This window comes from Euphorbia lathyris, chromosome 3 (assembly GCF_963576675.1).
Source record: "Euphorbia lathyris chromosome 3, ddEupLath1.1, whole genome shotgun sequence".
Lineage (NCBI taxonomy): Eukaryota > Viridiplantae > Streptophyta > Magnoliopsida > Malpighiales > Euphorbiaceae > Euphorbia > Euphorbia lathyris.
In genome coordinates, this window is record NC_088912.1 from 103,238,296 (window position 1) to 103,310,384 (window position 72,089).

Here is a 72,089-nt window from a genome sequence, read left to right on the forward strand (position 1 = left end):
TATACTAAGAGGGTAGAAATCCCTTTTGGAACCTATCAAACAATCATCTTTTTGAGATTGGAGGATGAGACTCGAGAATCCTTGAGCGGAGATGGAAGAGATTTCCTGGAGCTTTAATTACAGATGGAGGATTGGAGGATGAATTCTCAATGGTTACATAGCTTTTTGCAATTGACAATGGACGATTTACAAATTGAAATACAAGCCTATTTATAGGCCAAAATAGAACCTGAATGCCTAAGTTAACGTTATAATTCAAAATAGGAATACACAGGTAAAGTCCCACTAAATATGGGAGAAGAATCAGTCTTAAAAGACTAATTCGCCGGTCCAACTCGCCAAGCTGGCCCCTATGAGGGCTTTGCAAGCCCAAAGATGGCCCCCAGGGGCCCCAACGTGAATTTTTCCTCTTTTATGTGCTGGATGATCTTGCCCTTTCCGTATTTGGCCTGTAACATCACACTAAAGCTCCAAAAACATTAGTTCTAAGGCTAAATTGATTCCCCAAACTTAGGCTTTAAGTACCGCTTTAATTGATAGTGATATTTGGTGAATCAGTTAGCACAAAAGATTAAAGAAAAATTTAGGTGAGTGCTTAACTAGGCATTATTTTATTCAAAATGACATAAAAACTACATAAAAGTGATAAAAATGCTAAAAGCGAACTAAAAACTAAATATTTGATAAAAGTGAAATAAAGCATGAGAAATTAACATTAATTTATTAGAATTAGCATAAAAACACTCCAAAACATATAGTAAAAGATAGGGGTTTTCACCCCTATCAAACCTCATCACACTTAAAACTTTACTTTTCCCCAAGTAAACTAAGAATCAAACCCGTAAGTGACTAGTCGAACTAGAAAAATCTCTTGATTTTGACTAAGTGTCCAACACAACACAAGCAGCTGTAATTGCATATGTTCAGAAAGATAAATAAGAGACACAATGTTGAAAAGTTGTCTTTCAATTAGCATAGGTCATACTTTTAAGAAAATGATACATGTTAGTTAAAAGGATTAAGGGATAGCCAAATAAACACCTCACCAATGGTTGTTCCCTCAATCACACATGATATATAGGTGGCTTAAGTGTTTAACTCTCAGCTTTTGTTCTTACTTAAAGTTATGGTGAGTTTGCACGTTCATCCGAGTACCTCTGCTTTGCTACTTGACTCTAATAATATAAAAAACAGTCTCAAAATCGGGTTGTAATGAGGTTAAGGGTAAGGATAGGTTAAGAGGTTAAAAATTGGGTTAAGAATTTAGCACTAAAAGTAACAAAGATGACATAAATTTAGCAAGTGATAATTAAAGGGAACAAGCATTTATTGGATTTTGAAGAGTATAATAACTTTTTTTTTGTGTGACCGAGATTGATCATAAGGTATTGGGATGTTCCAAGGATTTTTGAAGTTTAGACCAGATAATTGGTCTTTTATTTAGAAAAAAGGTGGGTCGTTCACTTTCTAGCGTTTTGACTTGCTTTTTAGAAGGATGTTAAAGAAAAAGTGCTAAAACAAATTAATTAAAGTTTGCAAATATTTAGGTGAGCAAGAAATCAAAAATATTAAAATGTGTAAATTCCAAAAAAAAAAACCAATGTGGTTTCATGGATTTAAAAAAAAAACCTCTGTGGTTTGTTTTTACAAAAAAAAGGACCCTCGAATACGCCATTACCCAAAAAACGGAAAATGGCTTAACACCGTTAGTTTGGATGACGTGGCAAGGGGTAAAAATGTCCGAATTAAAATAAAAAAACAAAAATAATTCTTCTTCTTCTTCTTCTTCTTCTAAAATCTTCAGATTCTGCAGATTCTTCTTCTTCTTCTGAAATTGATCGATTATAATATTATCGAATCAGAAATTAAAATCGAAGAGAATGAGTGAGAGAAATCGAAGGAAGGTGCAACAATTTATCATCAATGGCTGTTGTTCGTCTTCGTCAGCAATGGCTACTAAAAATTTTTCTTTTACCCAATTTAAGAAATTCCAAATTTTTTCCATCAATGGTATTATAAGTTTTTTTTACCAAATTTCAATAAAAAAAACCCCAATTTCTTAAGCTGAGCGAGTGAAAATTCACAAATTAGAACGGTTGTTGTTCGTCTTCATCATCAATGGCTGCTGTTTGTCATCAATGGCTGTTGTTCATCAACGCCTTCACCTAAAAAACTTCCTCAATTGTTCATCAATGGTTGCTGTTCGTCATCAATGGCTGTGGGTGAAAATGGCTGTTGTTCGTCATCAATGGATGTTGTTCGTCATCAATGTCGTTAATCATTTGAGATGCCCAGAACTGATTGCTAAGAAATTTAATGGCTGATGTTCATCATCAATGGCGTTAATCATTTGAGATGCCCAGAACTGATTTGCTAAGAAATTCAATGGCTGCTGTTTGTCATCAATGGCGTTAATCGTTTGAGATGCCCAGAACTGATCGGCGTTAATCGTTTGGCTGCTATATCCATATCGTTGCAACTAAACAAATCTGCATAAGAAGAAGAAGAATCTGCAGAAGAAGAAGAAGAAGAAGAAAGAAAAATAAAAAAGTAAAAAATAAAAAAATTTGGTTTTTCCCGTTTTACCCCTTGCCACGTCATCCAAACTAACAGTGTTAAGCCATTTTCCGTTTTTTGGGTAACGGCGTATTCCACGGTCCTTTTTTTTTTGTAAAAACAAACCACAGGTTTTTTTTTAAAAATCCATGAAACCACAGAGGCTTTTTTTTTAATTTACCCAATTAAAATTTAGGCTCAATTGGGCTTCCTGGAGGTGATAAAAAAAGAGAAAAAAAAGATGAACAAAAGGGTTAATTTCAAGGAGACTTTTCATCGTTTACTGTTTCAAATCAAGGCATGTAGACTCGACTCGGTATTTAGTGCAAAATCTATAACTTCTCACAAGTCAAAGCATACACATAAAATGTTAAGAAAAAGAGTTTTTTGATGTTCGCTTTTAGACTCAAATACAACTCACAATTCGTTGGGTTCAATTTTGTGCTACTGGTTTTCCCAAGCTCAAGTTTAAAAACCATATGCCTTTAATTCTTAACTTATTATATCCAAGTAATGATTTTAGTATTTTATCCAAAGTAGGGTCTAAGTGCAATATTAGCTCATACTTTTACAGATACAAGGCTTGTGTCTTATACTTAAACTAGCTAGCATGCAAAAGTTAAGTTCGACTCTCAATTCCTAAGGACAAATAATGAGGTTTAACTTCGAAGGAAGAGTGTGTTTTGGGAAATTATTGACAGGCAAAGAGTGAAAATAGGGACATTATTCACATGCATGGGAAAACACACATGTTATTGAACAACTAAGAGTGAAAACAAGGAAACCATACACATGCATGGAAACCAGACACATGTAATCGACACGACGCAAAAAATAACAGAGAAAATAAATTTTTGTGAGTTTGTCTACCCCCCTCCTCACACTTAAAACTTGCAATCGGTTCCAACATTGCAATTAAAATTTATAGTATGAAATGTAAAGAGTTAGGGTGGAGAAGATAACTCACTGATCGACTGACGGCTAGGGCCATTGTAAATCATGATGATAGCAATAGTCTTTGGCTACGTGCTCGCATCCTATCATGCGTTGTTCCATGCGGCGGACCATCTCATATATCTGAAAGTTCAAGTTTCTCATCTCGAGCATCATAGTGTTCATGGATTGCAATTGGTCCTGAAATGATGGCCCTGCCTCACTTTCACTTTCATCCTGGTGCCCTTCTTCCTCTTCTTTTGCTTCCTCTTCCTCCACCTGTTGTGGTGGATTTTGGGCCCGTTTCCAGGGCTGGCTACTTTCTCCAGCCTCCAATCTCCTAACATTCTGCAAAACAGTTTAAAAAGTAGATTTTCCAAGGAAGTCCTTATTCATAACAACAGGTAGGTGTGGGCCATTTTCCTCAAAGAATGTAGTCGTGAAATAGCTTTTTACAAAATTTGTTACTAAGTAGCCCAATGTGTTTGCTTTTCCTACTTATCATTTAATTAAAACAAATAAAAATCGCATTCACACTGTTAGTTTTAAAGTTCTTGGAAACACACCATAACAGAAAAACCTCCATTTCATTAACTTTATTACTTTCGTTTTTTCCAAGCAAGTTAAAACCTATGAACTTGTGGATTAAATTAAGCACTGGGTCTCGTAGGGACTCAGAACTAGCATTATTGGCATTGAAGTCATCACACTTTATGAGTTCAAGCTATGCTTTCTTAGGACCCATTTTCTGAGGACAACAAAGTTTAGCTGAATTGCTATTCTCTACCCAGTTATCCATGTTTCATTCTTGTGATTGAAAAAACGACCCTTTAATCTAAATGAATAAGTTGAGCCATTAATTTCTTTATCCCTTTTTAGAATACTTAGGAATTCTAGAGTGATGCTATCATAAGCAATTACTTTTTGGTAGCCAATTCGAACCACTCTTGAAATCTAAGGATTCTTTGAACCTCCTTGTCCACTCCTAAAGTAGCTAAGTGAGTTAGATCAAACACATGCATTTGGGCATGGGTAAAACAAAAAAAATATTTAAACATGTCCCCTTCTTCTTCACAAGTTAAATTAAAAGGGATTCTAAATCTAGTTCTCAAGGAAGGGACAAAATCTACCTCTTGTTCAAAATTACTTTATTCCTCAACTAGCTTACCCTTTCCTTTGGAGGCTCTTGCTTTTCTTCCTATTTTCACTACAAAATTGGAGGAAGAACACCAATCGAAGAAAAGTTAGGATTATGTAGAAAATAGCACAAATTAATGAAAATGAAAGTTAGATCACAAAGAAATGATAAGGAAATTAAACTAGAGTGCATAAATCAAAATCCAAAAACAAAGAAAAATGGAGTTAAAGTCTATTAACAAGCACAAATTTAAAATTAAAGGTTAGAATCATGCATAATAATAAGAACCAACACATAAAAAGAAATGAGAGATATTACTAGAGAGGATGAGAGACTCTTATACTAAAAACATAATAGAAAACCACACTTGTCATATCATATCCAACTATTTGTAATATAACCAACTCTTCCCAATTCTAAATTATAACTAACTTTTCTCATAATCACTACCCAATCATGCACCTTTCTTTGGGTCGCTACGCTCAGGGTCTATAACTTGTTCAAAAGTGAAAGGTGGTCCAAAACGAGCTAACTACACCTTTTCCCATTTTTGAACATTACTGAGATAGACTTTTTCCCGAACTATTGATCCTTGTTCAGTAAGCAGAAATTGATTTTTTTTTGGAGCTTTATTTGTTTGATCTAGTAACACATGTGTTATAAATAAGCCATTGCCCAATGAAACAACGGTTTATAACAAAGTCGCTTGGGACATCGAGCAAAGAGCTCCAATGCGCGTATTCGGAGCTACGCATATGCCGTATTCGCAGAAGAAATTTAACTTTATTATTGATAGAAAATAAAGTTGAGTTACATTGTAAAATAAATCAAAAAAAATTAGTGGTGCATTTTTTTAGGCAAAATTATACAGAAATTCATTTTTTAACAACTATTTACAACTATGTAAAGTTATAATTTTGGATTATATCAAACTAGTAAAATTAGTACTTTTAATATATTTTAAGGATTAGAATTTATAAATTAGAAGTCTAGAGTATATTTTCTAGGGTTTATGGTTTATGAATTGGAGTCTAAAATTTTTAAACTATGGTATAAAATTATAATATATAAAGAACAATGACATATTAAGAATTAAGTTTGGTGATATGACTTAGTTGTAATTTTGTATTTAATTATGATATTCGTGTATTTGAAAAAGGATTAACATCTTTCAACGGTTTGCGGGTCGGATCTACCCAGGCGGCCATTAAAGCAAAGGGTTGATGACAAAAACGGCACCGTTGCACAGGGGGTGAGAGTTGAGTTGAGTTGAGCTAGTGAGCTGCACAGCAGGCTTGCTTGCTTCTCGTCTTCCTCGCGGCGGTTTTTCAGTGAATGAGCAGAGACAGTTTTGTTGAAGCAGACATTATGTATTCAAATTCGGATTACAGTAATGGTCACCACGACCAGCAGCCACGGGTTGGAACGACTCAACGGGAACGTGTCAGAAGAGGACCTCGTGGTAGCCGCTCAAGGGATGGGTTTAGGGTTTCTGCGGAACAGCAGCGGCAGAGTGAGCAGGAAATCGCGCCTTGTACTGATTTTGACATGGCGTATTTTCATTCTTATGCTCATGTTGGCATTCACGAAGAAATGATCAAGGTATACATGGTTCTATTGCTTTTGACTAGGCATTGTAGCTTCTTCTTCTTCCTGTTTAGTTTTTGTTTTTTTTTAACTGGAGAATTTGGAATTTGGTAGTTAATAGTATAAGAAGTAGGCCTTGTCCTATCTGGTCTTGCTGTTCGTGTGGTATTATCAAGAACTGTGACTTTTTAAAGAGATACTTGTATTGTACTTGAGAGACTAGGAGGACGAGATAGAATGCAGAAGACGAGGGCTGAATTTATGTCTATTTTGTAAACTTTGAGAAGATTTTCAGCTGACAGGTTTCTTTTCTTTTCCTTTTTTTGGTAAATTGTGGTGGAAAATTTTAGTCTTTGGGTAGCTAATATCATAGTCACAGATATCCTGAAAATAAGACATTAGGAGTGGAAACTAATTCATGGCTCCTAACAGGAATGTCCATACCAAAAGAGAAGACATCTAGCTGGGAGAGAGATATAGGGTAACCATGGATGAAAATTCACAGAAACTAGGATTTATACTTATTAAATGAGAAGGAAAGAATCTGAGAATGATCTAAGAAAGAAGGAAATGGAAATCTTATTGATTGAATGAACACAATACAAAAGATAAAAAAGTACAGGTGACTGTTCAGCTTATATAGAAACTAATCCTACAGTTCGTTCCCTCTAACGGACTAGCTTCCTAACTTAGCCTAACAGCTTAATACAGATTACAAAATAACCCCAAACTCCTAATAATACTTGTTCAATTTCCTATTTGCATCTCAGATCAGAGTAGAATATTAGGATATTGTGGACCCCATTGCTATTTTTCATCATCCTTTTGCACATTATTATGGAATTTGTTTTAATTTTATACTACCATATGGACTAAATTCGGTATATCTGCTTTTATTTGATCTGCACAGGATCGAGTGCGCACAGAGACTTATAGAACCGCAATTATGCAGCATCAGAGTTATATTGAAGGCAAAGTAATATCACAGTTTCAATCTTTTAGTTAGAAAATGCTCGGCATTCTTCTCTCTCTCTTTTCCGACATTATTAACCTGTTTTTGGATCTGCACAAATGCTATGCTACTAGGTTTATAATATGATAGATTGCTTCTATATATAATTCCTAAGGCTCAAAAGTTTGAATAGGATTATGATGTCACATATTCCATGACTTCATGTAATATATACATCCTTTTATGATGTCAAAAGACCATCATAACTGTTATTTGTTTCCGTTGTTGGATATCGATTCTCTGCTGAGTTCTAACTTCTAAGCAATGGCTACGCAAGTAATGTTTTATGTTGATTGATTTTCTTGCTCACATATGTACATGTTTCCAGGTTGTTGTGGATGTTGGCTGTGGCACAGGAATTCTTTCCATATTTTGTGCTCAAGCTGGTGCAAAACGGGTAAGATATCCTTGGAGCTGATATGCATAGAAGGTTATACATTTTATCATATAAGAAATTGGAAGTCCAGGGATCCTACGGGCTACGAGAGCATGGTTCATCACCATTAGCAATGGGGTTTAGAATTAGACCACCTAATGTGGGTCAATCACCATCAAAATGACCTAAGCCATTTGGTTGACCTTTTCATATATTTAACTTATATATCCCATAAGTTTTCCATGTGGGACACTTTCACTTTTCATTTTCCAATGCTCTCCTTCTAGTGAATTTATGGTCATCTCACATCATTAGCCATTTGACACTTGCATCTGTATGATAGTCCATCCATCAATATCTTGGTTAGCTTATTTCTAACTAGCATAGTAGACTGTCTCTTTCTCCAGTCCAAACATCCACTGAAACTCTCATGATTATTGCAGGCTGTTAAAGAATGTTAGAACCTGGAATCCAGTGGGCCCTTGAATTGTTTTGGGCTTAAAATTGGACACTTGAATTTGGGTTAACCCATATCAGAATGGCTCAAGTTTGATTTGGCCTTCTTGAATTTCCTAAGCCATTTTGATTTGGTTGCTGATCTTTTTATTTCTAACTTATACGTGCCATAGTTATTTCATGCAGGACTTTTGTCCTTTTTCTTTTCTTGACAGATTCAAGAAATTTTGTTTTTCATGTTGTCAACCTTAGAGGACAATAACTATTCTAGTGTATCTGTAATTGTTCAAAGAAAAAGAAACTTTGTCTTCAGTCTGTAAGGAGCATCCTAGTGCTTAGTTAAAACTTACAGATCCTAGATTTGAACTCCTATTTGGTTTAATTGGGTGGTGCGGAGGGGAGGGCTGCCCTTTATTTTGAAGTCCAAGATTTCCAATTGAAATTAAAAGGGAAAGGTGAAGAATTTGGGGGTTAAGTAAGAACTTCTGATACGTGTTCCAAAATTGTATAATTGTTTTTCATCTTATTGTTATTCATTCTTAGTCTAACTTAAATTACCAAATGCTTGAAATATTTTTAATCTGCATGCACATAGTACCTGAAATGATATTGTCTGGCCAGGTATATGCGGTGGATGCAAGTGACATTGCGGTTCAGGTAAAGAATTATTGCAGTTCTCCACTCGTTTTATTGTTTTGCTCAAGATGAGTGATGAACATTGATTTTATGTTTTCATGTAAAATGGGAACTAAGCAACTGATTTTCATACACAATCTCAATACTGTTAAGGAATGATGAAACAGTTATGGTGTTATGTGAATCAGAAAGGAGAAAAAAGGATAATAATACATTTTACCATATTATTGGATGATTTGCCTACATTTTATGATCTATGACTCGAAATATGTGAGTTGTCCCTTTTGCTTATAGAAAAAGATTATGTATTTTTTTTCATTGTTTTCTCTGTTTTTGCAAAACGGGCTGATAGTTCAACATTTTTGGAATGATATAAATAGTTTGTTCTTGAAACATTCTATTAAGGCCTTGTATGCAATGTGACGGCACAAGTTACTGATTTCAGTCGTTGGACATTGTGTATTTTTTTTCTTAATATTATAAATCATGTTCACTGATAATCTTGTGACCTCTTGTGCTGTTGTGTTTTTGAACTTTAGTTCTTTTAATTTTTGTAAGTCTCATGACTTGTAAAGGAAATCAAGGTGAAATTGGGTTTGATTGATCTTGAAATTTGTTTAAGCAGGCAAATGAAGTTGTGAAGGCGAATAATTTATCGGACAAGGTCATTGTATTACATGGACGAGTTGAGGTAGGCTTCATATAGTGGCAGATATGAATCATTTGGTTCCATGCAAATAAACGGGCTTCCAGGCTGTTGGTTCCTCTAAGTTCCAGTAATCTTAATTCATTTGGGTTGTCATTAGTCACATTACACTTATGCCTCCATAAACCAGCTGAATCACTAAAGGGTATTATTTTGCAGGATGTTGAAATTGACGAGGAAGTTGACGTTATCATTTCAGAGTGGATGGGCTACATGCTCTTGTATGAGGTGATAATCAAAATGGCATTGTATATGTCATCTATAATTTATTATTTTCAATTATACATATCTGCTAAAATGGAAGACTAGAATGTCATTATAATGTCTAACATTTTGATGAAGAAAAATGTCTCTCAATTCCCTTCTTCTCCCCAAAAGAAAGTAAATGAAGAAATGTTTTTGAAGGATTTTTCTCTTTTCTAAACTGTAGAGTATGCTTGGAAGTGTTATAATTGCCAGGGACAAGTGGTTAAAACCTGGAGGCATTATTCTTCCATCAAATGCATCAGTAAGTTATCTCTCTTGCTTTGGTATTCTCCAGCATTGTTAACATGCAAACTTTTATTTCTGATGGAACCTCAAACACAAATAAACCAAACAGAAAATGGAAAAGAAGATTAGAACAATAGCTATGCAAGCACAGCTCCAAGAAGAAACCTCCCTCTCTCTTAGCATCTGCCAAGAGCCTGACAAAAATGGAAGCAGTCCTTTCCAAAAAAAAAAAAAACCCTTCCTCTCTCTGCTCTGCCTATTTATCTAACCAGCTGCACAAGCACTGTTTCCCACACATTACCCAGCTCTCCAATGGATCATTACCTTTCTCTTTCCAAGAATAAACATTCCACACCTTAGGGCCATGGATGAGATGGTCCAAAATCTGCCCCTCCTTAGTAATGGGCTCTCCTTTATCACTTACAGTCCTCTGCTTCTACTATATAATGCGTAGATGGTCAGACTAGTTTTTCTAATGCAAGAGTAATTTGTTATTTAGCTGAATAATCTGCTGAAGCACACATGGAAGGAATCTGATTCCGATCTTTTTAGATTTGGACTCCAACACTAAGGCCTTGTTTGATAGCCCTTTTAATGACTTAAATTAAAATGTTAAACACTTATTTAATTTAAGTGCGTTTGATAACAATTATTTCTCCACCACTTAAATTAGTAAATTAAGTTAAAAATCACTTATTTTGATAAGTCAAAATATTTAACTTAACATTTTAAATTAAACATTATCAACTAATATTTTTATAACAATTATATCATTTAATATTCTCAATACTTATAATATTCAGCACTTAATTTTCAGTTTTATCAAACAACACCTTACTTTAGGATGATGATGTCCTACAATTACTCTATGCAGTTGTACATGGCACCTGTGACGCATCCTGATAGATACACTGAAAGCATTGACTTTTGGCGAAATGTTTATGGAATTGATAGTGAGTATCAACATGTATGAGAATCTTCAAATTAGGAAACTAGGTTACATTTTATTTTTTTCATGTGGACTTGAGATGCGACTAGGAATTTTGTCTTCATTATCTTGGGTCAGTGTCCGCCATGATGCCATTGGCAAAGCAGTGTGCGTTTGAGGAGCCATCTGTGGAAACAATATCTGGCGAGAATGTCTTGACATGGCCACATGTGGTGAGTCTCCTAATCTTGATCTCTAGTTTTTGGTTTCTTGTGATTTATGTTCTGGCTGTATGTTGATAGTCTCCCAAAATGCCCATCTCCACACTTTTGTATACATTTGCATGAATGAAATAGAGAGAGAGAGAGAGAGCAGTATGTTGATAGAATATACAAAATCCTTCATTGTTAGTTCTCATCTTATGTATAAACATCAGTAATTTCTTCACCGAACATGCTTATACATCTTAGTTCCCTCACAAGCTGTTGTTTTAGCTTTGCTGCAATTCTCTGGGAGATTTAAGATAATGTTTGAATATAAAGCTCTAATAAATCAAGTTATTAGAGTTTTGTATGCATATCTCTCTGCATCAAAAATTCTTTCTCTTGGATTACTATATTTTCTTTGGAGTAAATTTTCATGCATAAATAGTTCCATTACTCGAGTCAGAAGTGTTCCCATTTTGGGACAACTCCTGGAAATTAAGACTTAATGTTTGAATTTTTTGTGTTCTGGTGATTCCTAAGTGAGCTATATCAATACATATCTGTAACACTGCAAATTAGTTTGTATTTGCTAGACATAATAATATAATAATATATAATCAGCATCCTATGCATTTAATCGCAAGAAAGAAATAACTTGTAAGGGTCTTCTGCATTCAAATGTTAAACAAATTGTTATGATCTGTAGTCCTGGTTTGAAATTTTGTTACTGTTACAGGTTAAGCTTGTGGACTGCTATACAATTCAACTACAAGAGCTGGAATCTGTCTCAACAAGATTTAAGTTCCTGTCTATGATGAGAGGTTGTTTTTCTTCTCTCACTCTTAAATATGCCACATCCCCATCTGAAGAATATAGTCACATCCCACAATGCTTCAATGTAGGTCTCATATTATTTTCTGATAGTTTTTCACCAAAAGAAAGTGTGAACCAAAAATATACAAGTAAATGTGGGATATGGATATCTAACAGTTAAACTCTAGTTTTCTGTTCTAACTTAATGTATAATAATCTGAAAAATAGGTGACGCTACCATGGTACTGTATAACGCTTGAAGCATAACCTTCTACTTGTGTTGCAGGGATACTCCTCTTTAATACCGCTTCTGCCTTTAGTGTCCGTTTTTGTTTGAAGGCTATTTTATTAGGGTCTGTGTCCGTGTCCGTGCAACATAGTATTGCTATTTTTCTATTCTGGTTCTTTTACCTGCTGTTTTCTATGCACGTGTGTTATGAACCTTGGCGTAGGATCTAGTCACAGGTCTAGACACAAGAATTCTCCTTTGGCTCTATGGTGAACTGATAAAAGGCAGACTCGTTCTTGACAGAGCCCCCTCTTTAAGACTGAATTTTGATAGAATGAAAATTGATATCTTATTGAGTATAAAAGCCTTTATTTATAGGCTGCAGATACAAGAGGATTCTAGATCCTAAATTATAGGGATAATTATATCAGCCCTTAAATTATAGGAATCAAGACTAGCAATTAAAGGAAACAAAATAAAGTCTGAAATAACAAAAGGAAACAAATATAAATTCTGGAATAGGAAAGCTGGCAAGTAATTAGGCTGAAAATTTCTTCTTTCTTTTGGTAATGCCTTCCAATAAATAAAGGCATGTATCCATGTGGTCTTATGTTTTTATAAATTCCAGCTCCATTACATGGGTTTGCATTTTGGTTTGATGTTGAATTCCTGGGGCCTGCGACGGTTCCTGTTCCAAGCGATCCTCCAATAGATGGGAATCACAATAAGAAAAGGATGAACCCCAATGATGCACTTGTCCTTTCCACTGCACCTGAGGATCCACCAACACACTGGCAACAGGTATTGTAAATTCATGTCCTGTCCACTTGAATTATTTTCATCCATCATCCTAATGCTATCGCATTTCATATTCCGGTGTATGGTTTACATTATTTCAAATAAATTTTTATGATTGTACTGAAATGCATTTTGTTGACATGGTTCCTGGAACCATGCTCAGAGGATGTTCGACATTAGGAATGAGTATGGTCCTGTTCTGTACTGAAAGTATTTCTGGAACTTGACCCCACTGCTAGCCAGTTCTAGAAGCTTCTAACTAGAACCAAACTGAAATAAAATGTACAGACAATCACTGAAGTTTGAAGTTTGTTTCACAAAGGTCACCGATCTTCATTTTCTTTCAATAAAATCACTAAACTTCACATTTGAATTCTGACCAATTTGTACATGAACGCTCACCAGAATATTGATGTAGCACAAAAGATAATTGACGATAAGGCAACTAAGAGCCACGTTGGACATGCTTGACTTTTACTGTTGACGTGGCAAACAAGTGGTAACCACGTGGGCACTTCCTAAGCCTCAGCAAAAAATACTTCCTTGTTCAACATGGCGCTTAGCATATAGTTAACTGTCTTGTGTGGCATGTCAACATTTCGATGAGTTTTTATACACAAAATGACTTTATTGAAATCAGATGTGAAGTTCAATTTATTAAAAGAAAATGGCACTTAGTTAGCATATAGTTACCTTTTTTTTTATATGTGCTGACTATGGACTGTATACCGAATAGGCATGTCGAATGGAGGCTTTATTTGCCACAAAGTAATTTGGGGTAAAATACATCTATGGCTCCTGAACTATAACACTACTAACATTATTGCCTCCAAACTTTATTTCAGACATAAAAATGAAATTCACATTATTGTAACATTAAAGTTTAAATCAAAGAAAACCCGATGAAGAATTAACGAAATGATGACCTGGAAAAAGGGTATTTGAACATAATTTATGGTGACGGATAAAAAAAGTCAACCCAACTCATCATTTTGTTAATTTTTGTAAATGGATTTTCTTTTTATTTGGATTTAATGTTACAATAATTTAAAGTTCAAGGATTTTTACTGTCACGGAATGAAGTTTAGGAGACATAATAGTAGACCTATAATTCAAGGGCATGGATGTAAATAATTTGTGTGATACCAAGTTGCTAGTTGGTTAAGGACTTTCTATGATGAAAAGGTAGTATATGTAGTTGCAGACAGTCATCTAAATTACCTTTTGCAGACAGTCATCTATTTTTATGATCCGATAGACGTGGAGCAAGATCAACTCATTGAGGGTTCAGTGACACTAGCTCAAAGCAAAGAAAACCGGAGATTCATGAACATTCACCTCGAGTACACGTAAGTAATGTAATTTGTTTAATCTAATAGGTTCAATCTTCCTCCATGGTAAAAGGGGATTTAGTTTATATGTTTAGGCAAAACGCATAATTAAGACCCTGAACTTTTACGGTTTTAAGAATTAAGCTCCTAATCATTTATTTTTCCAGATTAAGCCCCTAAACTTTCACGGTTTTAAGAATTAAGAAGCCCCTGATTTTAAATTTTCACACATTGGGCTCCTCACTAATGGGCTTTGTTAGCGAAGTCGCCAGTGACGAGCTTAATGTGTGAAAATTAAAGATAAGGGCTTAATCCTTAATACCGTAACAGTTTAGGGGTTCAATCATGCGTTTTGCCATTTGTTTACTTAACCATCTTATATTTGTTTACTTCATCATCTTATCATTTTCAAAGAAAATAAATAATTAATTCTCAGTTTTTTCTAAATTTTTAATACATACATGTTCAACGACTGAATACCCGAAGATGATTTTATGTTTCTAACTTTGAACAATGCCAAAAAGGACTAGTGAAGTATAAAAAAAGGGCGGCCCGGTGCACTATGCCTCCCCGTTAAGCGAGGGTCCGGGGAGGGGTCCCACCACAAGGGTGTACTGGGGCAAGCCTTCCCCTACCAATTTTTTTGGCAAGAGGCCACTCCTAAGACTCGAACCCGTGACCTCTCGGTCACACGACAACAACGTTTACCATTGCGCCAAGGCTCACCCTCGGACTAGTGAAGTATACATATATAAATTTGGTTATACTAACCTATGTTGCACGGAAACAGAATCTGAAACGAAAACCGACACTGGGAAACATTAATTGTAAAACATATAGCTAGGAAATGGTAATGGAAAAGAAACTAAAACCAAACTCGGAAATGCTAATGAAGAGCAGTTTCCATGTTCTTTTATTTATTATTATGGGCAAAAAGTATATTTAAGCCCTCGATCTTTAATTTTTCTTGATTAACCACTTGATCTTAAATTTCCATACACATTGAACCCTTCATCAATGGCTTAACAAATGGTTCCATTAGTGAGAGGTTCAATATGTGTAAAACTTAAACATCCGGGCTTAATCATGCGTTTTGACTAAATTTTATATCCATTGTTGATCATTTCTCTGATGTTTGCTCTTGCAGCTCCGGTGGCCGGTCTTTTGTAAAAGAGACTGTAATGAGGTGATCCCCGTTAAGAATCAGTTCCGGCTTTCACAAGATTGAACAATTAGTTCCATGATTGTCAAGCTTTGCAAAGCAATTCACCTCCATGGCTGCAAACTTCGGCTCCACAGGCAAAGCTTCTAAGCTAACCAGTTTCTTGGATTTCACTAATCTTTACCTTCTTAAGATTAAAACTATTATAAATTACAGACAGTAATCAAGTTAGGAAAAATAGATTTTAACCCAACTAGGGACCCTAATGAATACTACAACTAGTTTGTGTCTCAATTGTTATATTTGTTTGTTGTTGATGCCATTTTTGTAGGGTCTAAGTCTAACTAATTGGATTGGTTAGTATGTTGCTAGAATTTGAAGTATATGCAGTTTTAGGTACTTATGTTTTCCAAAGAATTCTACTATTTATAATTAGGCTTCAAGCACTGTTTAGCCACCCCCGACCAATTATTTAGTCACGTTTGGTTCCTGAACTATCCCAATTTGTGAAATATTACTCAATTTGGATGGGGATTTGATACACATGGTGATATTTTGACACGTGACATGTCTTAAAGCTTTTTGACACAGATTTTCTAATATGAATATAATTAATTAGATTAAAGAATAAAAGGAAAAAGTAAAAAAAAAATGTGTACATTAAATCTATTAAGTCCAAGTGTTAAAATATAGTCACATGTCAATGGAATAACATTTCTGTTAAGTCTTCATTCAAATTGGTTGAAATTTCACCAATTGAGATAGGTTATGAGTTAAATATGACTAATCGTGGTTAAATGACAAAATTTTAGATAGTTTGAGCCCAAATAGTGGTTTACATCTTATAATTATTCTACAAAAGATTGACACCTTAGTTTAGCTGAAGATTTTTTTGGAATAAAGATAATTACATTTTGTACAAATTTAGAGAGCTAACTAAATATTTTATAGAAATTGAGGGGGTTATTAGAATACTTTAAGGGCTCGTTTGGTAAGATGTAATGAGCTTTGTAATGGAATGCCCATTACATTGAAAGGTCATTACCATGTTTGGTTGCACTTTAAAATTTTGTTGTAATGGAATGAGAAATCCATAGATTAAATTTTGTTTAACAACTATTGTAATCCCCATTACATAAACAAATGGATTGAATTTTCATTACATCCAACAAGTAATCCTAATTTCTATCTTTAAAGTTCCATCTAACCTCTCATTTGTCAAATCTCACTTCTGATCATTTTCAAAAACGCAAAAACTAGAAAACTAGAAAACCTAAAAACGAAAAAAAGCAAAAAAAAAAAAAATGAAAAATAAGAAAATGAGAAAATAGAAAAAAACGGTGAAAATGGAAAACGAAAAACGAGAAAAATGTAAAAAAAAATACTATGAAAACACGGAAAATTATATACTAATTTCACAATTTTCATGTTTTTTTTTGTTGATTTTAATTATGTAAATAAAATTTTGCGATTAAATTTAACTAAGCAAACATAAGTAATGTAATGCTAATTATATTTCATCATTTTTTTAACCAAACATGGTAATGGAATCACCATTCCATTCCATTCCATTACAACTTTGATTACATTACATTGCATTACGTCATACCAAACGCACCCTAAAAGTTTAGGGGTAATCAAACTTTTTGCACAAGGCAAATGATGTATTAAAACCTATATAAAAATAAGTGAGCTGCTATTTACCGCAATATTTTTTCCACCTACCGCACTTTTTTGACAATTTTGCCCTTCTCATAATTTAAACTCAAAAAATCAAAACTCTTAAATCCCCTCTAGCTTTTTGGATTTTCAAAAAACCCGACCTAAAACGACATGCCGCCAAAGGCATGAGCGGGTAAAGGCTTCATGAATGCTCCCGTAAGGTTTTTTTTAAAAAACTTACTCCGAAATCACGGGTTCCGCCTCCGAAACGGAGGCGGAATCCGTATGAATTTAGCCTAAATGGACGGGACGTGCCGTTTCCACCACGGGTGGAATGGACGAACTGCCCGTTCCACCCGTGGTGGAAATGGCACGCGCCGTTCGTTCCACCGTACGGTGGAACGAACGGCATGCTCGTTCCACCATACGGTGGAACGGGAGCGCCGTTCGTTCCACCGTACGGTGGAACGGTGCGCGCTGCCCGTTTAGGCCAAATCCATTTTAAAAAAAATTCAAAAAGAGAGAAAAAAAAGTTTTGGTTTTTGAGAAAAAATTATGAGAGGAGCATAAATGTCAAAAAGAGTGCGGTAGGTGGAAAAAATATTGCGGTAAATAGCATTACCCAAAAATAATCATGTTACAGAGAACAATAATATATAAAGAAAGATAAACGGTCGGTCAAATTTGTTGCTAAAGATATTGAGGAAATTTATTTTATTTTATTGTATAAAATAGTTTAATTTTAGGCTTAATGATATTTACGCATAAAATTTAGTTTTTACATAGAAAATTTAGTTTAACTTTAGAGCGTAATGTAAATTTAATAAGTTTTATATATCTGTATCTTAAACTTTTAAAATAATTTATAATTTATCTATAGTTGACTTTAAAAATTTATTACACACTTATAGTTGACTCATTCGGATTTTTTGCATATAAAATCGTCAATCTATCAACTTTGACAAATGACGTGCATGTGCGTGTTATAGAAAAAAAGAAAAGCGTGTGAGTTCGTTATATATGCCACCTGATCTGTCAAGATGATATATCAACAATTTTATATACAGAAGGTCCGAATGAACTCACTATAAATATGTGATAGGTTTTTAAAGCCAACTATACGTGTGTGATAGATTTCTAAAAAACTACAAGTGTGTGAAGGTTATTCTAAAAAAGTTCAGGATACTAATAAGCAAAACGTGTCAAATTTAAGGATATAAATATGCATTAAGCTTTAATTTTACTATCTTTTTTAAGGCTTAACACATCATTTGCCTACTGAACTTGTCTAAAAAGTTTGATTGGTTCCCTAAACTTTCGCAGTGCCCTTATAGTTCCCTCAACTTGCATAAAGTGTCCAGTTAGTTCAATGCGGAAGTTGTATTGCATACGTCTTAAAAAAATGAAATGACTAGGGTCGGGATATACAATTCTAATATTAGAGAATATAAGTTTTACAATTGAGCAAGTAAGAACTTCATCTTTAATCTATTCTGTGAATTATCTAATAACATTCTAATGTGCGTGCAACACATCTTTCGTATGTAGCTTACTTTTTTTTGTAACCGATTGATTAATTGATTACATTTTATGTAAGTTCAGAGAGCTAACTGAATATTTTATACAAGTTGAAGAGGCTATCGAAATACTTTAAAAGTTCAAGATGTCAATCAAACTTGTTGAACAAAGTCAAAGGGCAAAATGATATATTAAACACTTTTTAAAATACCAACACAAAGTGATTATATGTTTTTTTGAAAAATAGTAAAATATAGCTAGAATTTCTATAATAGGGTCAAAAATTGAGTTATATTCTACTATGAGGACAAATTAAAAATTTCACATAATTTTAAAAACAAATTTAACAATTATCTTTAAAAAAACTTAATACAGCTATCCCTAACTTATCTAAAAATGTTGAACTTATATAGTATTTCATTAGTAAATTTGTTTAAAATGGGATGATTAAGGCAAAAAGCATGAGTTATCAGTTTTAAAAACCTAAGAATTTTAGACTCTCTCGCTTTTACCGAGCCCCAGCCGCCGCTATCCAAACTCTTCTCCAACCTCACCTTCATCTCCACTGAAACAATGGAATCCTTGATTGATATGAGTGCCCACATTACCTTAGAAGAGGAATCTGCCACGGGTCTCATCCTCCAACCAGACGACGTCGCGACACAACCCAAACCAAAAACATGGAGCTTGATTGGTTCCTTCCTCACGGATCGCCCGGTGAAAATCATGTTCATCTGTCGGGATAGCTCGGGGTCATTTGATGCGGCTGGAAATGGGTTGTTACGCTGCCGACTTGATCTGTTCCTCGTCGAAGCCCTCTCCTTCCGCGGGGCATTGAGCTGGTTGAAGACAAAGGGATGGACTGGTGATAGCTCCCATTTGTATAGGATTTTTAGGATCATTTTAGCTCGTTTTTGCGTTATTTCCTTTTAATTTTATTATCGTTTTGTTATCTTTTAGTTAAAATTAGTAATTTTCGTTATTTTTGGCATTTTCTGTGTTTTCAGGTGTTTTTAGGCCTATTTGAGCATTTCCGAACTAGACCCAAGCCTATTGGAGCATTTCCGGATTATTCAGGGACCATCAGAGCACTTTTGGGATTCATTAGGGACCGTTAGAGCACTTTTCGGAAGTCCATGGACTTAAACGAATAAAAACCGGAGCAAAATCGCCCCATTTAGGACCTGTCTCGTCGAGACAATACCTGTATCGTCGAGACAGGCCCTCGTCTCGTCGAGACACTCTTTGTCTCGACGAGACGAGGCGGGAAAAGGCGCACCAACGCCTTCCCCCTTGCTGAAATGTGCGGATCGAACCCTAAAGCCCATTAAAAAACACTTTGTAAATGTCCTTTTTACCCTTGAGGCATTAGGGTTTCCTCCCTAACTATATAAAAAGGGAGCTAATCCTAATCCTTGGAGGGGGGGGGGGGGGGGGGGGGATTAGCCATTCAATAAATCAGAGAGCCGCTAGGGCTTTCTCTCCTCCACTATGTAGGTTTATATTTTCGTTTAGATTAGATTTCCTGCTTTCTAGATTAGGTTTATTTCTGTTTTGTCTTTTCTTATTGAAGAACAATTGATGGGAGAAGCTCCTCATCTTCTATTTTTCAGAATCGACAACCGGGTTTTGGATTTCTATCTCTCCCTCTTATCTTTTCCTTTTATATTTAATTGAAGCTTTATTCATTATTCATATATGCCTATTGCTCTGATTGGTTTGTCTATGAACTGATCTCAATCCAATTTGGGATGATGATGAAATTGATTGTATGAATATGTATGATTATGGATCTAGGGCATTTTGATTGATCAGTTTATGCATGCCTAATGCCTAGATGATGTTAGGAACATGATTTATGCTAAAATGAACATTGATAATGATCAACTAGCCTGTTTATGTATATAATGTGCTTAATGCCTATGACACTGACATTAAATAGGATTATAGATAGATAAGAACCTGACCATGGAATTATCTATACCGAATCTGTGTAAACCTGACCTCGCTAGAGACCACTAGAGTGCGGCTTCGTGGATGGGCTACGGCTTTAGCCTTAGTTGCCAAAGAACCTAATGCTTTGCATGACTTAGGGTATATGCCTAATCAAGCCGTCACCCCGAATGCATGTGAATAGGATAGACGAATACTGATCACATTTGTCTTTCACTTAGGGCAATTACCGTCAATCACTGGTAGAACATAAATCCGAACTCCCTCAACCCATACATAGGATTTAATCAAAGGATTCCTCAGCCTAGATTATGCCATCCATTAATTCACCTTCTACCCTGTCAATTGTTCACTTTATTTTGTTATCTTTATAGCTTTAATTCATTTAATTAGTTATCAAAAACCCAAATCTTTATCCAACCCTCTAAAACAATTAGATCATTCTAGGTAGATTTACTAGTTGTAATAAATAGTCTTTGTGGTTCGATCTCGTGCTTAGCACAATATTACTTGTTGCGACAGGATACACTTGTCCTATTAAATGTCATATACTTTACGAGCATCAACTGGTGATGTGTTGGAGTCGGATCCACAATTGTTAGTGTATGCCCTTAAGCGAGAAAGGTCATTTGCTGCAGTTGGAAACAGGCTGTTACGCTGCCGACTTGATCCGTTCCTCGTCGAAGCCCTCTCCTTCCGCGAGGCACTGAGCTGGTTGGAGACAAAGGGATGGACTGGTGCTGTGTTGGAGTCGGATTCACAATTGTTAGTGTATGCCCTTAAACGAGAAACTAACGGCAATTCGGCTTTAGATTTGATTATCGACGACTGCAAATCCTTATTACAGGATATAGCAGCTTCTTCTACCTGTTTTGTTCATAGATCATCGAATTTTGTAGTCCATGCTCTTGTTCGGGTAACAGTTTCTAGCACTGATCGTGGGGTGTGGATAAATGAGCCACCTCTTTTCGTTTGTAATGCTTTAATTACCAATTAATGAATTAATCTTTTCTCTAAAAAAAGGCCAAAAAGCATCATTAGATCTCTGATCTTTTATTTTTTGATTTTTTAATTTTTTGATATTTTATTTGGATACATTAAGCTTCTCATCGTCTATTTTTTTTTTATCTTATTAAGCTTTTGATGACTAAACTAGTAAGTTGTGAACATCTAATTATGTTAAAAATACGTTATTAACTTCATCTGTATTTGAAATTATTAAAGAAATTACTTTTTACAGTTTGAAGTAAGGTTTTTACAATTTTTCTATAGCCGTATTACACATCTAAAACGGCTTCAAACAGTGAAAAAAATACAAATTTCGAATGGAATGAATAACAATATGTTAACCGAATTTTATATTTAAAATTACTTTTTTTTGGCCATCAAGGGCTTAACCAAAAATAAATGATTAGATGCTTAATGTATTCAAATAAAAGATAAATGGCTTAATGAACCAAAAAATGAAAGATCAGGAATCTAATGATGTTTTCTGCCTTATAAAAACGTCTTTTATGTGTAAAACAAAAACTTAATTTGTTTCAAAGACTTAAAACAATTAAGCATTTATTTTTAAAATTTTGAATTTTTTTACGAATTTAGATAAATTGTAATGTATGTCACTTTAAACAAGTTTATAGGACACATGGAACACTGTAAGCAAGTTCAGAAAGTCTATAAACTACTTTAAACAGATTTAGGTAGCTAATAGGTTATTTTAAATAAACTAGAAGAACGAACGAGACATCATATATGTTTAGAGGGTCAATTGAGCTATCTAGATAAATTGAGGAGCTTTTGATATATTAACCTAAAAAAAGTCAAACAAATGTTTATTATGTTTTCGAAAGTCCACAAATTCTAAAATCCCTCCATCTCTACTTTCTCCATTTTTGCTGTAATTTCACGTGCAATACTTACGTGTCAGATATTGAGATCTGTTATCTGTATTCTGTTTTAACAAAAATTATTGGGTTTTATTTTATTTTATTTTTTTAATACAATCATTGAATTTTTTCATAAAAAATAAAAATAAAATATTAAATTATACATTTAATTTCAACAAAACAATCTTAGTCAATTTGCCTACAAACGGTGACTGGGCTTTTTTGCGTTTTGTCAAGAAAATGTATGAGGTTTTTCTTTTTACTAAAAATAAAGATTTTAATCAGCATTGACCATATTAAAATTGAAAAATTAAAAAAATGATGATATTTTAAGTAATTTTAATTCTTCAATTTTTTAATTTTAAGGTCATTTAAGTGTTATTTGGTAATGAGAAAGAAAAAACTTCGAAAATGATGATTTTGAAAAGTAACAAATTTAGTTTCATAGTAATGTGGTACTAAACAATATTGATTCTTTTTTTTTTGTCATTCAAATCAGCTTATGGTACTATCATCAATGATTGCAAGTGGTTTTTAAATTATTTCTCTGATGTTAGAGTCAGTTTTGTTGGGCGTTCAGCGAATGTCGTTGCTCATGAGCTAGCTAGAGTAGCGCTTTCTTTGTCTGATGCCATGGAATGGACGAATAGTCCACCTTCCGTTATTTGTAATGCTTTGTTTACTGATTCGGTTTAATATATCTCATTTGGTTTAAAAAAAAACAATATTGATTTTTAGAATTTTTCATTTTAAAGTCGTAAATGATCATTTTTATAGTATTATACTAAAAGATCATCGTTTTGCTTAGTAAGAGCTAAGCCTCAACAAGAGAGCACTGCCCAACTCTTTCATAATCGTTCGAAGAAGAAGAAAAAACTCGTCGTTTGGATAGTTTTTTTCAGGCACCAGATTGAGAATACGTGAAAACAACATGAGTTTTTTTAGACTTTTACTCTTAAATTAACAAACACTAACAAACAACAACTACTACTAGCTAATAGTTGAACAAAACAATTCTAAATTAGAGTTGCAAATGGGACGAGAATTCCTCGTTCTCGTGTGGATTCACTCCGTCGGGAATGGGAAATTCCCAAGGGGATGTTAATTCTTTTATCCTCCGTAAGCAGGGATAGGAATAAGTATCCTCAGCCCATGGAGATCCCCATACTCGTCCCTTGATACGTCCCATGGGATATGAGGATCTTCGCGGGAGAGGACACGTGTCCCCTTTTAAAATTCAGGAACGGAGATAGATAATTCCCAACGGAAATTGGAAATGTAATCGTGCCGCCTCGCCCACTTTACATCCTACCCTAAATTAGGATTGTAATCGAGTCGAGTCGAGCTGAGCTTTGGCTTGTTCAGGCTCGGTTCCTTAAAAAATTGACGAGCTCGAACTCAACATTCAGCTCGTGAGCAGTTCACGAGCTGTTCGTGAACTTGTTAACGAGCTTTGCTCGCGAGCAGTTCATTAATTCAGTTCATGAACTTCGCTCGTGAACAACTTATTATTTAAAATATTTTTAACACAAAACTACGTAGTTTTGAAATCTAGAAACCTAAAGCTTACACAAAACTATGATGTTTTGCATTTCCCCCTTTATAGAAATATTATTATTAAAAACTCAATCGAACCAAGCATACTCACAAGTTATATCGAGATTTTCTCATAATTTTGTTTATGAACCTATAATCCAGTATACTAACTAGCTTTCGAATCGAATTTTACCATACTCAAACTCGGCTCCTTTACAAATCAAACCAAACACTGAACCGTTTATGAACGGATCGGCTCATTTACGACCCCCTAAATTGAAAACCTTAAGAATAAATAAAAAATAAAAAAAGATTTCAAGTTTTGCTCCGACCTGGATTGACGGCAAAATATCGTGGTGAAGATATTATGTTAGTTGAAATGTATATCATCTCATCATACTACTCTCGCATTAACTGTTTAGACTTCATCATCTGATTCTCTCTTCTCTCCTTCTTCCTCAACTTCCAAACCCTAATGCGACTCCTTTCTTCCCCAATTCGCCATTTCCACCTCCCACTCTTTTCATAGCTCTTCCAATTCTCTACATTATTCACATTCACATTCCGATTCCCATTTCTGTTTCTTTTTTCCACTCTCCTCACTCACCAAATCTCGATATTCACCATCAACTGCGGCTCTCGGCAAGAACAGCGACAACGGTTAGAGGAAAAGTTGTTGTTAAGATCGATCCAATTTGCTGTTCTCCGATCTTCTTTCTCGGAATCGCGTATCTATTGAATTGAGGAAAAGTTGCGCTTCTATTTTGGCCCCGCTGTACTTCCGTTGCTTTGGAAGCTGTTCCTATATATCTATATCCTCTTTCGCTGCTACGGAATTACGAAAGCAGAATTTACTCCCAATCGGTGGATATATCTATGTAAGTAATGAATTCGGAAGTCGGAATTCGAAGTTCGGTACAGTTCTCCATTCAGTTCTCTCTTAATTGTTTGTTTGTTGTGAAGTTAGGAATCAGAACGTTGACTTTGATTTTTCTTCTTCCTTTTTTTTAGTGTGTTCTTGCGGAGTTACTACCAATTCGGAGGTGACGGCGCGTGTGTACACGCTGCGGTGGCGACAGTCTGCGCATCAAGAGCAGCAGTCGATTATTTGTTTGTAAGTGGAAATGGAGATGCTTATATTTAAAATTTTCTTCAAATTAGATGAGCAAGGAGAACAGGATTTGATTGTGAATTGAGCATAAAATATGTAGTGAAGGATATTATAGACAAGTTCAGTAATCAGTTGAGATGCATATGTTTTGGGCACTTAAATTTGAAGTGTTCAGATTTATTCTCTGCAGCTTCTATTGGGATATAATGGATCTTTGATAGGCAAGATCTGGCTAGTTTGCATGACAACTTTGATTTTAATGCGTTTCATGTTTTGGAAACCGAAACTCTCAGAAACTGTGTGGAACATTTAGGGTCATGTTTCCGTAATTTGAAAAATTTGGTACTCCTTTTTTAGGGTGTAATGTGTTTTCAGAAGTACATCAATGTCAATCACATGTTCAACAAATCCTTATATTTTCTAGATCATATTCTACAAGCTTTTAGAATGAAAAAATCTCATTTTCCTGTCAATTATGTTGACTTGTGTACAATTTTTTCTTATTTGATTGTGAATAGAGCATAGGGTGTGACAAAAATATACTGAGGATCTTATAGACAAGTTCAGTAATTAGTTGAGATGCATATGTTCTGGGTGCTTAAATTTAAAGGGTTCAGATCTATTCTCTGCAACTTGTATTAGGATATAATGGATCTTTGATGGGCAAGATCTGGCTAGTTTACACGAAAATTTTGATTTTAATGTGTTTCATGTTTTGGAAACCGAAACTCTCAAAAATTGTGTGGAACATTTAGGGTCATGTTTCCATAATTTGAAAATTTTGATACTCGTTTTTTAGGGTGTAATGTGGTTTCAAAAGTACATCAATGTGAATCACATGTTCAACAAATCCTTATATTTTCTAGATCATATTCTGTAAGCTTTCAGAATGAAAAAATCTCATTTTTCTGTCTATTATGTGACTTGTATCTGCTCCTGTTTCGATGTAAAATAGATTAGTACAAGATGGAGTATGATTTAGATGGGATTATTTGTTTTTTTTATTGAAGGCTCATTGTTTAGAGAATCATGTAGACAGTTTGAGTTTTGCAAATGGGTGTAACATATTGATTGTTCAAAATAATAAACAAAAAAGATGTTAACATGTTGATTGTTCTGCTGTATCAGTGTGTGCACTGGTAAATTTTGCCTACTGATGGCAAGATATTTCTGTTTGATGGACAAATCCCAAATTTTAGCTCGGATCAAAGATACAGTTACATTTTCAATATTTCACTTTTAGAATTCTTTAAGGTGCTTTGATTTATTCCTAATTAGACTGAGGATCTAATTGCAATAATACATATTCTGACTTTAAATACATGCTTAGGACATTTGATTCTTATATGTTGTTGCTTGCTATGTGCCAAGTAGAAAGCATAGATTTCCATTGTTTATGAAGGTTAGTAATAGACTTGAAATTAGGGGTGTCAAAATAGGTTGTCAAAGTCGTAATCGTGTTATGTAATATATATGTTCCACCCTATTATGTATGATATATATTCAACAAAAATGATAATGGTGTCAAACGGGTTGTGTTAGGCAGGTGTCTCTAAGTCTCTCTGTCGTGTTGTCGTGTCAGAAATTGACAAACCTACTTGAAATGAAAACCTACAATTCTATAAAATCAGTTACATTTTTATCCTGCAGTTTGAAGTGTCTTTAAGTACTGGACTCTCCAAATACTGCATGGTCATTAAGTTCCATGTGATCAAAACCGTTTTAAAAGATAGAAAAAGTATTTTAATTAGTTGTCAAAGAAAGGTTTGAGATCTCTGCCACCTCTCTTCTTGGAATTTGCACTACACAATTAAAAGACATAATATTAATATGGTATAATACCCCTTTAGCTCCCTAAACTAAGGCTTTAAAGTCAATTAGCACCTTAAACTATGAAAATCATCAATCAGGTTGCTGAACTAACCAAAAATCATCAATTGAGGCCTCATTGAAAATCATTGCTGAATAGTTTCAAACCCTCTTCCCCAAACCCATTTTGAACCAACACAGAGATTATTACAATCTACATCAAATAGTCACTTTTGATTTTATGATAGAATGGGGACTTAATTGATGATTTTTGCTTAGTTCAGGGACTTGATCGATGATTTTTACAGTTTAAGGTCCTAATTGACTTTGAAGCTTTAGTCTGGGGACCGAATGAGTGTAATGCCTATTAATATTAAACATAATATTAATTAATTAATAACTTAATATTAACCAATTTGCACCATGCCTGACTCATCGTCTTCTTCTTCAAATTTCAATGTCTCTTCTGTCTCTCTCTCTTCTCCTTGTTGCCGGTGATTTCACTGGTGAGATCATCGACAACGACGACCGCAAACAAGCAATAAACTCGTCTCAATTCGGCCGGCGTTTTCACCCTCTCTATTATGTCGAGCAAAGAACTGAAAATCCCCAAACCTAAAAAACTAAATCCCTAATGTAATGAAGTCTGAAGCCCTCTCTCGATCTCTCCTCAAATCCAATTAGGCTGTTAATCTTGCTGTTGCTGGTCCTCTCTTTCCCGTCCGGCCGTCTCCTCTCCTCTCCGTCCATTCCGTCGTCCTCCTTCAACATCTTCTATTCTGCTATCTCCGACAACTTCTGTTCTGCTGCTATCTTGAACGAAGACTGGAACGGAGGTTGAATTGAAGCGTTTTCTGCTGCTCTTCTCATAGGTATGCTAATTAGGACTCACTTCATTTTTCAATTCTTTTTGGAATGTGCAATTTTATTGGGTCTGACTGAGCATTCTGGTTAGGTTAGATAAAAATTTCTTCTTTAGGTTCAAATTCTGTCCTGAAGAGAGAGAGAGAGAAACGAGTACATAAGAAACAGTATCTACCTACATTGATTCTCTTATAAGTGGCTTTAAATTTTTTGACAGAGGAATTAGGAATGGAATTCAATGAAATATATTTTTGTTGAACATGCTAGTATCAGTCCCTGAAACTAATTGGAATAATAATAATTTGAAGCATGATCATGGTAAGAATGAGCCATTGTCTTTAGATTCCTTTGATGTTCTTTTAGTAGAGCTTTTGGTTTAGTTGTAAGCTTTGCTTATTAATATAATGTCAATTAGTAATTTTTAATATAAATTAAGTGTTCTGTTCCACGTATTGATGAGGAAATTTATTTTTTGTATTTAAGTCTCATTCTCCAACTTTTTTCATTTAAAAATGATTTTTAATCCTTGAATTAGTTGTTTTGTTCTGGGTATTGCAGCAAAATTTTGTATGATTGCGCAAGTTCATTGACCATGCCTTGCAAGTTATTCTGTTTTTTCACAATGGTATAAGTTACGAATTTGTTTTCTTGTGTTTTTGCTATATTTTCTCTCAGGTCGGATCACAAAGATTTCGTGAGAACCATGTAACTGCTACAGATGTTAAGAGATAAGAGAAAGTGACGCAGAGACTTTTAATGAACCAACTGCAAATATGCCAAATAGAAGTACTAAGGACTTAAAGTTCCCAAAACGTTACGTGATTGTTATTTTAACCTTTATCTGCACATGTGTCTGCTATATAGAACGAGTCGGTTTCTCTATTGCTTACACTGCTGCAGCTGATGCTGCTGGAGTAAACCAGTCAAGTAAAGGCACTATACTATCGACATTCTATTACGGTTATGCATGCTCGCAGGTGCCCGGAGGATGGGCAGCCCAAAAAATAGGAGGGCGGAAAGTTCTGCTCCTTTCATTCATTTTATGGTCATCAACTTGCTTTTTGCTTCAACTTGATCCGAATAGAGTTGCAGTCTTGGTAATTGCCCGATTGCTTGTTGGTGTTGCACAAGGGTTCATCTTCCCCTCCATTCACACTGTTTTAGCACAATGGGTCCCACCCCACGAAAGGTCGAGATCCGTATCTCTTACAACTTCTGGAATGTACCTAGGTGCAGCTATGGGAATGCTTGTCCTTCCAAGTCTAGTGAAATTTAAAGGCCCCCAATCTGTGTTTCTGACTGAAGCAGCACTAGGTGCTTTCTGGTCTCTTCTTTGGTTTAAATATGCAAGTGATCCTCCTCGATCTGAGCACCCGAAAGCTGCTGCTGCCGGGTTTGGAGAATCCTTGCTGCCCATCAAAGCCAATCAGAAGGTGAAAGTCGAGAATGGCGGAGGTAGTAGTAGTACTATCAGAACTGCTAAAATCCCATGGAAGAGGATCTTTCTTAGCTTACCGGTTTGGGCAATTGTGGTAAATAATTTCACATTCCATTACGCTTTATACGTGCTGATGAACTGGCTGCCGACTTACTTTGAACTAGGACTCAATCTCAGTCTTCAGGAAATGGGTTCTTCTAAGATGATGCCTTATCTTAACATGTTTGTATTCTCAAATATCGGTGGAGTAGTTGCTGATCACTTGATCACAAAACGACTACTGTCTGTTACTAAAACGCGGAAATTATTAAACACGATAGGGTTCTTGGTTGCATCATTTGCATTGATGGCACTTCCGGTGTTTAGAACTTCCAACGGTGCTGTTTTCTGCTCGTCTCTAGCTCTCGGGTTCTTGGCACTTGGTAGAGCCGGATTTGCTGTGAATCACATGGATATTGCTCCAAGATATGCAGGAATAGTGATGGGTGTTTCCAACACTGCTGGGACATTAGCCGGCATCATTGGAGTCGAACTAACTGGTCAGCTTCTCGAAGCTGCGAAAATGACATATTCTGATCTTTCGAGTCCCGAAAGCTGGAGAGCTGTATTTGTTATACCAGGGTTACTATGCATTCTTAGCACATTCATATTTCTATTTTTCTCCACAGGAGAGAGAATTTTCGACTAGGCGGCCATCATTACAATACATATCAGTTTCTGATTTTAGGACATATTCTGATCTTTCGAGCTGTGTTTTTCATACCAGGGTCGCTATGCATTCTTAGTACATTCATATTTCTATTTTTCTCTACAGGAGAGAGAATTTTCGACTAGGCGGGATCTCCGATCGGAGTGAGTGTTCTGATTATTGTATAGAGTGAATTAGCAGTCAATTTTTTGATTCATCAATGGTGAATTATTTGAAGAGGCCATGTTTCCATTTTTCTTTGAACATTGTAATAGGCAGCAGCTTGTTTTTGGATTATAATGTTGGTATTTTGGCTTAATGCATTCCTATTCCTAGCCCCTGTATTTGTCCTCGATAATGGAACGGACACGTTATTGATATTACTCCGTTAAGTTTTATCAATTGTACATGGAAAGAGAAATCGGAACTTAACGGAATAATAGGAATGACGTGTTCGATCCGTTATCGAGGCCTAAATTGATATCTTTTTTAAACGTTAAGCCTATATTTGTGCTATTTTGTACATGAGTCTAAATTGATTCTTCCCAAAAAAAACTATAGGTCTATTTTGGTACCTTACCCCAAAAAATCAATTTCCTTTCTCTTAAAATGTTCAATTTAACTCTTAAATTTGTTTAAAGTGACCTATTAACCCCCACGCGGCGTAGTAAGAATAGATTTTGGAAAAGTTGAAATACAGTAAAACCTCTATAAATTAATACTCGATAAATTAATAAACTCTTTAAAATAATAATTTCTTCTGGTCCCGACTTGGGCCAGTTCAAAAAATGATCAATTTTAATAAATTAATAAGATAATAATTTTTTGGAACAACCCCTTATAAATACATTGTATTATTACCTCTATAAATTAATAATTTCTCAAATACATATGCAAAATATATATAGATATACATACTTGGGATAATTTAGCAAAATATGAATTTATAGTATTTTGTTTTTTCTTGAAATTTAAATCTAGTTGAATTTCATCTGTAACTATTCTTAGTGCATTCAAAAGTTTCGGTGTATCCTTGTCAAATTTTAACAAAAAATTGTAAAGAGTGGATGATGCTATAATTGTTTCCTTTCTTGTGACTGGTTTTAAAGGTACCAAATCATCTTCAGCTTCATCCTCAATTGAATTTTGCATAACGCTTGATACAATTTCTTCTAAATTTTGGACTTGAGCATTCATTGTTTTTACCTGGATAATCCAATATTTGATTGATATTCATTTAATTGCGGTAACCAAGTTGACCAATCATTCCCTCAAGTTCATGAATGTCTTCTTCCGTGATTGCTTCCTCTAAATTCGTTGTGACATATTCGTCCCCTGTACGAATTTTGCAATGTTTGAAACAATTAACAATTTAAAATTTATTTTTAAAAAATTTAAAATCACTCTATAAATTAATAATTATTAATTTATCGATTAATTAATATCTCTCTAAATTAATAAAAATCTATGGTCCCAACATTATTAATTTATAGAGGTTTTACTGTACGTACAATTTATGCAAATTTAGATGTTAATAGATCGCTTTAAGAAAGTTTAAGGGGCTAATATGGGCTAAATTGCACCTATGGGAATGGATTTTTACTCATTTTAATGTTGTGGTCACTGAACTTCAATTTTTAATGGTATGACCACTGAATTTTACATTTTTTAACATCGATGACCACTCAACACCTCAAATCGACTGTGGCGGCTTCAAAATAAAAAATTCGAAGAGTTAATGATATTCTAAGGAACTTTAATTCTTTGAAAATTTTCGCTTTGAGATGGTGTTGTTTAGTTAGGAGAGAGAGTGTGAATTTTTAGAAAGCTCCAATAAAGGTAATTTTGAAAAATAAAAAATGTGGTTTCATGATAAATGTTATTTTGAACAACTTTAATTTTTAAATATTTTCATTTTGAGGTCGTTTAACGGTTATTTTAAAGTCGCTAAATTTTAATTTCAGTAGTCATATTGTTAACAATTGAAATTCAGTGGTCAAAATGTTAAAATAGGTAAAATTCAATGGACATAGATGTAATTTACCCGGCTAATATGTACCTTTCGGTTCAGGGCAATTGACTTGATTATTACATAATTTGATAACACAATTTATTTTTGACATGTTTTTTTTTTTTTTTTGAAGTTAATAACACAATTGATTTTTTACATATATTTTTTAAGTTCATTTTGTTTAGGATAAGGATCGAATTTGATTTGAAGAAGTGTAGATTTAGGTTAAGGTATGAAATAGTGTAAATATAAACCCATCATTTTCAAGCGAGATCAACTTTAGTTCTACATTAAAAAAAAATTTAAAAAAATTGGGTTGATTGTTATTTAAGTGTCACACTATACATTCCAAACAAGTTTGTCGGTTCGTACATTTTTTGTTGGTTATTTATAACTATATTAGTTCCGTATCATTTCGGGATTAAAGTTTTGTTGTATTAGTAACTATATTAATAACATAGTAAACAGTTTAAATAGTTTAACAAAAAAAAATTGTGATCAATCTATACATGATAGACTTAGTTATTAACATTTTAGTAAGTTTTTTTTTTAATTGTGTTGGGAGTACATTAAATATTTTCGACATTATTGATGTTTGAAATGTTCGATGTGATAATTAAATAACAGTAAAACCAATCTTTAAATTTTTTTCAATAACGTAGAGCTAAAAATAATATTTCTTAGAAATGCTAGAGTTAACGTTGAATCATTTTGTATGTTAGAATCAAATTTGCACTTTTCTGAAAACGTTAAAATCAAATTTGACACTTGTCCCTTTCATTTTCATATTTTATGATTTAATAAATGAGTGAATTTTTTTACAACATACCCGGCGCATTTAACCTAACCAGTTAAAAGAGCGATTCATATCAATCTCGATTTAACGGGTTTTATTGCAAGGAGCGATGTGTCACACATCGCTATGTATGTCGATGTTTGATGGGTTTTTATGGGAGGTCATGTCGTTTCCCAAAGGATTTAAAAATTTCCACAATTGTATCTAAGTAAAGTCAATAGTAAAATTCAATTCGATCCTAAAGAAAAAATCAACGTTCAATTTGGGTCTAACTTTTTTCTTTCATATATTTAGTTCGGTTCCAAAATTTCCAACATATTTACTCAATAATATTAGAAATTTAAAAATCTCAAGAATTGTACTTAATTGACTTAATGGTCCAATTAAGTTCGATCCTAAAAAAAGTCAACGATTCAATTCAATTTTGGATCTCCAGTCCGATTAAAAAATCTTCAAAATCCATGCTCAACTATTTATAAGGATCGAGTGCCTTCAATAATTTTCACACTCGATACATCATGCTAGTCATATTCAATATTTTTACCTAACATACTGTTTAGTTCCTATATTTTGAAAAACACAAGATAAGGTTCATATCTTTTGTCAATATTAACTATTTGATCCTTCTGTCTATTTGTTTTTAGATTTTTAACTGTTATATTTAACGTAAACAGAGTAACATGTTCATTTTTTGTATCGTACCATGATTGTCCTGAAAGCTAAGATATATTCGGTTAAAAATCTAAATAGACAGAAAAATCAAAAAGTTAATATTAATAAAAGATAGAAACCTTGTAATGTGTTTTTAAATAAGAGAACCAAACAATACGTTAGGGGCTAATAAATTATTTACCCTTATAATAATACTTATCTCAATAACTTGTTTCAAATTATAGATAATACTCATTTGGCTCCTCAAATTAAAACTTCAAAGTCAATTAAGACTTTAAACTATCAAAATCATCAACCAAATCCCTAAATTAAGTAAAAATTATCAATTGAATCATCATCCTAAGTAAAATCATTAATTGAGGCCTAATAAAAAATCATTATGTTAAACATTTTCAGACTCTATTTCTTAAACTCATTTTGATCCAATACAAAGATCCTTACAATACATATCAAATAACCACAATTTCTAATTTTACGATAGGATGCAGACTCAATTGATGATTTTGATAGTTTAAAGTCTCAATTGACTTTGAAACCTTCGTTTGGAAGTCAAATGAGTATTAGGCCACATTTTCTATTGATAAAAATTTCACTTTTTTTTTAATATATTTCTTATTTATTATGCATATAAATTAATAAAATGGATCAGCTTAACTTATAATCATAAATGTCTTATTAATTCTACCACAAAAATTAATAAAAATTAATATACATTCACTATTTATTTAAAAAAAATGTTTTTTAACTAGCTTATTTCTATTTCGGGTTAATTCAAATAAAATCTCTGTGGTTTCACATGGATTTCATGTTTTTGCAGATCAATACTTATAGTTTTTTATTGCAAAACAAACCATTTTGAGTTGATTTTATAATCATAAATGTCTTATTAATTCTACCATAAAAATTAATAAAAATTAATATACATTCACTATTTATTTAAAAAAAATGTTTTTTAACTAGCTTATTTCTATTTCGGGTTAATTCAAATAAAATCTCTGTGGTTTCACATGGATTTCATGTTTTTACAGATCAATACTTATAGTTTTTTATTGCAAAACAAACCATTTTGAGTTGATTTTGTCGAATTTAACTGATAACGACCTCAAAATGAAAATTTTCAAAAATTAAAGTTATTTAGTATCATATTTACCATGAAACTTCATTTTTTATTTCAAAATCATCATTTTTGGAATTCTCTATTTAAACATTAATTTTCTCTCCTCAAAAACATCACTTAAACCACGTCCCTAAAATTTTAAAACATAACTTAATTCTTAAAAAATTTCATTTTGAAGTCCTTTTCAATCAAATTTAACCAAATTATTCGATATTAAGGAGAAAACAATTGCTACTACAGAACTGAATTAAGGGATCTAATCAAACCAAGTCGAGCTGAATGCTCGCTCATTGGAAAACTGACGAGCTCAAGCTCAATGTTTTGTTCATAAGCAGCTCGTTAGTTCTGTTTATGAACTTTTCTCTCAAACAAATTAATTATGTTTATTTGAAAAAAAATTTAACACAAAACTATATAATTTTGAAACCTAAAAAACTAAAGTTTCACACAAAAACTACATAATTTTACATTTCTCTCTTTATATTATAGAGAGATCGTTATTAACAAAAAATCAAACCAAGCTTATTCATGAACATTATAATCGAGTTTGTTCATGGACCTATATCCAATAAAAAAACTTTCGAGACGAATTTCATCATGCAAAAGCTCAGCTGATTTATAATTCAAGTCGAACATGGTCGAGTTTTCATCGAGCCGAACATCGAGCTATTCATGAGCGGCTCCTCTCATTTTACAGCCTTTTGAATCTAAAAGGAATCATTTGAGGGGGAAAATCCAAATAAATAACTAAAAGAGTTTCTATCATTTTGACGCAACTAAAACGGCCCGGTGCACTACGCGTCTCCGCTAAGCGAGGGCCTGGGGAGGTATCCCACCACAAGGGTGTATTGGGGGGAAAGCCTTTCCCTGCCAATTTTTTTGGCAAGAGGCCACTCCTAAGACTCGAATCCGTGATCTCTCGGTCACACGACAACAACGTTAACCATGACCTCTCAATCACAACTAATGCTAACAAAATAAAACAGATAAAAGTTATAAGCAGATAAACAGAATAGCAGTTAACCATAAACAATTTTAGCATTCTCAGTTCCAGATTCATAACATATGCTTTTGGATCTCATATTCCACAAAATTAAACTACTCACAGGAAAATAAGGTATGAAGTAGAACTAGTTATACACGAGTATCCATAACGACATTCTCGTTCAGAAATTACGGAAACATATAAGAGACAGAGTGACAGTTTTGACAAGTGTCATTTAAAAACCTCATAACGAGCTAAGTTCCAACTTATAACCCAATATCTAGGAAGCACTGAAATGGGTACTCGTATGGTATGGGTGCGGGCGCGGCAAACATCATTTTTAAAAAATATGAGACACGGGTATGGCGGGGACACACCAAATTCATATATATATATCATAAATAACATATGCTTTAGGCTGTCATCATACTCAGTTCCAGATCCATAACATATGCTTTAGGCTGTCATATTCCACAAAATTAAACTACTCAAAGAAAAATAAGGTACAAAGTAGAACTATTTATACACGAGCATCCATAACGACATCGTTCAGAAATTATGGAAACATATAAGAGACAGAATGAGGGATGTTACGGTTTTGACAAGTGCCATTTCAAAATCTCATAACGAGCTAAGTTCCAACTTATAAACCAATATCTAGGAAGCACTAACACGGGTACTTTTACAGTACAGGTGCGGGCACAGCAAACATCATTTTTAAAATTTATGAGACACGGGTATGGCGGGGACACACCAAATATATATATATCATAAATAACATATGCTTTAGGCTGTCATCATTCTCAGTTCCAGATCCCTTTAGGCTGTCATCATTCTCAGTTCCAGATCCATAACATATGCTTTAGGCTGTCATATTTCAGAAAATTAGACTACTCACCAAGTAAAATAGGGTATGAAGTAGAACTATTTATACAGTGAGCATCCAAAACGACAATAGAGAAATTAGATAAACATATAAGAGAGAGCGAGTGAGGGATGTTACGGTTTTGACAAGTGCCGTTTAAAAATTTCATAGCAAGCTAAGTTCCAACTTATAATCCAATACCTAGGAAGCACTGACACGGGTACTGGTACGGTACGGGTGCGGGTGCAGCAAACGTCATTTTAAAAAATTATGAGACACGGGTATGGGGGGACACACCAAATTTATAGACATATATCATAAATAACATTCATTAGTCATTATAAACCATAAATAACATCCATAATAAGTCATTAATTCATCAAATAGTAATATTTAATACTTCAAGCGATTTAAACTGCCAAAAAAAGGGCCGCCTGCAATATTCTTTTCTTTAGATTTAGATTTCTTTTTTTATTTTTGTATATATCGATCCCTATTTTTTGTAAAATTATTAAAAGATACCTCTAAATTCTACTTAATTAGTTTAGAATCCCTGTCCCCGAACTGTCCCCATTAAACAAGAAAAGAAAAAGAGGGGACAATTATTTGGAGTGCAGGGTGCATGTCCCCGGAGTGTCCAGGAAGTGTCGGTGCTTCCTAGCCCGAACGGAAGTTTTCATTGTTTGTGTTGGTTTAGTTTACATAGGATGTATTAGGTAAGTAAAAAGAACACAGAACCAATAAGCGAACATGAATCCTTTACCACAAAAAGAGAAATACAACTCTGTAGCATCATATATCATGAAAATCCTAGAAACAAATTAAGCAACATAACCAATGTAGATAAAACGAAGCGACTATTAATGATTTTGAGCTAAAACAAGAAAAAACTTACTTAACATTCATTCCGACATGCCATCATCCTCATCACGTTCCATGTCACTAATATCAAGATCAGCCAGCAACTCGTCAAGAGCAACAGATGGTAAGTCTTCCCCATCAACTGTAGATGCCATCTCTGAAGGTTGATATTCTTTATTACGATACAAAGAAATATTGAACCTCAACTCAGGGTTCTCTTCCAAATCCCTCAAGAACTCTTCATATTCTCTGCTCGTCTTATCCGGGTCATATCTACCTCTAGACTCATCAACTTCCATATTAAGAGACTTCAGCTTCCAAGAACGAGGCTTGCCGCGTTTTCTTTGGCGCTTCTCTTCATAGCTCTTCTTTATCAAAATTGCTTCGGGAAGAACAAGGCCTTTGCACTTGTCTAGGTCAAAATTATTGCTGTTGGCAGCATATAAGTCGTATCCAAGTGCTTGATCACCAGGTTTTAGAATATGGCCAAGGTGTGTTTTCACAAAGAAAATATTATCATTCCTCCCAAAATCTGATAAACGGGCTACTTGGGCATCAGCTAAAACATACTTTGACCCTCCGACGATAACTTCTGGACCAGTGATGTCAACATCTAAAACAATATACTCCACAAGCTGCCTGCTAGTAAGTAGAGACTTAAAAGAAGTTTTCCAATACCGGTCCGCATCCAAATAGGCCTGTCTAAGCGTTAAGGGATCGAGTAAAGCTATGCTGTTTGTCACTTTTGTACAGATTACAATTGGACCAAGATTCCCTAAATTTCGTCGAACCTCTGGAGGCAGACAGATTAAATCTTCCCGGCAAATTGGAGAGATTTCCACAGAAAAAGTGTATTTGTAATTGTAGGTGCTAGTATGGGTATCATGGGATACAAGTTGCTTATCACTGCGACTCTTCACTGGTGCAACTTTACTTATAAAATCAACAAATTTCACACCATGACTTCGATTTCCGAAGAAAAAATCAATACCTTGATCCATCTGGTTGATTTTAATAGCACGGACAGCAGCATCATGCTTCAAAATCAGCTGCTCCAAGTAAAAAAATGTTCGCCTATGAGGAACATGCTGCCGAAGCTGGACAGATGCAACCCACTGATCAGGGTTAGCCTGAACTCTTGTGCAAGCATCGCACATTGTTTCCTGCTGAACAAACTCAGCATCAAATGTTTGTTCAAGTACTGCACCGGCAAGAACCTCTTTCTGAATTTTCAGCCTCAGCTTGATTCTTTTGGAATGTGGCTCAGTCCAAACAAATTCTGCATTTACCATCCTAACAGTTTTTGGCAAGTGCAGTGCCTTTATACAAAACGCCAACAACTGCTTGGACTCTAATTGGGCTCGGATCCAAGTGTTTGGTGGCTGAAGGTAGGTATCACACTCTGGGCAATGCCTAATAATCATATGCTTCTTCAACCCTTCAGTTATATCAACTTCTGAGCGCAAACACTTCACACACATATTAGCACTATTTGGTTGCATTGGAATGCCACATTTACAACATAACACACTTCCAACAGTTTGACGAACTACAAACATTCCTGCTTCTTCAGCCGCCATTGCTGTTCATGGGATAAAAAATATACAAAAATTAGTACAAACCAATAAGCTCGAAGAACTTAAGGAGAAAAAACAAACACTTGACCCATTGACACTAGCCAAAAAGCATAACAGAACAATAATTAGATAACATGGCAATTATTTAGCATTTACAAATAACATGTCTTAGGATGAAAAAATTATGAAAAAAGAAATATCATATTGGCATACATTAGTATAGTTGATACAGAAAATTGCACAATATAAAATCTACTTGCACCTTTTTGGGCCTTTTTTTTTCAATCCCATTTTACACCCAAGTACATAGATTTGGGGGCATCTTGCAGCCCAAAACCCCAATCTGACTGAGACAGGGGGCTGAAACCACCACTGATAGGGGTGGTTCTGGAGGCCAGGCCCCCTGGCACCCCTTTCTCCATCCCTGAAAAGAAATACTATATAACTACTAACTCCTTAGCTGCTAGAAAATAACGAAAACCAATATGATTAAGCATAATTAAGCATCATATCATTCATATATGATTCATATATTGGGACTGAAGCAAGAGAACAAAGGCAATAACTAAAGAAATAGGGGTTGAGGAGAAAATCATTTTAATTATAACTAACTTAAACTTAATTGTCTAGCTCAATGTTCAAAAACACACAAAATACTCCAATTCTCCGAAAGCAATGATACAAAAGTACATAATCTTGTTTACAGATTCAGAAAACCCATCCTATCATCTTACAATAATATTAATAATAAAAACATCCTACGTTTACCACAGGTGAATGAACAAAGTCTGCGATTAAAGGAAAATTGGATTCAAAATCAATTATAGGTATAAACTCAGTGGCGCAGTTCAATCGTTCAAATTGGAAACGCATACATATATATAAAATAACTAAAAGGACTTGCTTACTGTTGTTCATGATAGAGGAGTTCATAATCTGGAGGCGAATTGCAGGAAACAGAGGAGGCGCGGCCGTGGGGCTGGAGAGCGGAAGATGGAGGCTAGGTCTTTAAAAAAAATAATAATAATGGGTATATTTATATATAATTTTATTATATTCTTTTATTAGTTTTGGTAACCTTTATTTATTTATTGAGAAAATGTAACCTTTATTTTTTTATTTTAATATATATATATGGCATAATAGCCATTTAGATCCCCAAACTAAAGCTTCAAAGTTAATTAAGACCCTAAACGATCAAAATCATCAACCAAGTTTCTAAACTAATAAAAAATCATCAATTGAGTCCCCGTTCTAAACAAAAATGATTAATTGAGGCCTCATCGAAAATCATTCAGTTGAACAGTTTCAGACATTCTTCGTCAATCCCATTTTGAACCAACACAGAGATTATTACAGTCTATATCAAATAGTCACAGTTTCTAATTTTAGGTTAGGATGGGAACTCAATTGATAATTTTTGTTTAGTTCAGGGGCCTGATTGATAATTTTTGCTTAGTTCAGGGACCTGATTAATGGATTTAATATTTTCTTTTAAAGATAAAGTGTCAAAATACTTTTAATCGCTCCGAGTGAAAAACAATTTTACCCTTGATATTTATAAGTTGAATCGATTTCTAATACCAGTAAAACATCGGATATGTTGTTTCAGTATTCTACATCAGTTACATATTAGTTGTTTATGTTTTTTATAATTTCATAATAAAATTTGAGATTAATATTTTAAATTTGATAAAATATTTAGATTTTTTTTCCACTCTTATAGAGCACAATATAAATTTTTAATTTTTTATAAATTTTTTTTATCACATGTATACATATGTTTGTGATCAGTTACTAATGAGTGATAAAATGATGTACGTATTACAATGGAAATTTAAACAGACTCGTTTACTGTTATTTGAGTTTTTAATTAATTGTTATATCAGATCTTTCAAATATCAATTATATCTAAAATATTTATTATTTTATTAACACAGTTGCAAACAATCTGGGAGACTGAATATTTAAATATGCTAGATTCAAATTAACTATAAAAACAGCTTGAAATGTTTATTATGTTAATAAAACAGTTATAAACGACATGTCAAAATCAATGAAATTGTTTCAGTTTATTTACAAACTTGTTTAGAATATCCACAGTTGACTAATTATTAAATTAGTTTGTTGAAATTTTCTATTAGGTACGGATATATTGCTCTGTAATAATAGATGTTAAATTGTACGATTTTGAATGTTAAAAGTAAATTTGCACTTTCTCCAAAACAACAAATTTAGACCATATTCCTAATAAATCAGAACCTAAATATTTATAGACATATTCATGAACGGGATTTGGTCAGGCTTGGACCGCATCTAATCGTGCTTTGTATTTAACTTACTTATCGAAACCCAATCAAGCCTACATAATATTTACATCGAACTTAAGCTAGACTAAAAAAGTAATTTCCAAACATCCTAGCCTGTTCATCCAACTATTATATTTAAAAAAATAAAATAAATAAATAATAATTATTTCGATTGATAAATCTATATTTCGACTGGTTAACCATTAATGACTTTTCATAGTAAATATCACTTTAAATCTATAATTATTCATTTTAAAATAAATATATAGTTATTTAAATGTTAAATAAAAATATTTAACTTCAAATTTAATTAACAAAATCGCTAAAACAATTAAATTTTAAGTTATTTTAATATTTTTAAATTAAAAATTAAAAATAAATATGTATATTTATGTGTAATAATATATAATCGTTTTATAGTTTTCAAATTAAAGAAAAATTTGCATCTGATAACATAATATTTAAGATGGCGAAGGAGCGTGCAAAGGAGCGAGAGAAGGCGATTTCTAGGGCGAGTTCGAATTTGGGCGGCCGATCGGCGAAGGAGGCGGCGGATCAAGCGGCGAGGAGGGGGCTGGTTATGGATCCAGGGCCGGATGGATGGATGGCAGAAGGAGAAAGGAAATCGGATGGCTCTCCGCGGGGTAGAAGGATGAGCAGCGAGAGGATTCGTGATAGGTCGAGGGAGCGGGATCGGCTTGGGCGGACGGAGGGTGAGGGGATTGATCCGGCAGCGGCTGGTGATGGTGAAACATTGCGTGTTTTGGATCGGGGCCGGGAGCGAATCTTGTCTTCTGCGGCACACGGTTTGGAGGGAGGCGGCGATATGGCTGCTGGTTTGTGTGGGATGCCGGCAGTGGATGTGGATGGGCAGGAGCGAGGCTCCGGCTCGGGGACGTTTGCGGCAAGGCGCCCTGGCCCTGGTGTGGAGGTGGCCTGCGCTGCGGCAGGATATGCCCCGGCTGGGGAGTGCGGTAATATGGCGCCTGGCGCAAGTGTAGTTGCTGGCAGCGGAGTCGCGGGGGAGCCGGCAGTTAGGGAGGATGCCCAGGTGAGGATTCCGACGGTGCCCATTGATACTAGGTCAAGTAGGGAATTTGAGTTACCCCAGTTGGACGGGAAGTTGGTCCAGGGGGTTACAGGTCTGTTTGTCGCTAGTCCTAGGGCTAATCTTGTTAATTTTGTCAACCCTGGTATTGGCTTGGGAAAATTTTCATAGAGAGATAAGGTGTTAGGGGTGGTTGAGGAAGAACCCATGGTTGAAAATGACAGTATTGAGGATGAGTCTGAGGAATTCTTTTCCGACTCTGATGTTGAGGATGGGGATCAAGAGGACCCGTTGTGTCCTGTAATTCGTTTGTCCTCTGAAGATAAACGTATCCTCGGAGCAAAATGGAAATTAGCCTTAATTGTCACTGTGCTTGGGAAAAGAATTAGCTTTAATTACTTTGCTCAGAGAATCCAGGCACAATGGGCAAAGAAAGGGAAGGTTACCATCACAGATCTGGAGAATGACTATTATGTCATAAAATTTACAAGGGCAGAAGATTATAATATAGTGATTAATGGTGGACCTTATATCATCTCCAATCATGTTTTAGCGCTGAGGTCATGGGTCCCAAATTTTAATCCTCATGATTGCTCTATTAATAGGATCCTTACTTGGGTTAGATTCCCAGGTTTACCCATTGAATACTATAACGAAAGATTTCTGAATAAAATTGGTGGCCTGGTTGGGAAAGTTCACCACGTTGACAAAACCACCGTTGGGGCAGTAAGAGGCAAGTTTGCCAGGGTGTGGATTGATATTGATCTTGCTAAGCCTCTTCTGTCTAAATTCTCCGTTCAGAATAAGGTCTTTCATATAGAATATGAAGGTATCCACAATATCTGCTATGAATGCGGTATGTTTGGCCATACCTATGATGGCTGCCCCAAAAGAAGGAAAGTAGTTGAGGAGGTGGTGGTGCCTATCATAGGCAGAGATGAAGTTAGCCAAGGTGAAGAGAAGAACTTTGGGCCATGGATGCTGGCCAAAAGGTCGGTCCGAAGAAAGCCACGTGTTAATGCTACTTGGAATCAAGTTCCAGATATCAGTAAGGAGATGACCTCCCTCCGAATTGCTCCTGAGATCAAGGCTAGGCCTCCTGATACTAAGAGTGGTGTTGGTGTTGACTCAACTTCCGGTTCAGGATCTAGATTCGGAGCCCTGTCTATTGTGGATGGTCAGGATTCGGATTTACCTATTGAACATATGGAGTTAAGTATGCCAAGCCTTGAGTCTGCTGAGCCAGCTACCATCCTTGGTGACTCTATTAATCCTCTCTTCGATCCCAAAGCTTATGCTAAAGGGAAATCCCAGATCACTGGCTCGACAGGGAAAGCAAAGCTTAATGAGGTTAGTGTCCTGAATCCCCTTGTAGACCCCCTAATTGGAAAGTCTATAGGAGTTAATAAGTCTCATTTGAAGAAACCTAAGGCTAACCTTAAAAAGAACCTTGGTTCTTTGGATTCTTGGGATAAAAGAGGGCCGGCTGGCACCTCTTCTAGGCTCTCAGGAGCCCCGAATAAATACCTGCTCTAGGGTGTGGGCTTGTGATCAGTTGTCTTCCTTCTGATGGACTTTTTTGTTTGGAATGTTAGAGGTGCGGCTAACGAGGCAACCCGCATCCATGTTAATGATCTTATTAAGCAATTTAATCCTTATTGTTTTTCTCTTCTTGAAACCAATGTTAGTGGTTCTAAAGCAGATGAGGTGGTTAAAAAGTTTAAAAATTAGAAGTGTGTCAGGTCGGAGGCGACTGGTCGAGCAGGGGGGATTTGGCTTTTTTGGAAGCCAGGTCGAGTGAGTATTGATATTATTACTATTGATAACCAATTCATTCATAGCAAGGTGTGCTATCATGGAAACAAACCTTTCTTTGTGTCCTTTGTATATGCCGATCCGGTCTTAACTAACCGGAAGAGGCTTTGGGAGATCCTGTACTCTATAAGTACAAACATGGTGGATGCTTGGTTGGTTGCTGGTGACTTTAATGATATTGCCCTGATGAGTGATCAGAAAGGGGGGGTAATCATTATATCAACCGGTGCCTTAACCATAAGCAGAATATGGATCTTTGCGGGCTGTCGGACCTGGGTGCGGCTGGCCACAAGTTTACTTGGAAAAGGAACAGCGTGTTTGTTCGGTTGGATAAAGTTTATGCGAATGTGGCTGCGATCTATAGATTTCCCGAGGTGAACGTGCTGAATCTCCCTTTTCGTCATTCTGACCATTGTCATATCCTCGTTAAGCTGGTTAAAGGTCATCGACTTAAAGGGAATAGACCTTTTAGGTACCTTGTTGCTTATGATACCCATCCTGAGTTCAGGAATTTTGTTAAAGATAATTGGCAACCTCATTCTAATGTTCTCCTTGCGGCTGAGGAGTTTAGAAAGAATGTGGTGGGATGGAATAAAAACATCTTTGGCCATATTATCCGAAGGAAAAATAAACTTTTAAGGAGAATGGAAGGCATTCAACACTGTTTGGAGATCCGTTTTGACCACAGTCTGAATTGTCATCTTAGATCTCTCCAGAACGAGTTGGAAGCGGTTCTTAGACAGGAAGAGCTCCTTTGGTTCCAGAAATCTAGGAAGACTTGGATTAAGGACTGTGACCGTAACACCAGATTCTTCCACCTTTCTACGATTATTAGGAGGCAGAGGAACCAGATCGATGCTATTAAAGACTCCAATGGGGATTGGATTTATGAGGAGGAAGATATTCGTCGCCTTGCTCTTGAGTTCTATAAAGACCTCTTTAAAGAGGAAGATGTGGATCTGGACAAAGCCCAATCAGGGATCTCCTTTCCTAGGCTGGAGGAGGCTGCTATTGATGAAGCTTTTCATCCTATCGACCTGAAAGAAATTGATCTTGCCTTCACCAGTATTGGAGCTACTAAGGCTCCAGGGATCGATGGTATTCCAGCTAGTTTCTACCATAAACACTGGGACACGGTGAAGGAAGGCGTTTACAGCTCTATTTTAGGAGTTTTCGGCGGTTACATCGATATTGGTCTGGTGAACAAAACCCTCCTGGTCCTTATCCCTAAGGTTGAAAAACCCTCCTCCTTTCTTCAAATGAGGCCGATCAGTCTGTGTAATGTGTTATACAAAGCTGTCACTAAGATTGTGGCTAATAGGCTCCGGCGTATCCTTCCTGAGATTATTAGCCAAAATCAAGGTAGTTTTGTTCCTGGTAGGCAAATGATGGACAATGTGGTTATTGCCCAGGAGATGGTTCATTCCATGAAAGTGAAGAAAGGCAAGAAAGGGATCGTGGCTCTCAAACTTGATCTGGAGAAAGCTTATGACCATTTAAACTGGAGTTTTCTTATGGATAGCTTAAATAGAGCTAGTATTCCTAAGAACTGGAGGCGATTGATTGAGGGTTGCGTTTCTTCGCCTGTTTTCCAGGTTTTGATCAATGGAGATATGTCTAATGAATTCTCTCCCTCTAGGGGTATTCGTCAAGGAGATCCTATGAGCCCCTTCCTTTTTGTGATTGCTATGGAAAGACTGGCTCACCTAATTCAAGAGGCTGTGAGTAAGGGGATTCTCCATCCTGTGACCATTAACAAGTTTTGTCCTCCTATTTCCCATTTGTTTTTCGCCGACGATGTGATGATCTTTGTGGAAGGGAATGAGGAGTAAATGGGTGTGGTCATGAATATCCTTAATTGCTTTTGCACCGCTTCTGGCCAGAAGATCAATGTCCATAAGTCTCGGATGATTTGCTCTAAGAATATGGATAGAAGCTTGTGTAAAAATCTTAGCGATCTTTCTGGCATTCCTCTTACTCACTCTTTGGGTAAGTATCTTGGGGTTCCCCTCCACAGCGACAGAGTTTCCAAAGCCTCCTTTAAAGAGACTCTGGATAAAACTAATGGGTTGTGTGCTAGTTGGAAGGCCAATTCTCTTTCCATGGCTGGCCGTCTAACCTTAATTCAGTCTGTCAACTGCGCGGCTCCCAATCATATCATGCAAGCCTGTAAATTGCCTGAGCCGATTCTCAATGAGCTGGACAAAATCAACCGTCGTTTCCTTTGGGGAGAGTCGGGAGAGGGAAGAAAGATTCACCTTGTCCCTTGGAAGGAGATCTGCTAGCCTAAAAGCAGGGGGGTTGTTAGACGAGGTGCCGCGGCCTAATCTCCCGGGCGGACCGGGGGGTGGACAACCTCATGGCGACGTAAGCGGTGATTGGCACCGAAAGCAACCAATCGTGGAATCAAGCTGCTCGGCAGGACCGGAGCTCGGAGATATGGAAGAGTCGCCACCCACGAATGAGAAAATGAACACCGATCCCTTGCGGGAGACCGGTGTGGGTTTGGGAAACTTAGGTACGAGCCGAGAAGGCTAGCTCCTTTCCGGAGAAAGGCTACTAGGCACCCCGACATCGCCCGGTTATGAACCACCGGCCTCCTACTCAGCATGTTAGGCGATAACGGACTAATCGTATACTTCTTTAAGTTTAAAATTCATTTGAAACCCTTTTCTTTCTCTTTTTAGAAACCGTTTTGAGCATATGATATTGAAAAGACACACCAGTAAAGAATCACCCATTTATGTTTATACATACACAGAGAGGGGGAAGAAAGAAGTGGTTTATTTACAACCGTGTTAAATATTATGTCGTGTGCTTATTCTACATTAACTTATTTCCCCAAAACGGATTTATTTACATGGTTAACACCTTAATCGCCGTTGGAACGATTAGGGTGCGTTTCAAAACCCCGTTTGATGAAGTTCACTCGAATCGCCGTTGGAACGACTCGAATATTTGAAAACGTTTGAGATAAAAACCTTTAATGAGAAAACGTGGTTAAACATACAAGTCAATTTTACTTTGTACAAATTCTTTAAGGAAATGGTTCAAAACTCTATTATTTGCCAAGAAACAATGTTCGCTTAATCCGTCGTTGGAACGGGCTAAGGTTTTAAAACGTGATATTTTGAAGACGGTTTGAAATATTAACAAGAATGCCTCTATTTATTTACATTACAAAAAAAACATTAGTTTAAATAATTCAATTTGAAAACTCTTTTTTTGTGATTTATTTTCCCCACTTATTTAATGGACTCTCTACTTATTATAATCACATTAACAAATCCATTTAAACCACCATTTATACTTAAACAAAGCCCACTTGAAATATGGGCCCATGAATGGGCCAAAAGAATAAAGAAAATAACTTAACATATACATATACCTTTAAATCAAAAGGAGATTATGAGAATAAAAATTAATAAAAAGGGACTACATAATACATATATGAAAATACTATATATAGTACATTTACATTTTAAAAGTGTTGAAAATAGCAAATGAATCTTATAACTAGGAAAATAACATTTATCCAAAAATAATAATCAATGAAATAACCCAACTATCCCAAAACTACATATATACATAATTATTATAGTTTTAAACATCAAAAATAATATATACTAATATCTACTAATTATCTCCCCAAAATGCCCGAGTAAATAACATTTAAAATAGAATTTAATGTAACTTGAATGGATAACAATAAAAAGGAAGGTAATATAATATATACATATATATACAAAAATAGAGTAAAAATGGAAAAAACCAATCTCCTAAAATAATCATATATGTTAAAGTTCTAAAACAATTTGAAAATCATATATTAACTAACTATATATATGTATACTAAGGATTAAAAGTCTAAAAGTTAAGAAAAAGGGACCGAAATGATATTTTTTACATTTGAGCAGATTTACCGACGGAAAATCCGTCGGTAACAGCATTTAGTGACAGAATTGGCAAATTACAGCAGCACTCCAATATTTTCCAGATTTATTCAAAAGCTTTAAATTAAATCTAATTCAATCGTTTTGCACTTCCGAACTACCAAAGATGGATCATAGTTGAAAACGGAAGTTCCTAAAACGATGTTTTCATTTTAAAACGTTATTTGGAAACCTCTTTTAAATTAAAAAAACTTATAATTACAACATTTTCGATACCCGAACTACCTTTTTATCGGATCACGGTTCGTATTGGGATATCCAAAACGAGGTTTTTTATTTTAAAACAAAACCGAATTTTATTTAACACGAAATGAAAATTAAATAAATACGCTAACTAAATAAAACGTGACAAAATAAATAAATAACTAAAGGAATAAAAACTATAGCATAAAAAAATAAATAGAAAGAGAGCATAAATTAAATAAAATAAAGAGTCTAGTCCTCGGATAATACCTTTAATTCAGTATCTGACCGTCGAAACCGATTGATTCCACGAACCGCGAACTTCCGTTTTTTTTTATGAAAAATTTAGTAAAAATTGAACTTAGGAAATTTAGAGATTTTCAATTTTAGGAAAAAAAAAATGTTTTTTTCCCAAAAAATCCACTTCCTCTCTCTCTAGAAAAATATCTAGTGTGAGAAAGCTCTCCCCCCAAAATATCCTCCTTCTTCACCTTGGGATCCATGCCCTTATATAGGGAAACGGATCCCGGAACAATGGGCGACGCCCAAAAAAAATTGGGCGTCGCCCATTGTGGTTGGGCGGCCGCCCAACATGATTTGGGCGATCGCCCAACGGCGTTGGGCGATCGCCCGACGGCGTTGGGCGAGCGCCCAACGCGAGGTTGGGCGCCCGCGCCCAACCCTCGTCGGGCGTCCGCCCGACGCGTTGGGCGTTCGCCCGACGTGGTTGGGTGCCCACCCGGCGACCCTCGGGGCGTGCCCCGCGCCGTCAGACGCGTGCACTCTGTGGCCGCCGAGCGCGCGTTCCGCGCAGCTAGACGCTCGCACGTCACGGCCGCCGAACGCGCGCCTCGCGCTGCCAGGCACGTGTGCTCAACGGCCCACGAGGGCGCGCACCGCCAGCGGTCCCAGGCATTGCTCGGGCGTCGAGAGCGTGCCACTCGCGGTGCGTCCGACGGACGCCGCGCGCACGTCTCGAGCCGTCAAGCGGGCGTTCGACCATCGTCGTCCGCGTGCGGGATGCCGTTGTGTGCCCGCGCCGTGCCGTTAATTTTCCTCAGCTTATTATTCTTTATATATTTTTCAAAACTTCCGGAATCAATCGCTTCGACCGTCTTGTTTCAGGTTTTCGTCACACGTCCTCCGACTCGGTGTCTACAGTTGCCCCTACTTTTCTATTTTGACAGTGATGTGTGTGGTTCGAAAATGTTTTTGCTAACGTAACACATGCAATGTAAAACATATAAAAGTAAAAGACACGTAACGAGTAGGAGGAAACATACCTGACCTTTGCGCTGCGCGCTCCGGCGTTGCTCTCTGACTGCATCAGACTCTGCTTCGGGCTGCACCCTAGTTCACGACCGCGGGGATAATGGCTAAATAGCTACCCTAGTTTATGACCGCGGGGATAATGGCTAAACAGCTACCCTATTTCAAGATTGCGGGGATAATGGCTAAATAGCTACCCTGATTTACGACTGCGGGGATAATGGCTAAATAGCTACCCCATTTTAAGATTGCGGGGATGATGGCTAAACAGCTACCCTGGTTTACGACTGCGGGGATGATGGCTAAACAGCTACCCTGGTTTACGACTGCGGGGATAATGGCTAAACAGCTACCCCATTTCAAGATTGCGGGGATAATTGCTAAACAGCTACCCTATTTCAAGATTACGGGGATAATGGCTAAACAGCTACCCTATTTCAAGATCGCGGGGATAATGGCTAAACAGCTACCCTATTTCAAGATCGCGGGGATAATGGCTAAATAGCTACCCCATTTTAAAATTGTGGGGATGATGGCTAAACAGCTACCCTGGTTTACGACTGCGGGGATGATGGCTAAACAGCTACCCTGGTTTACGACTGCGGGGATAATGGCTAAACAGCTACCCCATTTCAAGATTGCGAGGATAATGGCTAAACAGCTACCCTATTTCAAGATTGCGGGGATAATGGCTAAACAGCTACCCTATTTCAAGATCGCGGGGATAATGGCTAAACAGCTACCCTATTTCAAGATCGCGGGGATAATGGCTAAACAGCTACTCTATTTCAAGATCACGGGGATAATGGCTAAACAGCTACCCTGATTTGCGACTGTGGTGAAGATGGCTAAAAAGCAACTCCGGTCAGCGACCACGAGCCAGATGGCTAAAAAGCAACTCCGATCTGCGACCAAGAGTCAAATGGCTAAAAAGCAACTCCGGTCTGCGACCGAGAGTCAAATGGCTAAAAAGCAACTCTGGTCTGCGACCGTGAGTCAAATGGCTAAAAAGCAACTTCGGTCTGCGACCGAGAGTCAAATGGCTCAAAAGCAACTCCGGTCTGCGACCGTGAGTCAAATGGCTAAAAAGCAACTTCGGTCTGCGACCGAGAGTCAAATGGCTCAAAAGCAACTCCGGTCTGCGACCGTGAGTCAAATGGCTAAAAAGCGGGTTCTGTTTCTGGATTTTCTTACCACACTGTTGTCTGTATTTTCTCACTGGAGCTATCATCTCGACGATTCGATGGGCACACGTCTGAGTCCGAAATGCAATAGACTACTGATTGTTTTTCTGTTGACTGTCGTCTGTATTTTGATTGGTGTCACTGTTCTGTAAAAATTAGCTGTTGTCTGGAATTGATGTTTTGACAATATTAGTCACTGTCTGGGAGAAATGCAGGCTGAAACGGACTGCAAATCGGAGGTCTGTGCACCTGGTAATTAATTATTTACTTTTTACCTTTATGTCAAATCGTACTTTTTTCCCTATTTACGGGAATGCCATTCCCTTTTCCTATATAAGGTGGTGGGGTTTCATTTCAACCCCACACCTTCTCTCTCCTCTTTCTCTCACTAGACTTCAATTTGGATTATTCTCGGGATGGATTTAGACGAATGGGATGGCACTAGAGGCATGGACGAGGTTTACGTACACCTGGATAGAGTGGATACCTTCCACGACCCTACGACACACTTGAGCAGGACACGCTGCAACGAGGTAAGTGGTTTCTCACTTTTATTTGATTTGAACTCTAGGCTTTAGCACTCCTATACGAACATGATTTGCATGCTAACTCTTAGACTGCCTTAGAGGACTTTAGCTAGAAAACGTGAATTCCTTTATTTACACGTAACACCTGTTTGTTTTTGTAAGAATGCGCGCTATATGCATGTGAATAGTACACTACGAATTTATGCATGTTAACAGTAAAAACGATGTGAATAGTAAAAACGTGAATAGTGCACATGAATAGTAAAAACTTTAGCTAATGCATGTGAATAGTAAAAACGTGAATAGTACACGTGAATAGTGACACGTGAATAGTAAAAACTTAGCTAGTGCACGTGAATAGTGACAACGTGAATAGTAAAAACTTAGCTAATGCACGTGAATAGTAAAAACTTAGCTAATGCACGTGAATAGTAAAAACTTACCTAATACCCGTTAACGTACGTGAATAGTAAAACCTAATCTACGCTTCTCGTCACCGCAGACGAGAGTGGATCAAAGAATTGACTCAACCTTACGTGAAGGACCCTACATGAGAGATTTTTACAGAAAATTGGTCCTAACTGACCGGATGTCTCTAGGTTAGAAAATGAAAGAATACCTAGTCTTAACGCGTTCTTATCACTTGCTTGCCTTAGGAGTTGTATAAAATTTTTTTTATCTTGTTCCTCTTTAGCTCATCGAGATTTCCGGGACCACTACCGAGGTTCTTTCATGGTATGATAGGCTGAGCGCTGCGCCGAGAGCCCGCGTGTAGGAGTTGGGCTTCGGATCCTTCATTGCAGCGCTGCCCCGCACCAACGGGGTGTGCGATCCCTTTGGCCTACGGGCCCTGTGTGAGCGGTGGGTTGACTTGACCCACACCTTCCACCTTTCCTTCGGGGAGATGACCATCTCGCCCCGAGATTTCTCATTATTGACCGGATTACGAGGGAGCAACACCCCCGTCCCTTTCCATTATGGCATGATGCGACCGCGGGTCGACCCTGCTAGGCTTGCCGTCTTGATAGGACCAGGAGTTCCCCTATGCGCCAAATCTACCCCGGCGAAGTTTATTTCGACTGCTAGCCTCTTGAGTAGACGGGACTTCTGTGAGACTGATGCTACTGATCTGGCGGTTCGTAGCTTCCTTGTATATGCTCTGAGTGAGACGATTTTCCGCACGAAGGGCGGAAAGGTACATGCGGGTCTCATCCAGGCCCTTAGTGATTTAGATGCCGCAGCTTCCTACGATTGGGCGGGGGCAGGCTTAGCTTTTCTCTATAAGTTTCTGGACCTGACTTGCCGGAAGCGCAAGGATTTCGGTGGTTACACCTTCGCTCTGCTGGTACGTGACGCCTTCTCGATTCGCCGGTCTTTGCTTTTTTCCTTTCTCACACTCCTAGTCCTTGTTTATACCGTAGGTGTGGGCGTACGAGAGACGCATCCTTCCCAGTCGGTCTCGACCTCGATTGAGAGCATAGAGGCCGCCTTTTATGGTTCGATGGAGAGATTTTAATCTGAGCGCTGAGAGGAGGCGGACAGTGCCATGGCTCCTAGATCGGATTGACTCATTAGTCCTCACACAGGTAGATTTCGCTTAGTCTCGCTAGACTTTGGCTTGAGTCTTTCTGACCCTTTTCTTTGTGCATATTTTTTAGATTAAGTTCAGGTGGGACGACCTTGACTTCGGTCCTGAGTATGCATACACATCGATGATCCAGGAGCAGCAGTGCGTGCTCACCGGCCCTTGTGTGCGGGCGTGGTATTTGGGAGATCGAGGCATCACCGGAGTGAGTGATGTTCACTGGACGCCGGGGGAGATTCCCGTTTCCATGTTTGCTGTGCGGACTCTGCCTTTATCGACCATTCGTCGAGATCTGACCCGTCATTTTGTCGGTAGAGTAGTCTGGATTCATGATAGGGGTCAAAAACCCCTATCTTTGGGTACGGTTTTAGGACGGTTTTTAGGTTTATTTGGCTAATAAGCGAGCAATTCTTGCATTTAAATGCTTTTGTGTGAGTTAGTTAGAAATTGGAAACATTCTATTTACTTTTCGTCGTTTAGGCTCGTTTTGTGATCAATTTAGGCAAACACGGCCGAAATAGCATGCATATTAGAATTCCGTTATCTTTTGAAGCTAATTGGTCCGTCAAAAGTCGCACCAAATGAAGCGTTTGCTAAAAATAAGCGATTGACGGATCAATTTGGCTTTTGGACTAATGTTTTCTGGAGTTTTTATGCGTGTGCAGGTGTAAGTTCGGACGAAAAAGGGTATAGAAGTCACTCGGCACGAATCGAGCATGCTTCGGGCGAATTGAGCATCGACGCGCAGCCCGGGCGCTGCTCGGCGAGCAGCCCAGGCATCGCCCAGGCACTGCCCCAGGCACCGCCTAGGCACTGCCCAGGCACTGTGCCTGCTCGCCGCCTGCTCAGCGAGCAGGGGCTGCTCGGCGAGCAGCCTTTCCTGCTCGGCGAGCAGACCTGCGGGAATTGGTCAAAAAGACCAATTCCGCCCCCACGAAGCCACGTTCGGCCCCACATCTTCTTACACCAACAAGGACACGAAATTAGGTCAAAACGAGACCCGAGACGCGGCTATAAATAGGAATTTCCAATTGTAAATTAGATATCTTTTGTTTTTGTAATTTTCTTATCTTCCACCTCGAGAAATCCTCTCCACCTCCTCCAAAAACCTTCAAACCTCCATTGAAGACGCCTCCGAAGCTCCATTCACCGAGGATTGCTCGAGCTCCATCCTTAAGTCCTAGGAAGACGCCTGCATTGGTTGACAGGTTCTCTGAAAGGGATTTTTCTTCTTTTATAACTTGTTTATCCTATGATACATGCTATGAATCTTAGGCTTATTGTAACTTCGTGACAATGTTCTCCATCTTTGATTAATATAATAGTTTTGTTTCTTCAATTGTTTTAATGCTTTGAATCTTTGTCTTACACTTTGTTTGATTGGTTTAACTCATTCGATAATCCCAAAATCAAGTTGGCACATATTGCGAGCTGAATCTGACCTAGTCAGTGCCTATAGGATTGACGACCCTATAGAAGATTAAGCCCAAATTACTGAGCCTTAGAGCTAGTTTCGGCCTTACAAGGGAATCACGAACTAGGAACTTTAGGAGGATAGGTCGGGTTAATCGCCTCGAACACAAGTGACTTAGGTTTTAATTCAATTGTTTAAACAATCTATTTCCATTATCATCGTATCCCTCCATGATCCTTTAGATGATTACATTGACAAAAGATCACTTAGGAGTAGTTTAACTTAATTAGGGGTAGAGTAATTTAGTTAGGGTTAGAATAACTTAGTCAGAATTAGATAATCTAGTTAGGATTAGTGCAAACCAACCTAGGAGTAGATTAATTAAACAAAACCAACTCAAACCCCTTAAGCCTAGATAACATCCGAGACTTAGTAATTCGGTACTTGCAGAAATAAATCCTGTGGACGATAACCTGGACTTAAACCCAGAAATTTATTACTTGATAACGACGGGGTACACTTATCCCTCAGATCGGGTTCTTCACGGAAACCGCATCAAGTTTTTGGCGCCGTTGCCAGAGATTTATTTCTTCTGCAATATCGAACCAAAGGTTGATTTGTTAGTTTAGGCATTCATTGTGAATATCTTTGTTTATATCGTTTATACTTGTTGATATATGATTTCTTTATACGTTTCTATACTTGTTCATATCTGTATATTGTTACTTATCAACTTTTGTGCTAGAACTTCACTTTTTCTCAGCATTCTCTGATCAATGAATTGGCAAGAAAAAGTCGAGTGGCAAGCTCAAAAGTTTACTATCCCATCAAGACAATACATTCATACCCTGGAGAATGAGGCTCCCAATCCCTCCATGGCCGACTTAAATGAGAAAATGGATATCTTGATGGCAAATCTGAGCCTCAACACCAATGAAAGTGTAAGTTTTGTGGGTAATCACCAAAGGTATAATTCTAACCCCAATTCTTACAGCTTTTATGGTAGACCTCAACACTCAAATCTGTCCTACGGGAACCCTAAAATATTGAGGCCTCCAAATAGGTTTGTTAATGAGCACAGGGAAAACGAATTGGGAATGTTCCCTTACGAACAAGCAAGCCAAGTTCCTCCACAACCCTCTAGCTCACGAGATGAGGTGCTGTCCCTTTTGAAAGGAATATCAGCCCGACTTACAATCAACGAGGAGGTTTGCAAGGACTTGAGCAACCAACTGGCTCAAATAAACCAAGAGATGCAAAAGCAATCCCGAGATGCTCTCCCAAGCATAAAGGAAAACATAGAAATCCCACAAAGGGAATCAGCTCAAGCCATCTCTTTGAGGAATGACAAAAAAGGTAGAACCAAGTCCACTATCACATGCATCACTCGAGGTAAGTGAAGAACCGGAAGCGGTAAGCAACCCCGGTTCAAAATCTGAAATTCTAAATCATGTGGTAGAGATAAAAGATCAAATCAAAACTTGTGTATCTCAAGTACCTTTTCCTCAAACATTAGAAAAGTTTAGGTTTGTTTCATGCTCAGAAGTTTTCATTCTCTTCGACCTACCAAGAGAATCCAAAAGGGAGCAAACCAAACTTTTTCATAATATGTTTAAATTCGGCATCCTGCTTTCATTAAACTTATTAGAGGCTCTTAATCTGTTTTGTAGGTACGGATTATTTATTCAGGAATTTGAATTCCTAACGCGAGTAGAAGCATACACCTAGGCGAGAATTCTATGTCGAGCTCACCGACTATAACGTAGCGCTTCTTGGGAGGCAACCCAAGTTTTAATAAAACTTTTCAGGTTTGTTTTATTTAGATTATACATTGATCTCTTAGTTTAGTCTTTTTAGTTTTCTTTTACGTTTTTTTTTAAGTGTTCGTTTTAAAAAAAATAATAATAATAATAAGAAATAAATAAATATTTTTTTTAGTTGTTTAGTTTTCTTTTATTTTATTTTATTTTATTTTTATTTTTATTTTTATTTTTTTTAAGTTTTCAGGTTAAAAAAAAAAAAAATTTGGCCCCAGGAGGCCCAGCTCGCCGAGCTGGGCACTGCCGCCCAGCTCGGCGAGCAGGGCCCTGCTCGCCGCGCGCTGGGCGCTGGCGCCCAGCACGCCGCTGGGCACTGTGCCCAGCCTGCCGCTGGGCGCTGGCGCCCAGCCTGCCGCTGGGCACTGCGACCAGCCCGCCGCTGGGCACTGGCGCCCAGCCCGCCGCTGGGCACTGCGCCAGCCTGCCGCTGGCCGCTGGGCACTACTGCCCAGCGGCGGTGCTCGGCCGCGATAAGGAATTTTTTTCGAGATTTTTTTTAAAATCCCGAACGAAGCTGAAATAAATAAATAAATAAAAAATTTGCCACCGCAAATCGTCAAACTTTTGCGATTGCGATAAAATCCGTAAGTTTTCTTCTCCACCCTAACTTTTTACACTCGTACTTCATGATTTATGATGCAATGTTGGAACTTATTGCATAATTTTAGTGTGAGGAGGAGGGGTAGACAAACTTACAAAAATTGTATAAATTTTTAATTTTCGTTGCGTCGTGTCTAGTTTAGGTTTGCGTTTTGGTGTTTTATTTTTGCTTTATTTATGTTTTTGCATGTTTAGGACCTAAAACCGTGAACCTCCTTCGAATCTAAACTTCGTTATTTATCTTTGAGGGCTGAGAACCGAATCTAAAATTGCATGATAACTAGTTTAGGCGTAGGACACAACTCTTGTATCTGTAAAAGCATGAGCTACAGTTTGCATTTAGACCCTACTTTTGAAGAAATGCTAAAATCATTACTTAGGTAGATAACTTAAGAATTGAAGGCATGTGATATTAAACTTGAGTTTGGGGAAAACTAGTAAACACAAAATTGAAACCCAAAGAATTGTGAGTTGAATTTGAGCCTAAGAGCGAACATCAAAAAGCTCTTTTTCTTGACATTTTTGTGTGAATGCTTTGACTTGTGGAAGATTACAGATTTTGCACCTAATACTGTGTTGAACCTACATGCAATGATTTGAGATGATAAACGATGAATCAGCCTCATTAGAATTAACCCTTTTCTTTACCTTGTTTTTCTTTTTCATCCACTCTAGGAAGCCCCTTTGAGCCGACATTTTTGTAGTTTATAGATTTTTCTGTCGTTCTAACCCGTTTTTGCGAACCACAATTTGGTTCGCTACTTAACCTTTGTTTTTGCAAAGCTCGAACTGAGCCTTTGTTTTCTTCTAGCGTTTTATCGTTGTTTATGGCATTATAGTAGCAAGCCAAAAGGCTAAGAAGTGAATGAGCATCACTATCCCAAAAGAAAAAAAAGAGAAAGGAAAAACAGAAAAAGAGGAAAAAAAAGGGAGAAAAGAAAAGAAAAGAGACGAACAAAAGGGAAGAACTTCATTCCCCAGTTCCTAAAAATTTAAACGTCTCAAAAAGAAATCCAAAATAAGGGATGAATAAAAAGCTCAGTCACTTCATTTTTGCTAAAGCCATTTAAACTCTGTTTTTATAACGCTAGAACGTTTTAACCATTGTTGTACCTTTAACCCTCTAACCACATTACAACCCCAATTAGAGGTTGTTTTTGATATCATCGGAGTCATATAGCATAGTAGAGGAACTCGGATGAACGTGCAAAATCAACGTAGTCCTAAACAAGAATATAAGCCGAGAGTAAACACCTTAGCCACCAAAAATTGTGTGAATGAGTGAACTACCTATGGTGAGGTGTTTTACTTAGCGATCCCCTCAAGCTCGTTTAATTGAACATGTGTCCCTTTACTTAAAACTATGACCTATTGTAATTGAAATGCAGCTTTTGGATATCGTGTCTCTACTTTGTATTTCCGAATGCATGTAATTACAGATGCTCGAAATTGTGTCAAGCACCTAGTCAAACTGGGAAGTTTTCTAGCTTGCTTGTGATGGCGGGTTTAGTTTTTTAGTTTACTTGGGGACAAGTAAAGTTTTAAGTGGGAGGAGGTTTGATAGGGGTCAAAAACCCCTATATTTGGGTACGGTTTTAGGACGGTTTTTAGGTTTATTTGGCTAATAAGCGAGCAATTCTCGCATTTAAATGCTTTTGTGTGAGTTAGTTAGAAATTGGAAACATTCTATTTACTTTTCGTCGTTTAGGCTCGTTTTGTGATCAATTTAGGCAAACACGACCGAAATAGCATGCATATTAGAATTCCGTTGTCTTTTGAAGCTAATTGGTAAGTCAAAAGTCGCACCAAACGAAGCGTTTGCTAAAAATAAGCGATTGACGGATCAATTTGGCTTTTGGACTAATGTTTTCTGGAGTTTTTATGCGTGTGCAGGTGTAAGTTCGGACGAAAAAAGGTATAGAAGTCACTCGGCACGGATCGAGCATGCTTCGGGCGAATTGAGCATCGACGCGCAGCCCGGGCGCTGCTCGGCGAGCAGCCCAGGCACTGCCCCAGGCACCGCCCAGGCACTGCCCAGGCACCGCCCAGGCACTGCCCAGGCACTGTGCCTGCTCGCCGAGCAGGCTGTGCCTGCTCGCCGAGCAGGCCGCCAGGCGCCTGCTCGGCGAGCAGGCCACCAGGCGCCTGCTCGGCGAGCAGCCTTTCCTGCTCGGCGAGCAGACCTGCGGGAATTGGTCAAAAAGACCAATTCCGCCCCCACGAAGCCACGTTCGGCCCCACATCTTCCTACACCAACAAGGACACGAAATTAGGTCAAAACGAGACCCGAGACGCGGCTATAAATAGGAATTTCCAATTGTAAATTAGATATCTTTTGTTTTTGTAATTTTCTTATCTTCCACCTCGAGAAATCCTCTCCACCTCCTCCAAAAACCTTCAAACCTCCATTGAAGACGCCTCCGAAGCTCCATTCACCGAGGATTGCTCGAGCTCTATCCTTAAGTCCTAGGAAGATGCCTGCATTGGTTGACAGGTTCCCTGAAAGGGATTTTTCTTCTTTTATAACTTGTTTATCCTATGATACATGCTATGAATCTTAGGCTTATTGTAACTTCGTGACAATGTTCTCCATCTTTGATTAATATAATAGTTTTGTTTCTTCAATTGTTTTAATGCTTTGAATCTTTGTCTTACGCTTTGTTTGATTGGTTTAACTCATTCGATAATCCCAAAATCAAGTTGGCACATATTGCGAGCTGAATCTGACCTAGTCAGTGCCTATAGGATTGACGACCCTATAGAAGATTAAGCCCAAATTACTGAGCCTTAGAGCTAGTTTCAGCCTTACAAGGGAATCACGAACTAGGAACTTTAGGAGGATAGGTCGGGTTAATCGCCTCGAACACAAGTGACTTAGGTTTTAATTCAATTGTTTAAACAATCTATTTCCATTATCATCGTATCCCTCCATGATCCTTTAGATGATTGTATTGACAAAAGATCACTTAGGAGTAGTTTAACTTAATTAGGGGTAGAGTAATTTAGTTAGGGTTAGAATAACTTAGTCAGAATTAGATAATCTAGTTAGGATTAGTGCAAACCAACCTAGGAGTAGATTAATTAAACAAAACCAACTCAAACCCCTTAAGCCTAGATAACATCCGAGACTTAGTAATTCGGTACTTGCAGAAATAAATCCTGTGGACGATAACCTGGACTTAAACCCAGAAATTTATTACTTGATAACGACGGGGTACACTTATCCCTTAGTGAGGTTTCGCAAGAAACCGCATCAGTTCACGTCGGGGGCCGCGAGCCTTATTTGTCCACTTTACTGAGCGCGAGGGATGCCCCAGCGGCAGCGATGGAGGTAGATCCGGTGGCGGACGTGTTTTCGAGAGAGGCGGTCGAGGCCGTCTTTGGTCAGGCGGAGGTTCCGGTAAGTGATTCCGCCCTCTTTTCATTTTATTCATGATATGCTTGGAGGTTTTATTGTGTGTTTTTTTTTTGCCTTTTTTGCAGGAGGGATCCTGGCGGAGTGCCCACCTATCAGATTTTTTCGATGGCACTCGGGCTCAAACACCGGTGTGCGAGCAGCCCTATTTTATCGGCGAGTCATCCAGTGCAGCTCGACCGGAGGGGTCGTCCATAGGCGTGCCTATACCAGACTATGGGAGAGATTATGCTACGATCTGCTATGACGAGTCCGGGGCACCTTACGCGGGATTTGAGGCGGCCCCTCCTATCTTCTCCTCGAGGGTCCTGTTTGATCCCTCGGACGCTTCTCTGACCACGAGAGAGACTTGTACGGATTACGTGGGGCTGTCTGGTTATCTCCGAGACCGCCTCAGCTTGCGCTGCACCGATCACCTGGTATGTATCATTACTGTACTTTAGTGTAGTGAAATGTATGCATGTATGTATGATTTATGTTTTTGCCTATGCTGCCTTTTATCTGTTTTTTTTTCTTTTTCTGTAGAGTGATCTGCATGCCCACGAGCGGAGACAGAGCGAGCTAGTGCGGGAAGCTGATGCCCGAGTTGGTCATGTGTATCAAGAGAGGAACGACCACTGGTCGGGGATGATGCGACGGGAGACTGAGGGTCGCCTTGCCGTCGAGGAGAGGGCGCGTGATGAGTCGATCAGACGCCTTGCTGCAGAGGAGAGAGCACGAGCTGCTGATGAGAGAGCACGGGTTTCTGATGAGAGAGCGCGAGTTTCTGATGAGAGAGCGCGTGCTGCCGAGGAGGCACTATCTGCGGAGCGGGCATCTCACCTGAGAGATTTTGAGAACTATTGGGACTTCCCTCCGTATTAGGCTCGTTATGTATTGCTTTGTAGCTTTCATTGTTGCTTTGTAGCTTTTATTAGAGTTTCCCCGATGTATAGCTGATGTATAGGGAGTGGGGTGGATAGTAGGTAGGCTTTTTGTGGAAAGTAGGATAGGAAATATATAACCCGTGATTCATATTACCATGCATTCGGTAGATTATAATGATTCCAATCATTCTCGTCAAATATATTCATGCCTTTATTTATTTACAAACAACAGAAATACTTAGTCTCTTATACATTGTTTTTGTAATTGCTTAAGTTATAACTATTGTTACCAGGACCCGCCTTTCGGTTTTCGGATCCCGGCGATTTTTCTCCTCTCCTTTTACTATCCCGGAATTTTTAAATGAGTGCCCTTTCGGGTTTTCACCCATTGGGATTTCCCTTATTATTGCATAGGTCGCCCTTTGCGGGTTTTCAACCTATCGGGAATTTTCTTTATTTTTCTTTTTTTTTTACGAAAAGTATTTCTTAAGCCTATCCAGGTTGGTAGGTTCGGAGAATTCCATGCCGTCCATTGTGGTTAACTTCACCGCTCCTTTGATTAGTATCTTCCTCACGACGAATGGTCCTTCCCAGTTAGGCCTGAACTTCCCCCTCGGGTCGGTGTGCGTCACACGGATCTGTTTCAGCACCAAATCTCCTTCTTTGATAGGACTGGTCTTGACTTTTTTATTGAAAGCCCGAGCCATCCTTCTTTGATATAACTGTACATGGTAAAGGGCTTCCATCCTTTTCTCATCAACTAAAGCCAACTGCTCACATCGCCTCTTCACCCATTCCGTTTCGGGAATTTCTGCTTCCACTGCGATTCTCAACGATCGCTTTTCGATCTCAATCGGCAGGACTGCTTCTGTTCCGTATACCAAGGAGAATGGCGTTGCCCCAGTCGAGGTTCTGACTGTCGTGCGATAAGCCCACAACGCGAGTGGGAGGTGTTCATGCCAATTCCGATGTGATTCCACCGTCTTTACGAGGATCCTTTTAAGGTTCTTATTAGCTGCTTCTACTACCCCATTAGCCTGTGGACGGTACGGAGAAGACCTGTGATGTTCAATGCCATATTCTCGGAAAAGATTCCTTACTTCCCCCTGAAACTGGACCCCGTTATCCGTGATCATGTGATGAGGCACTCCGAACCTGGTGATCAAGTGTTTTTCAATGAACTTTCTCATCTGCTTGGATCCCAGTTTGCTAAACGACTCTGCTTCTACCCATTTGGTGAAATAATCGATGGCGACTGCAATAAACTTATGTCCATTTGAAGCATTAGGCCTTACTTCGCCGACGATGTCAATGCCCCAGGCAGCGAATGGCCAAATAGGTGCTAGCACATGTAGTTCCATGGCCGGAAGATGACTGCAATCGCCGTGGATTTGACAATCGTGACATTTCTTCGCATACTCATTACAATCTCTTTCCATGGTGAGCCAATAAAAGCCTTGCCTAATAATTTTCTTAGCTAGTACTGCTCCTCCCATATGGGCTCCACAAATTCCCGAATGTACTGATTCCATCGCCTCGCGGGCTTCCCCCGCATCCAAGCATCTTAGTTGTAATCCGTCAATGTGCCTTTTGTAAAGCAAGTCGTTATGGATGACGAACTGACGAGCTAGCCTTCTAATCACAGCTTGATCCCTAGGTTCTGACTCTGCCGGATATGTTCCATCTTTCATGAAGTTCACGATATCGAAATACCACGGTTTTTCATCTGCCCCTAACAGCATTACGTCTTCATAGCACGGTTTGTGAGATCTTCTCAATACCAATGGTTTCGAAGCAAGGTTCCGGGGGTTGTCCCAAACTGACACCAAAGTGGCCAAGGCATCCGTGGCCTGATTCTGAGCTCGAGGAATGTGATAGAAGCGACATTCTTGGAATCTCAATGCCAACCCTTCTAGCTGATCTAGATACGGACGTAGCCTTTCTTCTCTCACTTCCCAGTTTCCTTGTGCCTGTTCGATGATCAACTTGGAGTCACCCCAAATTTCGACATATGACGCTCCCAGTGCTGCTAATGACTCCAAACCATAAATGCATGCTTCGTATTCGGCCATATTGTTGGTAAGGGGGAAGGATAACTTCTTCGCCATCGGGATTCTTTCTCCTTCCGGGGAGATAAGTAGTACTCCTACTCCGGCTCCATTCGAATTAACTGCTCCGTCGAAGAACATTTTCCACGGTATAACTTCGATTGCATTCAAATGTTCATCGGGGAAATCATAGCTTATCTCTTCTTCTTCTGTATTCAGGGGTTGATTAGCCAAAAATTCTGCCACGGCTTTTCCTTTGATAACCTTCTTCGTCACATATTCAATGTCAAACTCGGACAAAAGCAACAACCATCTGGCTAACTTCCCCGTCAAGGATGGAGTTCGGTATAGATACTTCACGGGGTCCATCCGAGAAATAATGATCACTTTATACGATTGGAAATAGTGCCGCAGTTTCTTCGTCAACCACACCACTGCCACACATGTCTTTTCGATCATGTTGTATTTGAGCTCATACTCTAGGAACTTCTTACTCAAATAATACACCGCGTGTTCCACACCGGTGTCTCCCTCTTGAGCTAACATTGCTCCGATAGATCGCTCCTCAATTGCTACATAGAGGAGAAGTGGCTTTCCCAGTTTAGGCGGTCTCAACACTGGCGGATTAGACAAGTAACTTCGGACACTCTCCAACGCCTGTTGACACTTATCATTCCAAACGACGGGTTGGTCTTTCCTTAACAACTTAAAGATTGGCTCGCAGATTGTGGTGAGTCTTGCTATGAACCGACTGATATACTGAACTTGCCCCAGGAACCCCCTCACTTCCTTCTCATTTCTCGGCGCTGGCATTTCCTTTATAGCCTTCACTTTATCGGGATCCACCTCAATTCCCTTATTTCCGATTACATAGCCTAAGATTTTCCCCGACGAAACGCCGAAAAAGCACTTCTTCGGGTTTAACCTTAGCTTGAATTCTGCAATTCGGGCCAAAAACTTCTCGAGTGCGGCAAAATGCCCTTCTCTTGTCTCTGATTTGACCATCATGTCATCCACGTAGACTTCTACCTCCTTGTGTATCATGTCATGGAACAGGGCTGTGGCCATTCGCTGGTAGGTTGCCCCGGCATTTTTCAAACCAAATGGCATCACTCTGTAACAGTATGTTCCCCACTCTGTTGTGAACGAGGTTTTCGCTTTGTGCTTTTCGGCCATCTGAACTTGCATGTAGCCCATGAAACCATCCACATTTATGTGTAAGATGCTTGATGCTGCACTGTCGATCAATACATCGATATGAGGCAAGGCGAACTCATCCTTGGGGTATGCCTTGTTAAGATCTCTGTAATCCACGCACATCCTCACTTTGCCATCCTTTTTCGCAATGGGCACTACATTTGCGACCCAAGGGGGATAGTCGATCACTTCGATGAATCCTGCTTCTAACTGCTTCTTCACCTCCTCTCTGATCTTATCTGCCCATTCGGGTCTCATACGTCGGAGCTTCTGCTTTACGGGCCTCGCCTTGGGATATGTTGGAATACGGTGAGTTACGATTGATTGATCGATTCCAGGCATGTCTTCGTATGTCCACGCGAATACAATTTCGTATTTTTTAATTATTCTCTCAAATTCTTTTCTCTCTTCAATAGTTAATTCTTGAGCAATTTGTATAAGTTTAGGATTTTCATCCGTACCAAGATTGAAAGTTGACATTTCTATTGTATTGATTTCAAATGTAGGCATGTTATATGAATGAGAATGCATGGAATGATCATGATCAACATCAAGCAAGTAAGCAAAATCAGAATTCATTTCATTGATAGCGTGGGTGATTACATCATCGGACTCAAACAAAGCAGTAATACAATTTTCATCCTCAATATCTTCGGACTTCTCATATACTCTCGAGGTACTAGGCTCAATTTCAGCTCCTGTAGTCGCTTCAATGGTAATGACCTGCTCCTCGGCATTTGAATCCAGCATCATGATCTCCTCGACAAAGCAGCTTGCCTTTCCTTTGCCCCAGTCGGCGACATCATTGAAGATTTCAAACCCTGGCAGAATCTTTCCTTCCGTGCTAGTCCACGACTCGGAGGTTCCCGAATATGGCTTTCCATGCCCCTCGCTTACAAAATGCTTCCTCAAGCCTATTTTTCCTTCTGCACTCATGTTGGATGGACTCCCCTGCTCATATCCCAAACCCCTCCAGGTTTTCTGACTTTTAAAATCCGGAAAATCCGACAACCCTTGATGGTGTGCTCCTAATCCCATTCCCGGGATGAAACCTCCTTTCATCATCTTCACCACATCGGTGGTCATGCTCGACTCGTAAATCCCAGAGACTTGGAATCCGGAGAAGAGTTGAGGCTCAATTCCCAATGCTGCCACTGAGCTCAATTTCTCAGCTCTAATTGTTACTATCTCCTCCCCGAAAGGGAACTTGATCATTTGGTGGAGCGTGGAGGGTACACCTCCCAGCTTGTGGAACCAAGGGCGTCCCAACAACACAGCAAAAGTTACCTGGATGTCCAACACTGTGAATTCAGTCTCTTCCTCATGCGGCCCTACTTTCAATTTGGCCTTGAAGACTCCTTCAATATGCCTACGGCTGTCATCGTATGCTCTGATCACTGTTTCAGAAGCTGTCAAGTCTCCTCTCTCCACTCCCAACTTCGACAAGAGTTTCAACGGACAAACATTAATGGCCGATCCATCATCGACCATCACACAGCTAGTCTTCTTCCCGTTAATTTCCGCTCGGATATACAATGGCTTATTGTGAGCCTTCCCCTCTTCTGGGAGATCCTCGTCGGTAAACGTGATCTCAGTCTTCTTTCGGGCCATTATTGCCCCTACTAGCGCTGCCGGCTCAGTGTCGGTGGAGATCACCAAATTCTGCAACTCCTTCATCAGGTTCTCACGATGGTACTTAGAGTGGCATAAAACTTCCCAGACCGTAGACTTAGCTTGCGTCTTCTTCAACTGTTCAAGAACTTGGTCGTCGGGCTTAAGAGCCGAACCTTCTCCAATCTCAGTCTCTACCATTGGTGCCTTTCCCTCGGCCACACGACCTGATCTCGTCATCACCGCAACTTCCGGCTCGTCATCCGACTCGTCCCAAATGTTAATAGGAACCCTTCGATTGGCATCCTCCTCGTCCGAGGAACTCGCCCAAATGTCTACGACCATTAAATCCATGACGTGAGGAACACTCGGATTCAGGAAAAAGGGATCCGCCGATCCATACAAGGCCCAACCTATCAACTCATCATAGTCACGGAGGGACACTCTACTCATCCTTCTTGTGGCCAACGGAATAGCGCCTCGTTGTATGCACATAAGCTGCACCTTATCACCCATTGTCTCATTACACCGCTCATAACGGTGCCTCCACCTCCTAGCATAATCCACAAAATGTTCCTCGGGGAATTGCCTAATCCTGTCCAAATCATCCAGGGATCCCGTCCACGGAATGTACATTTCGTATCTCGCCACAAAGGCATTTCTGAGTGGTACCCAATGACACATCTCTTCCTCCGACAGACCCTGATGCCACAATAAGGCTTCACCCATCAAGGTTTCCGGAAAATGTTCATGCAACTCACACTGTGGAAATCCAGCGTTATACATATGATCGCGGAATATCCTTGCATGCTCCACAGGATCCTGGTATCCACCATACCTAGGCATCGCTAACACCGCATCAGGTGTTTGGTAAGACGGGGAATCAGGGGTTTGCTCTGCTAACATCCATACCGTATATTCCTTGATAAATCTCTTCGTCATAGCTGCCCAATCGGTCTTAACATACTTCGGCATCGACATGTACCACATCAGCGGTTCACCCATCAATGAATTACAAAACAAGCTAGTGATCTCTTCCTCTTTGAAACTCAAGGCTGTCATAGCCGACAAATAGAAGTGAAGGTGCTCCATAGGGTCCTTATTGTCGTTATACTTGCTCACCCTTGGCAATGGACGCTTGATGGGTCCAATCTGCATTCCAAAGTGCTCCGCGGTTCTATCCTCAACTCTCTGATACTTTTCAAGAAACAAATCCGACAACCGATCCCAATCGTGCTTGCAAGAGTCGGGCAATGAATGGAACCATTGCAAAGGCTCACCTACCAGCGAATGGTGGAACCACTGAGCAATTTCATCTACCCCGAAGGATTCAATAAACATGTCGTGCATATACTCACGCAAGTGCACTTCGGGATCCCTTCCTCCACTGAACAAACCCAAATTTGGCACGATAGTCCGAGACGCCCCTTCACCGGTCTCTTCGGCACTATCCTCGTCATATGGTGCTCCACTATCTGATCCCTCCTCCATTGGTTCTTCCTCTTGTTCCTCACCCAAGAAGGACACATACAAACCATTTCCCACATTGCTTCTTTCGACGGAGTCCAACAACTCCTCTACATCTTCCTCAAAAGATTCCATCACTACAGTTTCCGTCAAACCAACTTCGATCACGCTCACCCTATGATTAGGCAATGGATTGCGCCTAACGGAAGGGTTTGCTGACGAAGGATCAGCTATCTTCTTCTCCTCAATCAAATCTTGGATTTCGTGTTTCAGCCTCTCGCAATTCTCAATCGTATGTCCATAACTGCTGTGGAATTCACAATACTCTCTAGCCTGAATCTGCGGAGTAGGTTGAGCTTTGTTATACGGGGTAAGGGCTTTCAACAACCCCTTCTTCTGCAGACGTTCAAAAACTTTCGCATAGGTCTGATCGAACTTGGCGAACCGCCTCTTTTCGATAGCATTAAGATCAACCACTTTCACTGTCGCAGATTCCGTACTCGCGTTAGGCCCTCCGGCACTATATCCAGACTTCGTCCACTTGGTATAAGATTTCTTCGGCTCCCCATCGCCTTCGACAGTCAAGGCACAACTATACATCTGATTGAAATCTGTGAACGACATATATCTCAACTCATTCTTAATATACGGCAACGTATTGCCAATCACCATTCGGATCTGATCTTGCTCAAGCGGCTTCTGTTTCATGACCGCGGCCTTAGCCCTCCATCTCTTCACGAAGTCTGAAAGGGATTCCCCAGTCTGCTGCTTAGTGCTCTCTAACTCTTTCAAAGTGACTTCCAACATGGTGTTAAAACTATACTAAGCGATGAATGACTTCGCTAACTCCTTCCAATCCTTTTTTGTCACCATTGGCAGCGCATGGAACCATGTGAGGGCAGCCCCCTCCAGGTAAGTGTTAAACAGCCCCAAGACTTGATCCTCGGTCAGGATCGTGTGCTTCATTACCGCAACATACTGATTCATGTGAGCGGTGGGATCTCCAGTTCCATCGAACTTTTTCATGTCAGGGAGCCGGAATTTCAGAGGCAAAGCTGTTGCTGTCAAGCAATTCTTCAAGTTATAGAAATCCTGACTTCCGGAGCTTCCTCTGCGCAAGTCCTGCACTTCCTGTGTGATGTGTTGCCTCCACTCCTCTTCCTTAGCTTTCTCATTCTCTAATTGTTTTCGGACATAATCCTGATAATCCTCCTCATTCCCAAAGCGAGGGCCATCGTTCACCTCATTCTCAGCACGCTTACTACCACTCTTGTTGTCCTTCAGTGCTAACTCAGCTAGCTGGGCCAAGATTGCGGCCAGCTGGTCGTTGATATTGTTCACAGAATTCTCCAATTCAGCCACATTCTCGTCGGTTGCAGACATACTGACGGAAGACTGAGTATACTCGGATGAAGATGATTCAGAAGCCACAACTACTGATTCGGGACTGTCTACTCGCGACTGATCAAACTGTCTGACAAGCCGATTACTCTCGCGAAACCACAACCGCTTAATGATGACGTCTGCGCGAACGGTATCCATTAGTATGTATGTATGATTTCATATGCATGATTCGTGGTGTGTGCGTTTATTTATTTGCGATTATAAGATAAGAAGAACAAACGTTAGTTCTAATTACACGTATCACAACATCTCTCTTCCACCCTTATTCCTCCACACACTCGTTGGTCCAGGTCTCTTTCCTAGGATTTTGGTTTTTTTTGGCTCACATTGCGGTCCAGGGGACGCGTGATGCCGTCGATTATTGCGGGAAAGTAAATCAACCATCAAACAATACAGTTCGTTTTGACGTATCCATATTCAGTGACTAAGAAATCGACCAAGTTGGATTGTCCTTTCGGAATAACTCGTCTTTTGTCCTTTCGCGAGATGCGTTAATTCGGGTTTTGACTCCCTTTGAGCGCATCTCGGTTTTTAGACATGGTTCGAGTTATTCTTCTAGTCCAATCGTTCGTTATTGTCAATGACTCGTTCCCTTTATTCGCGTGGGTTCATGTCTCGATTTTTGGGTTACAATGGGGATTTTATCGAGAACATAACCATGCGTTTGTTTAGTGATGGAATCACTTTTGGATTTATTTTAGGGAACGGATTCATTGCGTAACGTGTTTGTTTTTAGCGTTGAGATTCTGTTTGCTCATTTTGCTACATGAAAAGACGGCGAGTCTTATTTGAGCGCACGATAATCTTTCGACTAATTACAACTCTTTGTTCCTCCCAATCCACGAGATATATCATCTCAGTGTGGTTATAGAAAATCAACGTTTCGTTGAATCGCATGTTTATTCGAAGCGAGGATATCACCGTTTTCCTTCCTTTAGGCGTGAATTTAAGCAAACACGTATATCGGGCCATATTTCTTGCAGTTTTGGTAACGGTCGAAATGATCGAGTCTTTAGTCAAAACCCGCAGTCTCGTCCATATGGCGCAATTATATGGTTTGGCTTAATTCGGCTTCGAGATTTTAAACGGGGTATACTCTCGTCCGAGGCACGTATTCAACGATATTGGTTTATTTTCTTTAACTACTCACGGGATTAACATATATCGTAGATTCAGAATGATTTTGGTCGATTAGTTCCTTTTTGTCTTTTTATTTTCTTAGTCACCTTTTGCGGACACGTCCATTTCTCTTAAGAATGACACAAGGCATAACGTAAAAGCTCATCTTTTATTCGGAAGGGACGGGCTACTTGTGCGAAACTTTTCACGTTACAACAAGGTCGTTCGAAACAGAAATGTTCTTCGTTTTCGTTTCGTTGTGATCTCGTTTTATCCCAATTTATTTAAAGAATGTGAATAACGGCTACCGTTAATATAGTCTTTTATATCGAAATGTAACTATCCTTAACACCGAACCGATTAATACTAATACATGCTTACGTCATAACGTATTTCCTGAACACGTGCCTTCGTCGGGACACCGAAAGGGACAAGGCGGGTCGCACATGTTCATTCATATGAGATGACTAAGTCGTCTTTAGTTCAAATCGTTTCGATGTTTTAGGGTAATTAGTATGTCAATTCATGAGTATATATTAACGCATCGTCTCATTTTCTTTACATAATTTAGGATTAGACACGTATCATGGCGGTTTGAAAACACGAACTGATTCATTTATCACATCAAAAATAGTAACGGGTAATCCTATGGAAACTTCTAAGGCTACTATATGCTGACACGGCTGACCGCGGGACCTCACAGGACCGCACAGATTCGCCCCTAACGAATGGATGGGGACCCTCTGGCGCCTTACTGTAAGGGGGAACTTACGCTAGCCTCTTTCGAGCGACGAATGGACTCTCGCTAGAGGTTTCGCAGAAATTACCCAAAGGGTTTGCAATAATGCTCGTGAATGCATACGAAAAGAAGTAAAACGATCCGTCCCCGTTAAGGGCTTAGTGCATGCCTTCCGGAATCAAATTTCTCGCTTCCCCAGTAGAGTCGCCACTTGTTAGACGAGGTGTCGCGGCCTAATCTCCCGGGCGGACCGGGGGGTGGACAACCTCATGGCGGCGTAAGCGGTGATTGGCGCCGAAAGCAACCAATCGTGGAATCAAGCTGCTCGGCAGGACCGGAGCTCGGAGATATGGAAGAGTCGCCACCCACGAATGGGAAAATGAACACCGATCCCTTGCGGGAGACCGGTGTGGGTTCGGGAAACTTAGGTACGAGCCGAGAAGGCTAGCTCCTTTCCGGAGAAAGGCTACTAGGCACCCCGACATCGCCCGGTTATGAACCACCGGCCTCCTACTCAGCATGTTAGGCGATAACGGACTAATCGTATACTTCTTTAAGTTTAAAATTCATTTGAAACCCTTTTCTTTCTCTTTTTAGAAACCGTTTTGAGCATATGATATTGAAAAGCCACACCAGTAAAGAATCACCCATTTATGTTTATACATACACAGAGAGGGGGAAGAAAGAAGTGGTTTATTTACAACCGTGTTAAATATTATGTCGTGTGCTTATTCTACATTAACTTATTTCCCCAAAACGGATTTATTTACATGGTTCGCACCTTAATCGCCGTTGGAACGATTAGGGTGCGTTTCAAAACCCCGTTTGATGAAGTTCACTCGAATCGCCGTTGGAACGACTCGAATATTTGAAAACGTTTGAGATAAAAACCTTTAATGAGAAAACGTGGTTAAACATACAAGTCAATTTTACTTTGTACAAATTCTTTAAGGAAATGGTTCAAAACTCTATTATTTGCCAAGAAAACGATTTTAATTACAATGTTCGCTTAATCCGTCGTTGGAACAGGCTAAAACATGATATTTTGAAGACGGTTTGAAATATTAACAAGAATGCCTCTATTTATTTACATTACAAAAAAACATTAGTTTAAATAATTCAATTTGAAAACTCTTTTTTTGTGATTTATTTTCCCCACTTATTTAATGGACTCTCTACTTATTATAATCACATTAACAAATCCATTTAAACCACCATTTATACTTAAACAAAGCCCACTTGAAATATGGGCCCATGAATGGGCCAAAAGAATAAAGAAAATAACTTAACATATACATATACCTTTAAATCAAAAGGAGATTATGAGAATAAAAATTAATAAAAAGGGACTACATAATACATATATGAAAATACTATATATAGTACATTTACATTTTAAAAGTGTTGAAAATAGCAAATGAATCTTATAACTAGGAAAATAACATTTATCCAAAAATAATAATCAATGAAATAACCCAACTATCCCAAAACTACATATATACATAATTATTATAGTTTTAAACATCAAAAATAATATATACTAATATCTACTAATTATCTCCCCAAAATGCCCGAGTAAATAACATTTAAAATAGAATTTAATGTAACTTGAATGGATAACAATAAAAAGGAAGGTAATATAATATATACATATATATACAAAAATAGAGTAAAAATGGAAAAAACCAATCTCCTAAAATAATCATATATGTTAAAGTTCTAAAACAATTTGAAAATCATATATTAACTAACTATATATATGTATACTAAGGATTAAAAGTCTAAAAGTTAAGAAAAAGGGACCGAAA

At 38.1% G+C, this 72,089-nt stretch overlaps 3 protein-coding genes across 4 annotated transcripts; 2 read left to right on the forward strand and 1 right to left on the reverse strand.

Moving 5' to 3' along the window:
- The first annotated feature begins 5,860 nt into the window (after nucleotides 1–5,860).
- LOC136224292 (probable protein arginine N-methyltransferase 6) lies at nucleotides 5,861–15,849 on the forward strand. Its single transcript, XM_066012582.1, has 13 exons — nucleotides 5,861–6,229; nucleotides 7,125–7,190; nucleotides 7,555–7,623; nucleotides 8,680–8,715; nucleotides 9,320–9,385; nucleotides 9,560–9,628; nucleotides 9,831–9,908; nucleotides 10,767–10,845; nucleotides 10,959–11,053; nucleotides 11,763–11,847; nucleotides 12,697–12,869; nucleotides 14,097–14,215; nucleotides 15,345–15,849. Exons 1-13 carry the CDS (start codon nucleotides 5,963–5,965, stop codon nucleotides 15,385–15,387), a joined length of 1,245 nt encoding a protein of 414 aa, XP_065868654.1. The 5' UTR covers nucleotides 5,861–5,962; the 3' UTR covers nucleotides 15,388–15,849.
- Nucleotides 15,850–24,256: 8,407 nt separating this feature from the next.
- On the forward strand, nucleotides 24,257–30,143 carry LOC136224246 (probable anion transporter 5). Of its 2 annotated transcripts, XM_066012522.1 has the most exons (3): nucleotides 24,257–24,792; nucleotides 24,926–25,028; nucleotides 28,374–30,143. In XM_066012522.1, exon 3 carries the CDS (start codon nucleotides 28,472–28,474, stop codon nucleotides 29,822–29,824), a length of 1,353 nt encoding a protein of 450 aa, XP_065868594.1. In that variant the 5' UTR covers nucleotides 24,257–24,792; nucleotides 24,926–25,028; nucleotides 28,374–28,471; the 3' UTR covers nucleotides 29,825–30,143. The 2 variants fall into 2 exon arrangements, with proteins under 2 accessions (XP_065868594.1, XP_065868595.1); XM_066012523.1 differs by lacking the exons at nucleotides 24,257–24,792; nucleotides 24,926–25,028 and adding an exon at nucleotides 25,047–27,706.
- A 5,701-nt stretch (nucleotides 30,144–35,844) lies between these two features.
- Nucleotides 35,845–39,739, reverse strand: LOC136224247 (uncharacterized). The gene is made up of 3 exons (XM_066012524.1): nucleotides 39,617–39,739; nucleotides 37,166–38,713; nucleotides 35,845–36,272 (listed from the first exon to the last, which is right to left on the reverse strand). Exons 1-2 carry the CDS (start codon nucleotides 39,639–39,641, stop codon nucleotides 37,173–37,175), a joined length of 1,566 nt encoding a protein of 521 aa, XP_065868596.1. The 5' UTR covers nucleotides 39,642–39,739; the 3' UTR covers nucleotides 35,845–36,272; nucleotides 37,166–37,172.
- Nucleotides 39,740–72,089: the final 32,350 nt, after the last annotated feature.

Bases quoted from the DNA above. Each gene is read 5' to 3' on its own strand.
- LOC136224246 (XM_066012522.1), top strand. From the start codon at position 28,472: ATGCCAAATAGAAGTACTAAGGACTTAAAGTTCCCAAAACGTTACGTG.
- LOC136224247 (XM_066012524.1), bottom strand. From the start codon at position 39,641: ATGAACTCCTCTATCATGAACAACA. The intron at 38,714-39,616 runs GTAAGCAAGTCC...TCCCATGAACAG, and splicing joins CTCCTCTATCATGAACAACA to CAATGGCGGCTGAAGAAGCA.
- LOC136224292 (XM_066012582.1), top strand. From the start codon at position 5,963: ATGAGCAGAGACAGTTTTGTTGAAGCAGACATTATGTATTCAAATTCG. The intron at 8,716-9,319 runs GTAAAGAATTAT...TTGTTTAAGCAG, and splicing joins CAAGTGACATTGCGGTTCAG to GCAAATGAAGTTGTGAAGGC. The intron at 9,629-9,830 runs GTGATAATCAAA...TCTAAACTGTAG, and splicing joins GCTACATGCTCTTGTATGAG to AGTATGCTTGGAAGTGTTAT.